Source organism: Hirundo rustica, chromosome 5, assembly GCF_015227805.2.
Source record: "Hirundo rustica isolate bHirRus1 chromosome 5, bHirRus1.pri.v3, whole genome shotgun sequence".
In the NCBI taxonomy this organism is placed as follows: domain Eukaryota; kingdom Metazoa; phylum Chordata; class Aves; order Passeriformes; family Hirundinidae; genus Hirundo; species Hirundo rustica.
This window is the reverse complement of record NC_053454.1, coordinates 60320174-60390292: the sequence shown is the minus strand read 5'-3', so window position 1 is coordinate 60390292 and position 70119 is coordinate 60320174. Positions and strand designations below refer to the sequence as shown.

General features: G+C 48.6%; 1 protein-coding gene, 1 long non-coding RNA gene and 1 pseudogene across 10 annotated transcripts; 1 reads left to right on the top strand and 2 right to left on the bottom strand.

Annotated features, from left to right (window-relative positions):
- The first annotated feature begins 19300 nt into the window (after window positions 1-19300).
- BMP3 (bone morphogenetic protein 3) lies at window positions 19301-33549 on the top strand. Its single transcript, XM_040065733.2, has 3 exons — window positions 19301-19628; window positions 27818-28728; window positions 31793-33549. Exons 1-3 carry the CDS (start codon window positions 19301-19303, stop codon window positions 31982-31984), a joined length of 1431 nt encoding a protein of 476 aa, XP_039921667.1. The 3' UTR covers window positions 31985-33549.
- A 10755-nt stretch (window positions 33550-44304) lies between these two features.
- LOC120753347 (uncharacterized) lies at window positions 44305-56793 on the bottom strand. Of its 9 annotated transcripts, none has more exons than XR_009207897.1 (8): window positions 56132-56793; window positions 55650-55810; window positions 55420-55556; window positions 53847-54325; window positions 53315-53475; window positions 53051-53219; window positions 48970-49162; window positions 44305-47841 (listed from the first exon to the last, which is right to left on the bottom strand). It is a non-coding gene; the product is annotated as an uncharacterized LOC120753347 (long non-coding RNA). The 9 variants fall into 9 exon arrangements; XR_005701071.2 differs by having other exon boundaries at window positions 53847-53927; XR_005701063.2 differs by having other exon boundaries at window positions 53847-55556.
- Window positions 56794-62858: 6065 nt separating this feature from the next.
- Window positions 62859-68861, bottom strand: LOC120753311 (protein Mis18-alpha-like; annotated as a pseudogene).
- Between the last annotated feature and the right edge of the window lie 1258 nt (window positions 68862-70119).

Genomic DNA, 70119 nt, shown 5'->3' with positions numbered 1-70119 from the left:
TAAATAGAGGAGCCCTCCGTGCAGCACTGCCATTGTTGCAGGGGGAGGCTTGCCTGTGGAAATTGGTGTGGTGTTTTGGGTGGGCTTTGAGCAGTTCCTAACCCTGACTTTAGATGTACCCTCATTATTCTATTTTCTCATGCCTTAAAACTTTCATATTCATAAATCAGGTGTTTTCTGGGGAAAAACTTGGATGGCTGTCTGACAGGACAGTGAGCTGAAAAAAATCCCATCCTTAAGCAGTATTTATGGACTTTTGAAAGTTGACATTCCGGGGAGAAAAAAGCTGGATTTCTCCTCACATACTTTCCAGGCTAAAATCTTTTGCTGGTTTGTCTAACGGTTTACCTGTCTAGAAACTGCTCTGCTTGCATATGTGTTAGCAGGATAGGTAGCTGTGCATGTTTCCAGTGAATCAAATAGCTAAGTAATAAATGGCCTGCTCCTTTCTGAATGGCCATTTCCTACAGCCCTGTGCACCAAGGACAACTCTGTAGTTGCAAACCTGTGTGAACTGGGAACTGACCACACTCAGTCTGGGAACTGAGTATGTTCAGCTACACCTGGAATAACTTCTGTGCTCTGCCCCACATCTTGGAGCTCACAGGAAAAAGTTAATCTGAAAACTTCACAGCTGCAATGGCTTCACACCCCCATAATCCATCATTCTACCTCTTGGCTGGGTGCCATGGAAAAATGGTGTTTGGGACTTGGTAGAGGGATTTGGAAGAAGCACACAGGAACTTGGTTTGTGTAGCAGGCATGAAGAGCCACCCCAAGCGGCTGGAACCCTCAGTTCTCTCCTTTGCCTCCAATGTCAGTGGTTAAGCCAGTGGCAGCTGTGACGCACAGCAAGGCTCAGCAGTGCCATGCTCTCAGCTGGCTCCACAGTGGGGAATGTGGTTCAGGAGGTTCTGTGCATTCAGGTGAGCAAATGCTGGCTGAGGTGGCAGCTCTGCAGGGTGTTCTGGGCTGTTCTCCCCTTGGCTGTCTCTCTTCGTGTGCTGAGTTTTGCTTTGGTTTTGTGTTTCCCAGTCCACTAAAAGCCTTGTAGTTCCTCAGTGGCTGTAAAGAAAAGCTTGCTTCTCAAAACGGTCCCAGAAGTCATCTGCAGGTCTTTGTTTTTGATAGGCCCCAATTGCAAACCAAATCCCCTCTCTCACTTCTATATTTAAATTCAGAAGGGGTGGGGAGTCTTCCACTGGTTTTTGTTGGTTTTTTTTTTTCTTCTCCTTTCTTGTGGATTTCCATTTCTGCTCCCCCCCAACGTGTTCCTGATAGGCAGACAACTGCATTCATGCTTTTTCTTTCCTCCTCGTGTCTCTTCCCTGTGCCCAGAAGATTGCCTGCAGCAGCTCCCCCTCGTTGACCTGAAGAGCTCATGACCCTCTGTCCCTGCTGGAACCCTGGGCACTGAGAATTTCAGGCTTTCTGTGCTAACAGGCACTGACCCTCAAGAGAACACTGCATTTGACCTGAGGCCATGGAACAGGCTTCCAAAGTTGAGCGATAGCACTGGGACTGTGGGTGTGTAGTTTGAATAGAAGAGTGTAATATCAAAGGGTGGAAAACTTAGAATTTAAGGTTTTAGAATATAGTAATATATATAAAGCAAGATTGAGGATTTAGGGCATAGGCTAAGTTCTTCTCTTTCACCTTCTTCTTCATGGGTTTGGGTGGTGTATTGTAATTGGGTAGGAAAATCTGCATTACGGACTGCAGGTGTTTGGTATAATAAGTAAACGTTTGGCATAATAAGTAAAAATAATTTAGGTGCCCTTTCATAATTGGCCAATTTGTGCTTAAAAGGCCTTGTAAAGAGATAGAGATGGAGCCATTTTCTACCTTGTTAGCTAGAACTCACAACTTGTGAGACTGTACTATAGATAAGAATTAATAAACATCTGAGTCTGAACATGAACTGCATCTCTTGAGCATTTAATCCCAGCTCTAACAGAAGAAAGAAGATAAAAACCCCACATGTCCCCCTGCTCCCCGCTAGCTGCCCCCAAAGGCTGGGGCTGCCTTCTCACTGCTGGTGCCAAGCATCAGCCTTCTTGTCTGACTGAGTAAATTCTGTGCATCTCTGTTTTTAAAAGGCTTCTTTATTTTAATGCTCACAGAATTAACCTAAACTCGGACTCTCAGCAAGCTGTTCTCAGCTAAAAGATTGTTTTCAAACTGAGGCAACACCCTGTTTACATAGATAGGCAAATTCACAGTCCACAGAGCTTCTTCCAGTCAGAGCAGCTGTCGAACGCTTCGTGCAAGGGCAGCCCGAGGTTTATATGTACAGCAAACAGTTCTTCTTCTGAAGGGTAACCCTTTTTTTTTATTATTTTTATTTTTCTTTCCCTGAAGAGTTGAAAGCTAGAACATGTGCTTCTTGGCCAGCCATTCTTTCCCACAAATGTTACTTCCCAAGTTCAAAAAGCTGGGTTGGGTTATTGTGTGTGGACACGTCTCGGTGCCCGCGTTTCTGGAATCTGCCTGGGAGCACACCAGCAGCTGGGAAGCCAGGCAGGCTCTGCTGGGGCCCTGTGTCTCATGCTGCAGGGTCACTGCCTGCTGAAGGGACAGTGTATTTGTGCCATGTGCCACCTCCCTCACCCAACCCAAACTGAGCAGAAGGTAAATGCCGAGCCATATATCCGTGCTCGGTGCTGTTTTAGCTCCAGGGAGCTGAAAGAGCAGCTCAGCACGTCATTCCTGCATGTGCAGTAGACACAGAGCACCTGCATTACAGATACGAGGTGAGGTCCCCTCTGTGACTACTGGTACACACTGATGTTTTGATTAGATGTAACCTGAGCTGCAGGTGGCAAAGACGGCCAAACATGGCACAGCAAAATTAAATTGCGCCTCAGTAAATGTGCATTTCCACTGGAAATATGTTATACACCTGTCCCTTTCAGGCACCTGCACTTGTTCCCCTGAACCCCCACCTGAGACATTGTCCATGTGAAAAGATCTTCCTCTGCAATTTAGTAATTGGCTCCTAAACATTGTCTGTCCCTGCTTTCCTGTCATCTACCCTTGGTCCGTTGTGCTGTTAAAGGATGCATTCCAAGGTAGTTCCAGTAGACAGCAAGGCGGGTTTCTTTGTATTTGCCTGTATTCTCTGTCCCCAGCTGCACCGCACCTGAGCACTTGGGCACTGCAGCAATCTCAAAGCAAGTGGAATCACTGTGCTCTCTGGTTTGTTTGCTACCTCGCAGGTCCCAGCCCAGCAAATTTGTGGGCACACTTAAAATTCAAAGGTGTCTAATGTGTAGGACATGCCCAAAGCTGCATTGAGGAGGTACTGAAAGAAAAGTCTGTATTGAAATGCTTTCTTTATGAGTAGCAATGTTCTGATCTAAGGAAAGAGGCAAATGAGGAGTTTGTGTAGGGCTTAAAGTTTTCTGAAGATAATTGACATCCATGCCTTTTAATCTGAAAGAGGTCCCTGTGGGTTTCCCCCCGTGTGGGGATGATCGCTGGCATTAGCCCTTCTCCTCACTTGGCCAGCCCAGAGCCAAGGTCTGAGCTCTGGAGCGCTCACCTGCAGCATCACTGTCTGAACAAATGAAGGCAGCCACCTGGTACGTGGGAATTAGCACAGGTTTGAGGTCTTTCCTTGAAGGCTGCTTGTGGGATATGGGGTTGTGATTGTTAAAGTTGTTCAGGCTTTTGTTGACCAGAAGGCCTTGTTGGGAAGGCACAGCTGCAGGCTGGAGTGTTGGAAGTCAGTTGGAGGATGAGGGATAGTTATGGCTCATGGACAGCAGACTGCAGCTGAGCCAGCCAACTGGTGCCCTTCTGTTAAGTTTTGGGTTTGTCCGGTTGAGATTAAAGGTATAAAAAGGGTGTGATTTCTACAACAAAGTGATCTCCTTTGGGTGCATCACGGGGTCCGTATCTCTTTGTTCCCCACTGCTACAGCTGCTCTGTAGGAACAGCTTTTCTTTCATAAGCAGCACTGCTCAGCAGCAGAGTGATGCCACAGATCGGATTGACCGTGTTAGGAGCAACACAGGACAGGTACTGCCTATGCCAGGGGAAGAACAGGGCACAGAGGAGCCATGTGCTTGGCAGGTCCCTCCGTTGTTTCTTACTGATAGCACGGAATTTGATTTTGTGGCTGTGCAAGTTGTGCTTGATTTTGAGGATCACTGGGTTGAAAAACACACTTAGTGGCATAGTCTAGTAGGGCTGTGTGCTGAAAGGCAATAGAACTTTACTTAATAGGACAAATAATCCATGTGGTTAAGGAGGTCAGTAAATGCTTGGATGAACTGGATATTCACAGTGGTTTGTTGGTTTTCTTTAATCTGGTTTGGGGTATGACAGGTTGATATAAGGCTTTTCCAAGGATCCCAGACATACACTCCTGGAGAAATGCCCTCCTAATTTAGCACAGCCAAGTGCAGCTCCTTCTAAGTGCTCTGCTTTTGTCTATAGGAAGCAGCAGCTGCAGATGGTTTTGGAATAATCTGAGCATTTGCATCCAACAGTATTTGTCTACCATAAAACCGTATCACTGGAGATGGAAATGAGAAAGATAGACAGGGAAATGTAGGATCTGGTTCTGTTCCAAATGACAATTTGCCAGTCTTGAACTTTGTCTGCTGCCTCTGCCTCTTCCCCATGGAGAGATTTATATTTATAGGAACTTACCATAAACAATTAAATGAAAATATACAGTATTGTCTCCACTGAAACTCCAAGAACTCTGCAGTCCTTGGTGAAACATCACTTCTGCATGCCTCTAGCATCTGAGCAGGGAACGGGGAAAGGAAACTTTGTGTTGCGTGGTCATTGTTATAGCTCCCTTCCAACTCAACATTATTTTTCTCTATTTTGCTCAAAATTACAGTAAGTGTAAGTCATTTTATTCCAGTGGTAAATCAGTTCAGTCATTAAGCCAAAAAGGTCTGTGTACAGCTGCCTTTCCAACCCCATCACAAAAAAAAAGCTTTTTCACCTTTTGCTGTATAAATTCCAGAAAACTAAGGGGTGGACGTGAAGCATGATCTTTGCACTTAAAAGAATTTGTCGTGTGAGAGACAAATCAGAAGGATAAAGAGGAGACTTCTGGGACATGATTTCCCTCTTCATGAATTTCCTGGTATTTTTATTCTCTCTGTTACTTTTCTGTCAACATCTTTATCGTTTTGGGAGGGAAAAAAGTGCAGATTTGTACCAATCTTGTCAGGGCAAAAAGGCGTGACGAAGTTTGAAAGAACTAAAGAAAATTCGATGGATTACTAGTTGAATAAGTGAATGTTTCTGGGTGGTTAGAAATGAATCACAGGTGAGGAAAGAAGTGATGTTGACAGAGGAGAAACATCGCAGACCTGTAGTTTTGAGGAGCAGACCTCCGAAATGTATCTGTAATGTGTAGCACTTCCGATATTCTGCTTGCTCTCATAGAGGCTGTAGAGTGATGCTATGGTAGTCAGCGTGCTTGCCTGAGCTTTGGGATGATTTAGAGCTCGCAGTGTCTGAACGGTTTTGAGATGGGTGGTTTGTAAGCAGAAAGTCCTCATGAGTTAGCTTTGTACTGGCTGTTGCAGGTGGCCCTGTAGCGGTGACGCTTTGCTCGGCTCTCGGGTCATGCCGCACCAGTCACGGCGTTGGTTTAAAGCTATGACTCCCTCTCAAGGTGCCTGGTGTACAGCTGCCATTGTGGCCACAGTGTGCAGCGCCCTTGCTCTGTGCTGGGGAGAGCCTCATTTTTCCTCTGGGCTCGTACCTGGCTCTGCAGAGACGTAAATCAGTTGTTCCGAACAAGGGGGGGTGCTCAGGTTAGGGAGGAGACTTGTATTTCAAGATGGTCAGAAGTACTGCAGGAGATTCTTCTGGCTCTTCTCATCACCAGCATCGAGGGTACAAAATTGCAGAATGAGTAACACATGTTTTGATGGAATTAAATGTGAAATTGGAAAAGGAAATGTGTCTCAAGTATAACAAAGGCTTGCCAGATAAACCATTACACTCTAGAAATCTGCTGCTGTTAAAATAAAAAATGTTTTTGAAAGAGTTCCATGTGGGATTGTTTCCATTTTCCCATGTTCAGAAAAGAAGTATCACTTGATTTCAGTTGAGTAAAAACAAACATTTGTGCAATGGGCAGATACTCTTATTCCTCACCTGCGCAGTGACCTCTGCTTTCCGCCTTTACGGTTTTCTCTGTGGATTCCTAGATGCAACAATCCTTCTGTCTACTGGGGCTTTTTTGCTTTTTGAGTGGGATAGTGTGAGATAAAGAATTGCCTTCTGCCAACCTATCTCTGTTCAGTTGCCCTGCCCTGATCAGCATTGCTTCTGGGCACTGATTTTGCTCTGCTATTTGTTTGCTTGTATTTCAGTTATCAGATTTTTGCTCTGAAACTCATTAGCTGTTAGAACTGAAACAGTACAGAGGTTGTCTTGCCAGGACTGGAGAAGCCTGCAGTGTTCTCCGGTCAGGACACAGAGCAGAGGTGCGTAGTAACCAGCTCCCAGCCCAACACCTCTCTGAAAAAAGTCTGTTGTGAATATTAGGGTGAGTCAGTTTAGCTTTGGCTGCAGGGGGGCATTCCAAATAAAATAGTGTTTTCACTCTTCTCACCTTTTTGGGGTAGTCATTGCATGGACAGTAGCATTGCAGATGGCCAGACAAATCATCCTTGCTTAAAAAAAGGTGTCCAAGGGCATTAGACTGTTCGAATACTGTGTATGTGGCAGACACAGCCTGGGACCTACCTGTGGGAAAAGCCTTCCCAAGGACATCCTTATGGGAGTCTCCTCTTCCCATGGGTCAGAAAGTAAGAACCATCAACAGCTATGTGTAGCATCATGCAGAGTCAGGCTCCTGGTGACCAGGTGGAGGTTATGGAAGAGTTAAGCTGCTCTTCATCTTCTGAGAGTGGTTTCTGTAAATCAGATTGCTGCCAAGACTCTTCTGTCAAACCCTCGTGTGCGTTACGGAGCTCGAAAGCAGGACGGAGGCTTGGAGGGGCCAGAGTGACTGGTGAGGGGTCTGGGTGGTTTGTTCGGGTGTCAGTCAGCAGAGAGAGACACAGAAATCTCTCAACACAATTGAGGTGAGAAAAAAAAAATCCAGATTTTGTGCTTTTAAATCTCAGGGGTGAACAGACAATTGCTGTTTTTGACTGAAATAAGAACAGGCATGAACATTGCTTATGCAAAGCAGACAAAATGCTATCCTTTCTGCATATTAGGATTTCATTAGTTACTCATAAAGAAGCCTTTTAAAATCCTTGTTGTCACATCCATCTAAGGGGAAATGTCCCCTTTGTATTCAGTAGGTATGCTTAGTCCTGGTTGCCCTGAGTGGAAGAGGTCTCATTTCATGTATGCTTCAACAACTTTGACCATTCCTTGGGTATAAACTAGGGCACACTGCAAACTCAATGGACAGGTCAGCATGTTCATCCCTTCTAGAGAAGAATGTAGCTTCAGGTGATGTTTCATTTGACTTCTTTCCCCCGCAAAAAGGAGGAAGGTGGAGGTAAAATATCTCTCGTATCTGGGGTTTTATAAGGTCGAATGCAGCCACATGCAAAACTACATTTGAACCTTCCCACTGAACATAAAGGGACGTTCAGACTAAGTGCCAGGACAGCTTGTTTGCTTTATTTATGTGTCTATGAGTGCACAGTAGTTACTGAGGTTCCTATAATACTGAGAAAGCTTTTGGACAGATGGAGGGATGGGTCTGAAGAAGCCCAGGAGAAAGGCTTGGCTAGTACTGTACTGATTTAAAGATTCATGTTGGCAGAGAACTTACCATGTCCTCTGGAAACCTTTTTATTGAGTGGGTAAAAACATCCTGTTTCTTGGCTCAAGTCTTACATGTGAAGCTTACCTGCTGAATCTGGGATTTGTAGTTGCATGCCAGGTTAAATACAGCTGGAGGATTAGACAAGTTGTAATTGCATGGGCTGACATGAAAACTGTCTTCAGCCATTCTTTAGTAATCTAAAAAGCATTTGCTTACAGGTAATTGTACAGTGTTGTTCTTTGCCTCTGTGTTCTAACCAGCTCCTTCAAAATGTGTTCAGAACTGTTTGCTAATGGGATAATTGACTGCTTGTATTAGTTTGTGCCTTCCGCCTTGAGTCCTTTATTGAGCTCCGAATCAATGTCTTTTCCCTGTGATTTTCTTCCTGGGCTACTTATGCATTTAGGCAAATATAAAAAAACCTGACTAGAGATGGCTTGTCTGCTTCTCAGGCTGAAAGGCTGGGCGAGTATTTCTATGAGGATGAGTTGTTCCTAAGAGCTGCTGTAGCAGGTTCAGTTTTTCCACAATGCTGCCTCCCTAAAGAGCAAGTGTCTGGGAAAGTGCCTCTCTCTGAGTGCTGTGAAGCCCTTACTCTTGGTCTTGCTTACTCTGAGTCACTTGGGAGACTGTAAATCTTGGATTTTTTTCAGGAGAGGTTTGTATGGTGTGCAGAGATATCAAATTATCTTTTCAATGTGGAGAGATATACTTTGCTGAAACACATTTTTTCCTTGGCTGTCTGAGGCTGTCAGAAGATACTAAACTTGGTCTTAAGTTGAAGCCTTGAATCAAATTCTTCTTCACAATACAAAATAAAAAATACTGAACAATGAAGTTTATGTGATGTTCATACTTCAAATCCAGAGGGTAATATCAAAGGCTCATGTATTTGATCTACGTGGTTCCTCTGAGTATTTTTGCCATTTTACTGCGTCTCTCTATCGAGGGAGTACTATTTATATGAGATAATCCTCATTTGGTTCCAGTTTATTAAATGAAAGGAATGTGTTAGGCAGTCAGTTCTTAAGAGGTCTGGAATCTGGACTGTAATCGAATCCATTCCCTCTCAGCTAATTTATGTAATCTGATGAGAAACAAGTGCAGTACAATTTGTTCAAAGAAAATGGAGAATGTTCACTTTCTTGAGCAATACCAAAAAAAAAGGTTCTCTGAATGAAGCAGCGCAGCAAAAGGCAAAGTTTGGGTTCCCTTGTCTGATCGACCATACTTGGGGCGTCTCTCTTCATGGAGGAGGACAGAGAGAATGTCTTGTAGTGGAATCATACTCTTTTGGTTTTGTGTGAACTGCCTGGTTTATTGGTTTTCCGCGGCAGTGTGCTATGTATGCTGTTTGTGAAACTGTGAGCTGGGAAGGGTTGTGTCTTCATGTTTAGCTTGCTACTGCAGTATTTTCATTTAGTCTTATGTGTGCAAGTTGTTTTCTAAACCAGAGCCAGGTTAGGAGATGTCCTACTGCAGCACCTGGCTCTTAGATTTTCCCCTGGACTAACGATGTGAAGTCCCTCCTTTATCTCATCAGCAGTGAAACTCATTTACTTTGGGCACAGCGCGCATCAGGCTGAGCAGGGCGCTCCGGCGGGCAGGGCTGTGCCCTGTCTGGGATAGGAATGCGTGGGGACCCGCGGGCACTTGGCAGCAGCGCGCTGGGCATTGTTATCTCAACAACCATACCATCTGCTTCTGCCCTTCTCTCTCACACTGCTGCTGTGGTCTGTCCACTGCAAGTGGGCGAGCACTTGGCAGGCAGTTGCTGACTGGGATTGGAATTCCCTCCCATTGTATTCTTGGGTATATTCAGAGATACTATCTGGTAATCTGTAAGGACCTGTAGGCCAAGTCATGGCCAGCAACCCATTCCCAAGCATGGGGCAGGAGGCAACTTCTCCCTTCCCTCCTCTGCCCTGCAGACTTAAGAGCAGTTGAGAGAGAAGATCTGCTGTCACCCTGCACATGCAGGCCAGAGTGGAGAGGGAAGGAGGTATGGGCAGTGGGAGCCAAACCTAACTCCAGCTATGCTCCAGCTGTGCCTGTGGAGCACAGAGGCAGCAGGGAGTGATTCCATGCAAGGGAGAGGGGTGCTAACCCGAGTCCAGCTCGAAGCCTCTGGAAGGAGTGGGATGCTCCGTGTGGGTGCCTGTCAGTTAGCTGGTGATAGCAGGCAGAGGTCGGAGCAGGTCACGTGCTAGACAGCGCGTGCCTCGTGACAGCTGTCACTCTGATCTACCAGCTTCCAGAGCACAAGATCTGCAGGGGATTTAGATGAGAAAAGACTTGGTTATGGAGTTTTCTCTTTTGTGATCAGCAGTTTTCTTTGCAGACGTAACGGGAGTTTGTGCTTATGTTGGAGATCCATAGCTGGCCCTCCCTCCAGTGGCCCTGGTGGTGAGTTTGCTGCCAGGGAAGGGAACCCCCTGTGGTACCTCACTCTCAGCTATGTCCATGGGTCCCATCCATCACACCAGCTTGATGTGCTGCTGTCCAGCTGTCCTGGCTGCTTCAATGGAAGTCAGTAGTGTTGAATGTCTGCAAGTCCTTGGCTCAGTGGTGCTCATCAGATGCTGTGGATATAGACTATGACTTAAGTCCGAACTTCACTTCCAGAAGCGGTCAAAACATCCTGAGTTTCCAAACCATGAACTCTCCAGTCCTGGAGAGGATTACCCGGACTCCAGCCCTAATTTGCAGGGATTACCCTATTGCTCATAATATTGCAGTGTGAAAGAATTCAGAGTTGGAAAAAAAATGCCTGTCTTCAAGATCCCAGTTTTTTATGGACTTTGCTGTGACTGATAAATTGCACAGGATCTCTCAGACAAGAGCTACAGCAGTGTGAGGAAGGCAGTGCTTTGTTTCATAGTTCATAAAAAGTAGCTGTGTTTTTTACCTTGTTTGGCATCATACTTGATGTCCATCAAACCACTTGGCCCTTTGGTTGCACCTGAGTTCTGGGTTGGCTGACCAAGATACTGATAGTACCAGGCCAGTTGCTGTTGAAAGTTTGGGGAAATGGGTGGTGAAGGGGTGAAACTGGGGAGCCTGATGAGAATGGAGCCAGGGAAGGCTGCTTTTGCTCCTGGCCTGTGGCTGGAGCCACATGGGGAAAAATATCTTCTCAACATTTATCTGTGACTCTGTCTTTTCCTTGCATAATGGTGGTCCCTGTGTACAAGACTTGATGTCTGCACTCACAAATAGCTTGCCCTGATTTTTGAAGATTTTCAGTACCTGCACTATAGTTCCTTTCAGTATTTATGGCTCTGTCAGCCATCCCTTAGTCTCCTGATCACACACGTTGCTGTCTCTTATTTGGCATCCATGATTTTTGTCATAGTGTTCACATCTTTTGGAGGTGAAACCAGGCCACTGTGCTGATGTTAGAAGTTGCCATGCAGGAGTCCAGGAGATAATCCCTAGAAATGCAAAGCAACAGGGAGCAAGAGATGTTGGATAGATTCATAGGTAGGAAGTGGAGAGTACATTTGGACTTGATGTTTGCATGTGTGAGAAGTAAAATCCAATGCTGCCAACTCTGTAAATGTTTAATTTGGAGATGATGTATGGTTCCACATCTGGCTTGTCCTTAAATACAGCAAATACTACTTTTTACTTTTAATTTCTCTCTTTTTTACAATTACAACTTCAATCTCATAAGAAAGATCTTCTGAGGAAAGACGGGATTTCCACAGCTTTGGAGAAATGAACCATACATATTTGCAGTTGGGAAATGGAAACTACAAATGACTAAAATCTTAGTGGAGAAAGAGTTGAGACTTACAGGAAAGTGTCATCCTGCCCTCCTTGTATTATCTCTAGAGAGAACAGAATGGAAGGAAAAAAATATCTCAGAAATTGGCCAAGTGCTTGTATGGAATGTGATTTGAGTTGAAACTTCTGTGTGCAGTTTGGGAATCAGGAATGTGATTCACTGCTCCTTACCTGTGAAGACATCACCATGAAGCGCAGACAGATGCAGAAGGCAGTGGGACCTAAACATGGTAGCTCCTTCTCCTGTTGCTGATTTCCTGAAAATGAAGGCAACGTGTTTGCAACGCTTCCTTATGTGTTCGCTCATTCCAGAGGAGCTCTACAGGCCATGGAATCATATGCTGGGATTAGTTGTGCTGTATATTTAAAATTTATGTTAGCTGACGGAGTATGTGGGATGTGGAGTTAGAAGGGCTGTGGCACCAGGGAGGCAAGCACAGCGCGCTGCCCAGCGAGGGCAGCGACCGGCCAGCACTGCGCACTCATGCGCATCTTCTCCGGCTCCACACACGTGGCTCTGGCTTGTGTGGTGGTGGTGGATAGTCTGGGCATTGCCTGTAAATCGTGGGCTCAAAAGGGGTATTTTTAATGGGGCTGCAGTGTCCCATAGTTCTGCGAGTACAGTCGGGACAGTCTGTGCTGGGGGTTTGCTGTCTGGGCATCAGACAGAGTCCTGTGTGCTGCTCCCGGGGCTGCTTCTGTGATTGCTGCCACACGGGTGTCTGAGGAACCACTTTCCCTCTGAGTTCCACCAGGAAATAGCTGTGGCCGAAGGTGGGATGTCCAGATTTTTTAGTGGATGGTTGAATGGCAGAAGTACTTTCTTCAGCTGCCAGCTGTATCCTAGCAAAAACGATGGCAAGCTCCTCTTGCACAGCGCCATTCAGTGCCACTGTTACTTGTTGTGCCAACTGCTGCAGGTACAGGTGATGTTGTGGCAGGCAAGGTTAGGGTTACTCTGGAGAGCCACCCCTTGCCATAAGCAGAGTTTGTGCCTAATGCTTGGCAGGGCACAGCCTCGGCCTCTGTGAGAGAGAGCTCGTGCCCATGCCTGCACCCAGGACACCAAAGGCTGTTTCTTGGTCATTAACTTGCAGGAACCAGAACTGATAGGGAGTGGGGGGAATCTGCTTTAAGTCTTTGTGAAAACTTCCCCTAAAGCTTCCAAAACTGTTATGTGGAAAAGACCTGGCATCTTTAAAATTCTGAAGAGAGGGAGGAGCAGGAAGAGGCAGAGAACAGCCCCATATGAGCTCAGGGTGAGTCTACAATTACTGGTTTTTGTGGCTGCATTTTCCAAGCTCTGCTGTCTAAGCTATGTCAGTAATTAAAGATCCAGTGAAGAATGGATATGCAACTGCATTTCCCACATCCTTGGTGAGGTCTGAGCAATCAGGGTCTTAGAATAAACATTTGGTTGAAAAATTCCTCAGTACTCCGAGCTGAATCTACTCATGTCCTGTGCTGCAGATGAAATCTGCAAGTAATTTGATCACATACAAAACAGTATTTCAGTAAAATTTCTTGTTCAATATTGCCGTGTTTTCCCTTATTTTGGATTATTGATCTTTTCTCCCATGTGATACCAGTTAATTTTCCTTTGTATGGAAAAGTCTTGTGGTTAATAATGTCGCTGCTCATCCTTAGATCTTATTAGTAAAAAGGAAGTATTTTTATAAAAATCATCCATGTCTTATAGGATGTTCTTTTCTGGCTGCACTGATTATGTCGAAGATGCTTCATCAACAGCAGTTAGTGCCGTGGCAGTCATGCTCAGTTTGCTTCTGTGCAGTCTCAGAAGGACACCATGCTTGATAAAAGCAAAATACACAGACTGTGGTGCTTCTCCAGCACAACACCTGAAAGCCTTAAATCTGACTGATCATTGCTGACTTGGGCAATGAACATCATTGGTGACAAAAAGTGAACTGTGCTATCTGCAATGAAGGAATGGTAAACAGGAGTAATTCACAGACTGCTCAGAAAACCCATCTGTTTCCTTGTCCACCTGTGCTTGCGTGCGAGCTGCCCTCCCGATGTTGTGTCCCTTCCGACATCCAAAGTCAAGGACCCCCGAGCATTACCACAAAATGGAAACTCCCAAGTGACGTTCTATAATCCTTTGCCAATGCTAACTGGAGGAAGCTTTGGCCTCTGCCCTAAGTGGAAATCTGTCCCCAAACCCTTCTGTGGTCTGGCTTGCATTCTAAAGGAAAGGTTGATTTTCTTAGACAAACAGGACAGAGCATAAAAAAGTAACTTAGCGGCCTTACACTCCATTTCCCTAAAACATCACTGGGTGTCGTTCCCAGATCTTGTCACTGTTCAGCCCTGATCAGACATAAGTGAAGTGGACATGCCAAACACACGGTAATCAAGAGAGAAGCGTTCCAAGGACTGATAACCACATGAAAAGTTCCTGTGCATATTCTTAGGCCCTGTGGCTTTTTAGCAGAAACAAACGCAGACTGTCTAGCTCAAAACTACTTCTCACTGTAAACATAAGGTGCATGGAAATGTCTAAGTCTTTTTCTGAAAGGAGATTCTGGTATTGTTGCAGATTGTGACATTTACTGCAGGTACAGAGTTTGCACGCTGCCATAAGGGAACTGATTTGGGGCATTGATGGGCAAGTGGATCCCTGAAAATCTAGATTTTGTACTGGTGGGGAGAGTTGTAGGTCTCTTTTTCCGGCAAATCTGAACTGTGTGCATCAGTTAAGGTCTGCAGGTTGTATTAGCCTGTATATGTTTTTTCTATTATTTTCTATTTCTTCAGCACCCCACCAAAATCATAATTTTGTTCTCTTCATGTGGTGTCTGAATCTTTGCTCTTGCAACAACATTGGGATCTGTTGTTGTGGTGGTTATTTTGAATCATAGAGTGAAGCTGGAAAGTAGCAGGAGATTGGTGCTGAGGAGCCACCAGCACATTCACAGCAGAGTTGTTATTATTTAGTACAAAATGTTTGGTCATTAAATGTTCTCCTTTGGACCATGTGTGAAATAGGCAGCTGGGGAAACTGTACCCTTAACTCAGTTTCCCCACACACAGAAATCAGATTACAGATGACTGAAACTGTTGGGCAGTTCTCTGCGAGGCAGGCAGGGACAAGCAGTGCAGGCCAAGCCACAGTTCCCACCGCAAAGAAAACAAAAACACAGGTGCTGAACGGACTGCAGCCACGCAGATGAGCTGTGTGTACAGAACACGGCTTTGCACGGAAAGGGAACATCGTTCCTGTTGTTTGGCTGTTGTTCGCTCAAGGCGTGTTTTAGTCCAGCTCGCCTCCAGGCAGAGCTGTTACAGGTCCTGCAGCAGAAGTTCTCTGTGGTGAGAGAAACATGTGATCCCGGGGCCCGAGAAAAGAAATTCAGCTGGAAGGCCCCTCCAGGGGGAAGGCTGCTGCTGGCCACCTGAGCAAACACCCAGCCCAGCTGGCGAGTCTCGAAAAGCCAGCACAGGGGATATGGGGAATGGCTGTGCACAAAGGGGTTTCCTCTGGGCTTCCCACCTTGGCCGGCCTTGTGAGAGGCTGTTCTCTGTGTAAATGTCTGGGGCCGTGAGCAGGAACGATCCAAGGAGCATGTGCCTCCTTGTTTCCAGTAATGGGAGAGGCAGCATGGTGAGTTGAGGTCCATGGAGCATGGTTCCAAGCGTTGCTGGATCAGGTAGCGTGGTTCCAAGCGTTGCTGGATCGGGTAGCATAGTTCCATGCATTGCTGGATCAGTTAGCGTGGTTCCAAGCATTGTTGGATCGGGTAGCGTTGTTCCATGCATTGCTGGATTGGGTAGCGTGGTTTCATGCATTGCTGGATTGGGTAGCCTGGTTCCATGCATTGCTGGATCGGGTAGCGTGGTTCCAAGCATTGTTGGATCGGGTAGCGTTGTTCCATGCATTGCTGGATCGGGTAGCGTTGTTCCATGCATTGCTGGATCGGGTAGCCTGGTTCCATGCATTGCTGGATTGGGTAGCCTGGTTCCATGCATTGCTGGATCAGGTAGCCTGGTTCCATGCATTGCTGGATGACATGCTGCTCAGCATTCTCATTTGTGCCTGGTGTACTTGGGATGTGTGTGTGTCAGGGATGCAAGTGATGTGGACCAGAGTACGGAGGTCCTGCAGAGCAGATTGACCCCAGGGAGAAGAGGACAAGGTCCCCAGATCCAGGACAGCACACTTTAATGGGTTGGGGGTCTGGTAAGAGTGGGGGTGACCTTGTGGGGCTGGGAACACACCGCTGGGACGGAGCTGGTGTCACTGACCCACAGAGTCGCTGACAGGAGCCTTGCCATAGCAGAGCACCCGGAAGCCCATCTGAGACAGCCAAACAGATGTGCAGAGGGCTGGTGCGAGGCAGCTGACGTGGAGCTGCAGTGGAGAATTCTCCAGATGACAGCCAGGAGAGCTGGATGCGGGAGCCACAGCAGCAGAGGTTGCTGTGCTAATTGAACTCTACAACGGCTGAGAGCCAGGCAAATAGCACGAGTGTGGGGTTAGCCTTCACATGCTGAACAGATTTTGCTAATATCACTTTGTTATGCAAATATGTAATTATTTCATTTCCTCCAGAAGGAGTATTTGTGGTTTCCTGTTCCCTGGGACTTCTGAGTGCTTGTGTGAAGGGAACAAATAACTGCAAAGTTACTGGGTTACTCTGTGGCAAGCTCTGAAAAAGTGAAAACCTTGACGTTTTGGTGGAAGTTTTAAATAGCACTTTTGAAAGGGATGCCAGAGGGTGGCGAGGCTGGCCCTGACAATGGCACAGGACTTGGCTCACCATTTAAATAAACTTAATTTGGATTGAAGCCTGCTCTCTGCCCAGGGCTAAGGAATTAAAAGGCCAGGTTACTGCACAGGCTGGAGACGTGGTGATCAGGAAGGAGCTGCTCAAGCCCAATAGGACCTGGAGTTGTGCTGGCTGTAGCTGGAGGGCAGGATAGCTGGTTTGCAGCACTTCTGTGGAAGAAGCAGAAAAGGAATAGCAGAGAAGTGCAGAAGCACTGTTCCCTTAGAGGTCAGGTGTGAGAGTTTGTTGTCTGTGGAGAGGCGCTCCTGACGTGCTCTGGTTTGGTTGGTCGCGCTCACACGGCTCTGGTATTTAAAAATCTCATGGAATGGGTGATATTTTTAAACTTTGCAAGCTGCAGAACTCTGTGTAATGAGTGTCCTGATATGTCACAAGGACAGTTCATAAAGCAAGAGATTTTGAAATCCTATGTGTGCATGCATAACATGATCAGAGAACTCTGGCGGCTGTTTGAAAAGGGGGATTCAGAGAAGGCTCCTAATGCCCCAAGAAGTCACTTTTTCCTTTCTGTTTCACACCCAGTGTCCTCTTTCTCTCTCCTTCCTGGCTGTAACAGGATTGTGTAGGGCTAACTTTCTATTTTAGATACTTAGCTGCAATCAAGTGCTGGGACAAGGTTCTAGGAACCAAATTTGGATTTAATTTTGCATAAACACAGCGTTCTGCTAACACTAAAGATTTTAAATAAAAGTTCAGCCATAGAGTGCCTGAGCTTCCATGTTGAACTAAAAGTTGTTCCTGTCTAATCTCCCTTTGCTTGAGAATGGTGTTACGGATACACAGTGTCTTTGAGGGTTTTTTTTTTTTTTTAACTTGATTAATTCTTGTAATTCTCGATTTACAATGGTCTGGTCTCAAGAGTCAGGAAGCTGCTCAGAGGATGTGTTGGAGATTTGCAGATCACATCTTTCAGCAAATTGCTTGGTGTTGTAGGTATAGGACAGGATTCGGTTATGCCAGTTTTTATTTAGACTTGTAGTGTGTTGTTGCTTGTGTTTTCTTTATTATGTTGCTTCTTTCAATGGTAGGAGAAAACATGACTGAAACTGAAATGGTAATTTCTGGTTGCATAAAGATTCTTCTTTGGGATTGACAGTCCTGCCATGGATATAAGCCAGGGACTGCTGCTTCTGCTGAATTTTTTAGCCACCAGTTTAAATAATTTTGTTTTCTTTCTGCATGGATCTGCGTTGGTTTTATTACTTGTGTCCAAAAAGAGTAATCATACCTTAATGTTTTAATTATCAAGTTATTAATTATGTTTCCTTGTATTGTTAGCTTTTATATTACACTAATGTGCATTTCTTACCTAGAGGAAAGTAGAGGTAATGGTACTATTTTGCATCAATAGTGACACGGTGTGTGTTTCCACATATACAGATAGTATTTGGAGATGCATACGCAGCTTGAGTGCCTCAGCACTGTTTGAAGATGAGTCACTGCCATGGGTTGTAGCTGAGCCTTCAAATGTAGGAGCATATAAAAAAAATCATTACTCTGCTGTTGAGAATCTTCACTACCTGCTGATGGGCACTTGCCTCTCGTAGTCACAGATGGGCTTATTACAACTGCATAACAGTACTTGCTACTGGTCCTAATTGCAATGTAATTTGAGAGACAATACATAATGTGTTGTAATGTTCTATTTAGGGCTGGATAATGATACACTTGCTTGTAGCCCATGGAAAATCTGAATGCCCTGTGCTGAAAATGCTATGTGCCAAGCTCGGTCTGGTCTGTAGGCCAATCTTATTATCTCCCTTCTTCAGGTTAGAAACAAAGCTAGTCGTGGGAATTGGCACACTCATAAACTGTGACACTGCAGCGAGGCGCCTCTTCTCCCTCCCGTGCATATGTTCCCTGCCCGATGTACAGATGAGGCACCTTTTTGTTGCAAAGCAGATTTCCTAAGGGGCAGTGTCGTACGTGCTGGGCTGTTGTGTGAGGATGTGGCACTGGCAAGGGCCGGTGAGACATTTCTGTCCTTTCGGTGCTGAAAGACAGCAAATGCGGGAGGCAGATGGAATTGTTTCAGCCGAGCAAGGAACACCTTGCCGTGCCCTGCTGTAGTGGAGGAGTCCTCCCGTGCAGGATTTCTCTGGGTGTTCGCCTCTTCCCACGGGTTCCAGGCTGCTGCTGAGGGCACCTCTGTCAGTCCCGGCCGGGCTAGAGGAAGCCGAAGGTCACTGAGTGTGGCTGGTATTCAGGCACAACCCGATGAGCATCGCTTCCACCTGCCCGCGGTAGACAGTGCCCCGCTCCCAGCCAAGCCTTGAGACGTTTCAGGGGAGAAGGGTGAGTGTGCTGCGACTCGTGATTTTTTTTTAAATATATATTTATATATATATATTTTTTTTTAAATGCCATCACGTTTTTGTACGGCCTTTGGGAGGGGCTGGGTGGAGGCGGGTAAGGGACCGTCCTCTGCCTCGATCGCCGTCCGCCCAGGGGGATGGAGTTTCCAGAGCATCCCCTCCCTCCGTCCCGTCGCTGCGCTCCCCCTGAGGTGGCGGCTCCCCGCACTTCGCCCCCGCCGCAGCGAGGGCGGGCGGGGCGATCTCCGCGCTTCCCCGCTGTCTTCACTGCGCGGAGCTGCGCCGGCCGTGGAGCGGGAGCGGCGAGCGAGTGCCGGCCGTGCCGGGAGCAGCACCGCCGCCTCTGCCCCGCCAGCAACCTGCACGGCCGGGAATAAAACCCCTCTCTCCCCGCCGGCAAAGGAGGGCGGTCCAGACCGTGGAGCTTTCCTCCGCCCCGCTTTTTTTCGCCTTTTTTTCTTTCCCCCCCCCCCCCCCCCCCCCCCCATTTCTTCTTTCCCCCTTTTTCCCTTCTCCAGAAGGAGGACTCCCCGTGCCCGCTTTCCGCGCAGTCCCGAGCGCGCCCGGCCGCGCCGAGGGGCCCCCGGCGCCGCTTGCCGGGACCGAGGGGCGGGATGGCGGCGTCGGCCCGCTGGGTGTTGTGCCTGTGCCTGGGATGGGGCTGCCTGTGCCTGGCTCTGGGGGACGCGCTGCGGCCGCGCCGGGTCGGGCTCCGGCGCCGGGCTGCGCCGGGGACCGTGCGGGCCGGTCGCACCCGGGCGGCCGCAGGTGACGACGGCCCGGGACAGCGGCGGCCCGGGCGACCGCCGGCGGCGGACAGAGTGGCGGAGCACATGCTGCGGCTCTACGAGCAGTACCGCGGCAGCCGGGACCCGCCGGCACCACCCGGGCCCTGGCTTCGCCGGGGCAACACGGTGCGCGGCTTCCGCCCGCTGCCGGCAGGTGAGTGCGCACCGTAGACGGGGGAAGAGGGGGAAACCCGTCGGGGCTGGGCTCGGCTCCTGGTGGGGAACGCTCGGCCGCGGGGCTGCTCCGTGCTCCTGAGCGGCGGCGTAGTGCCCGGAGAGCTCGGTGCAGGGAAGAAATGAGAGAATTAGACAAGTATCGCTTCCTGTGGGGGCTGTCGCGTTTTACGTTATGTCCTGTGCTTTTAAATATTGCCTTACCGCTTCTGCTCTGCTTCAAGGATCACTGTCATCATGATGGCTGAGTGCAATGCGAGGGAGGTGGAGTAATTAGCGGATCTTCTCCGGAGTCCCCTGTTAGTGGTGTTCTCCACGTTTAGCCTCTGTTGGAGCCAAGGGCTGATTTGCACGTGGCTGAGCCGTGACATGTTTTGGGGATCCTTCAGGCTGTCTTTAGTGTTCTCATGTTGACAAGTGGTGATAGTACTGACAATGAGAGGCAGGGGCAGATGAGTTCAGTTGAGGTACGACTTGAGTGTCGAAGACACTTCAACTTGGAATCTTTGACAGGGGCACTTAAATCACTGTGATTACACACCGGCATGCACAGCTAGATGGGTGAAAATGTAAAAACATTTTCCGTAAGGGAGGGGGATGTGTTTAACATGCCAGCATCTCAAAAGAACCGTATCCTAGCAGAAGGAGAAGCCACTGTCTGGGTGTTGCATCCCCTCCTTTTCCTCTTCTGCTTTTTGTGCATGTGAGCTCCACAAGGGCTAAACGGAATGGCCAGAACCCAGAGATGACCATCGCTGGAATATCCTTCCCTTCTCTACTGCACCCCAAAACCTTGCTGTGTGTGGGACAGCTGTCATGCCACACACAGAAGCCCCATTTGCCAGTCTCTTACTTTTCAGTACACAGGTGCTCTGACCCAGTGGCTTTTTCTTAGACAAGCATCTATCTAAAACTGAGAGCTCTCTGAGTTTCAGTGACTTGCTTCAAAGTCACTTCCCTGTCCCAGGAAAGAGAGATAGGTGGCAGGCTTCCTTGCTTCTCCAAAAGCAACAATGTATTTTATAAGGCAGATCTGTACAGAGACCAAATACAATGAGGAGTGAGTTGGCTTTGGTGTCTTAGGTTTCAACCCTGCAAGTATTTTTGTCCACAGGAGAGGCTTTAGAGGAGTAATTACCCAGGGTTTGGAGGATTGAGAGCCAGGACACCCCAGCTGCTGCTCTTACTGAAGAGTTCTCTTGTCTTTCTAATGTGACTTGTTCGCCGTGTTAAAGTCTCATGTCCATGACTGTTACTGAATTAAGCCCACCAAAAGAGGAGAGGATAGAATATTCACTACAGCCCCCCCTGCCCACAAAGGAGAGGTTGTTAATGATCCCAGCAGAGCAATATTTGCTCTGTTACGCATATCTGATTAAAGAAATTCTAAACCTAGAATGGCTTTGGTTGAAATTCCACCTCTGTGGTCTTTATGATTGTATTTGTACTCTCACTTGATGTTGAGTGGCAGCAGTCCTATAAACACATGGCTTGCTAATCCCTTTCCTCCTCCTCCAATACTTTCAGATCAAGTGCCAAAGCAATAAATTTGTTTTAAAAAAATTTGATACTTTAATAAGTATTTATGCAAAAGAATTAACCAGTTAGCTGTTGTCTTTCTCTTGCCAGTGGCAGCAGCAACAGCTTATTTTGTGTGGTTATTGATGGCAGAACAGTCTGTTTCCAGAAAGCCCTTATGTTTGGTGTTCCTCAGGGTGGTGGGTGCAGTGGAAAGGCTTTTTCTGACTGCTTCCTTGGGCCCAACTGCCTGACAAGGCCTGCAATGAAAATGGCACATCAGCAGTATTCACCTTTCAAGGTACTTTATCTCTAGATCCGCTGCTTTGACTGTTGCACTCCTTGGTTCCTAATTTCAGTCTCCCACAGGATTCCTGTTGTCCTTAATGGGACACATCAGTTCATTTAATATGTGTTGCTGTTACTCCTTCACATTTTGCCATTCCCTCTGCGAGCCCCATCAGGATTCAGCTTTTTGTCTGCTAGGAGCAGAAGTTCCCCAAGAATCCTCCTTTGTGTCCTCCACCTACAGCAAGAGATCTTGAAGCAAATCTTCAGTGGTTTCATTTGCAGTTTAACTTTGTAATTTAGTCTGACATTTTCAGGAGAGAAACTCTTCCTTTTCTGAAACACAGCCCTCAAATGTAGCTGTGAAACCTTTCTGTCCTTGCTTTTCCTCTGCAGGGGCTTCTGCTTCTTCTGCAGCACATGGGAAAGGCCTTTCCCAAATCCCCCAGGTAACCCAGCAGACAAATTTTGAGACCCTGGAGTGTTGTGTGATGAGACCAAAAGCTCGTAGACTTTGTTGAAACTCATCGCTGTTTCTAGTCAAAGAACCGAGGTGTCGCATGTGGCAGCTGTGGCCCTGTTACCAACAGCCACCAAAACCCAGCTAAGACTGACTAATCAAAACAAGCATCATACCTGTTAAAAGCAAGTTTCTTTCTGCAGCTCAGGTCTCTGAGGGGATGGGACCAGAGCTTCAGCCCCTTGTGGCACCTCTTTGAAGCCTCCATCCCACGCTGCCCTGAAATCTCGCATGCGCCAGACTTCACAGCTAGGCTGGAGGGTTGCTTGTTTGGGCTGGGGGTTTTGGCCATTGGTTTTGATGAATGTTCATACGATCATTCGGGTAAATTTGTTTCCTTATAATCTTGCTAAATTATCTGAGAGCATAATTGTTCAGCTTGAATCACTCAGAAGAAGGAATCTTTGCCTGTGACAAAGCTGAAAAGAAACCCCAGGTCTGAAATCCGTGAGGAGTGCAGTAAGAAGGTACATCTTTCACAGAATGTTTTGTTACACTTTAGCACCGTTCTCTCTCGTGGACTTAACTGCTCTAATTTGTTTCTCTGTATTTGAGTCAAGGGATGTTCAGCCTGTGATTTCTGTGGCAGCTCTTCTCATTATTGCAGGACATTTCTGGGATGACTCTGGTAGTCCTTGTGCTGCTTTAGACAGGTCTTTTGCAGTTCATTACCTGTGGGTACCACAGGAGTGGTTTTCCATCCGTTGTGGCTCTAACATTCGCATAGGGAGAAGGTCAGGTGATCTGTGAGCCACAATGGAACACTCAGGCAGTTTTGGCGAGGGAACTCTCAACCTGTGGTCCTGTCCATGCAGCAGTGTCTGGATGTGAGTGGTCTCTCCTCCTGAAAGACACCTGACCTCCGGCTGGCAGAAATCGGCTTACTTTCAGCACTGTCTCTAGAGGTGTGCTGCCCAAGCTCAGGATTTGGAGGTCAGATACAGCACAAAAAGATAAAAGAGAGTGGAAAGATAAAAGCCTTAAATGCAGATTAGGTTCGCTTCTGAAAACATTTTTAATCCTAGCATCACTTAAGTATCATGGCTTGCAAATGAGTCCTGACTGTAATTGGAAGGTCCTCCTAATGGTGTTATAGTAAAGCTATACAGTGAGAAATTACTTTAAACTCTTTTTTATTGGTTGAAGTTCAAGTAATTTCAGGAATTACACCTGCCCTTAGGCCAATTCTTGTGGTTTTAGAACTATGTTCTCCTCCCTTTCAAAAGGCCTTTCTTTCCTTTGTTGTGGTGCGAAGTGCCCATGAAAACAGGGGAAATGGAGCGTGCACAGGGAAAGCAGCACCTCACCTGCTGTCATCAGCCTGCAGAAACCAGTCCAGGCCAAATGCTGGCCCCTCTGAACACCAGTGGTATTAGGGTATTATTTGCAGCAAGAGTTTTAAAAATATTGCATTGGGAGACATTTTTTCCCCCTTCTGTGTGTTTCTTTGGTTTGGGTGGTGTGGTTTTTTTTTTGTTTTTTTTTTTCTGCACCTCTATAAATGCAATGCAAGCAATAACAAGCATCCTGGTAGTTTTTAGGAACTTGAAAAACATTAAGCTATGATTTGGGCAGATAGGCCCAAATCTGCAAGCCTCTGAGGCAAATGGGCAGGGTCTGTAGGTTTGGCCTCTCATGACCAGACCCAGGATATGAATTTTCTGGCTTCTGTCACTGTGTGTCTCACAGTGGTATCATGCACACGAGTGACCTGTGTACACAGTTCCCCGCTGGTCCATGTTTCTAGAACACATTGCTTCAGCATGAGAAGCTCTGGTGTCAAAGGACAGGCACAATTTGCTTTTCCCCCAGCCAGCCTGCTGCCACCAGCTGAAGTGCAATAAATTGTAGCTGTGAGGAAGAGTGAGGCTGGCTCTTCTCCTGCCCAGATTTGTGTCTGCTGTGGATGTACCCCCTTATCTTGTTTGGCTTGTGCTAGCTTTGAGCTAGATGTTGTGTTCAGTTTTCACACCTGCTGTGGTCGTCCTGCTTAAAATATATAGAAAAGAGATCAAGTGGCCACTGTGCAGCACATTGGTGCTGTGCAATGTGCAGATTTGTGGGGTTTGTTATCATGGAACCCTCATGTAAGTTATGTCCTCAGTATGCAGCGTTGCTGTTTCTACATAAGTTCTTTATTTGAGTGGCCGATAGCTTTAATCAGTGGTGAACTTGCTGCTGTTTTATATCAAGTTGCTGGCTTCTGTAATCTTACCTGCTTTGCTAAAAGAATTAGTAAAACCAATTTGGCACCAGATCCTATGCCCTTTCAAAAGGGAGAAACGCATCCTATCTTTTCCTTTTGCACAGAACACAAATGGGTAACTAGGAAGCAGCAGTGGAGTAAGAGGGAAGGTGGGAGAAAAGAGAAAATCTGGTTTCCAAATCTGTTTCTGTGCAGGAACTTGTTCCTGTTTCCAGCTCCGAGTGAACTTTTGTATCTGGGCTGTGAACTGATGAGAACAACGTTTTACACCGGAAACGCTCATACATTCTTAACTGGGCCCTGGCACAAGGGCAACTCTTTAATATCTCCTTTAAATGATGGCTAATGGTGACTGTATAACTACGCAGTCCTCATTATTGCATCCTTTTTCACCCATGGGATAGATTTGGCAGTCCATAAAAATGTCAGGGCATCCTCTATAAAGGTAAACACACCACATGTTAGTAGACTCGTTCCAGCTTATTAATGCCTGAAATCTCCCTTGTGACAGGAATCTATTTGTGCTGGCAATGTCGGTCTTGACAGACCTACTGCACTTCCTTAAAAATACTTTTTTAATGCCAGTCACAGGCTGTCCGTGCAGCTGTGGGTTGGTGCAGGGAGGTGAGGGAGCATGGGCCATGCCTCTAAGATCCAACAGGTACAGGCACTTCAGCTGTAGTGCCAGGAGCTGGGTTTGAGCTGTTAGTAAATAGCCTGGCATCTCTGGTACCCCGAAGAGAGAGTGCCAGTACAAGTGTAGAATAAGGCAGGCATTTCTGCTTTCGGTCTGAAGAGACTGCCCCTTCTTCTGGCCCCGTCCTGGAGAGCCCTGCTGTCATTTGTGCACGGGACTAGGAAGCAGGGCTATCCCGGCGCAAGCCTTGCCGCGGTGCTGCTGGGCTCTGGGTTTCGTTTGGGCAAGGGGCGAGTGCACAGGTGAGCACAGACGTGCCTGCGGGCCGCGGAGGCCGATAAACCCGCTGCCTGTCCATGTAACTGTATGTACCTTCCAAATGATAGCCGACATGCACGCACACAGTGCCGTGTCCTGCTTGTCGAGTGTCTGCCCAGCTCATGGCTGCCGCTTCAGCGCTCGATGCTCTGGAAGTGAGCAGTGCTAATGGGGCAGTGGTGCTGTGTCTTAGTTATTGCAATTCAAAAGAGCTCTGTCATGCAGAGTTTGGTCTTAAAAACTCCTCATCAGGCCGGCAGTAACATCTGGTGGAGGAGAGCAGAGGTTGCTGTTAAAATCTGGCCTCATGGTGTCTGAAAGGCAGCAGCATGTAGCTTGCTTCCTCATAATTTTCCTTTCCCTTTTTCTTCTTAAAACTTATTCTCTGGAATGGTTTCCAGCAGAAAAATGATCCAAAAGATAGAGTCATGTTTCAAAGAAATGAAATTTTCCTGAGCAAAAGATGTGTTTGTAGTTATTTTAAAGCTGGATCTTCCTTGGCATGTCTGTCGTTTTTAAGGGTAATTTTCTAGCCCGGGGAACACTTATTTCAGTGCAATGCTCATACTTGGGAGTCAGGTATTGGTGTCGCACAAGGGGTGTACTGGGCCCAGTACTCCCAAATTTTGATGGAACCCCAGATCATGCAGTTGGGTTTCTTGAGGCGGAATCTGGTGAATCCACAGATGTCTGTACTGCCCACTTGTCGAGCTGTTAATGGAACCCTAAAGGCTTTAATTCAATCCCTCCACCTTTCTCTCTCCCTGGGGAACCCAAGGGGGCATGCACTCCAACAGCCACTAGAAACTGTTTTTCGAGATGATTTTGCAGATGAAAGATCGGAGAACTCAGAGCTGCTGAAGTTTGGAGGTGGTTGTGTAGGAAAATAGCACCATCTACTGCAAGTGTTTCATCTTGGCATAGAGTTACAGGCCAGAAGTGGCTGCTAGAATTTAGCTTTCAACCAAAATTATAAACTCCTTCTGTGTCTGCCCCGTGCTGTCCAAAATTTCTTTATGAACAAAAGTAGCTTCTTTTGTCTTCCAATACAATATGCCAGTTTAGAACAGGCAGGACTTTTTAAGTGTCATTTGTAATAAAAGTTAAGATCAAAACCTGTCATTCAACATACAGCAATGATTTAAATATAAACTTCTTAAACAGGTGCTCATGAGACCATGAACTCTGGCTCCTAAGACTGATCTACTCAGTGCTCTGCCAAATTACATATTAACCATATTACATTAGTGGCTACAAACCAAGCAGAGGTCAGGTCCTCGTTGTATGCCTAGTATAAATGTAATCAAGAGCTGGTTTTGGCTTGAGTAATAAAAAGTGGGATGGATTTCCAGGTAAATCTAGTTCCCTAGGCATTTGTAATAGTGGTACATGAGTTTTCAGCACTTGGGAAGTTACCCATGTGCTCTGCTGTCAGATTAGGCTGAATGCGTAAACAAAGGTGTCTTCCTTAGATTATTTGGCCTTTCCACTGTTTTGGCCCCATTCCACTGAAGAAAACATTTAGGTTTTTTTTCCATAATTCCATGAAGCAGTGCATCTGCTAAGCTGGGGAGAAGGGTTCTCTTTTTCGAGTGGGACCGGTTCTTGCTTTTGTAACGTACTGATTGGAATATTATGACACAAAAATGTCCAGAAGAGGAGGAAGCTGCTTGGATTGTTGGGGTAGGGATGGGGCAGCACAGGGAGAGTACAGGCTTTTGCCACGCTTAGCTGAATGGCACTGGCCATTGTGATATTGCAGGCTGGAGGCACTGAATGTCACATAGAACATGAAATGGTCAAAGTGTGTTAAAGATGAGTACTGGAAATAATGTTTTCACTTGCCTGGGCAAGGGAGTTCCTACATTGTGTGGAGGGTGGGAGTGGTGTGGCTGATCATCTCTGTGCTTGTCATTGCTCGGACTAACCCTTTGGAGAGGCTTTTGACATGCCATGGTGTCCAAAATGCATTTAATTCTGCATGCCCTTGTTTCCCTAATGTGTCAGAAGGTTTCCAGCCCTTTGAGGGGGCTGCAGACCATACCTTAGCTATACTGTATTTGAGTTTTCCCTACCAACCTGGCTTTACAGCTTAACATTTGTATCTATATTTCTCCTGCTCTGAAGCACAAACATAACTGCAGCCCACAGAGAATTTTAAAAGAAAAATTAAACCTTCCTCTTGGGCCTCACTGTTGCACCTTCTGGGGGTTAGTTTCCCAGACCAGCCTGTGTTAGCAGCCTGTCCCTGGCTTTGGGCACGGTACCTGCAGTTAGCTACACTTGCTGGATTTCGCAGCTGTGCTTAGCACAGGCACATCCCAGGCATAAGGAGGGTTGTCCTTGGCTTATTTATCCCTGCACAGACACAAGAGGGTGTGCCACCCTGCAACACCTCAAATCTGGTTTTTGGATTGGCTTTCTTTGGGCTGCTGAGGATGCTCTAGTGCCATCTGCCTGCCTTCAGCTGTATTAGTAAATACCTTCTAACTCTGGCATGGAAATCGATGAACTGTCCTAGATGGAATGACAAAATGTACCCAGTGTAACTGATTGTGCTAGAGGGAAACTTCAGGCGTGATTAGTATCTAACTTACCCAAAAGGCTGTCAGAGCAGCCTGTGTCCCCTCTGGGTGACATTTTTAGATGTCCATATTCTTATCTGAGTTTTTCTTTTTCTAGGGACCCTCGAAGGCCAGGAGATGTACGTTTTTAACTTGACATCACTCACAGAGTCTGAAAATGTCTTGTCAGCTTCGGTGTATTATTATATTGGTGATCTGCTGCATGTGAAGTGGAACTGTTCCCAGTCCAGTGGCTGTTCTCATCACAGGCACAGGAAACCTGAAATTCAGATACGTCTTTCAGTTTGGACCTTTCCTTCAGAAGGGAATCCGACCCGGAGCTTGGGGCATTTCCTTATAAATGTCTCCTCTGCTTACCAGGATATCCTTTCCTGGCAGTGGAAAGATATCACTCAGCTCCTGCATGAAGCAAAGCAAAACAATGAACTGCTGATCAGTATTAAAATGGATCTGACCAGCCATCATCCCTGGGAAAGAGCATCTTCCTCCTATGAACCCTACATCCTGATTTATGCCAATGATTCTGCTATTTCAGAGCCAGAGAGTGTTGTCTCTACTTTGCAAGGACACCGTCAGCCTCTGGCGAAGGTCCTTCCCAAGCCAGAAAGCCACACGAGGAGCAGTGTCAATAATCGCCGGAGAAAACGCTCTGCGAACGTCATGTTGCCATTGCAGAACAACGAGCTCCCAGGAGCCAAGTACCAGTACAGTGAGGATGAGAGATGGGAGGGCAGAAAACCCTACAAGGCCTTCCAGCCGCAGCTAGCAGACAGGGCCAAGAGTAAGAAAAAGCAGAAGAAGAATCATCTCCAGAAGACCCAGACTCTCCAGTTTGATGAGCAAACTCTGAAGAAGGCGAGGAGGAAGCAGTGGAACAAGCCAAGGTATTGCACCCGGCGCTATCTCAAGGTGGATTTTGCAGACATTGGCTGGAGCGAGTGGATTATTTCCCCTAAGTCCTTTGATGCCTATTACTGCTCAGGAGAATGCCAATTCCCAATTCCAAAGGTATGGTCTCCTTTGGTTCTTTTTCACTGTCTGTTACCATCAACTGGGCATTTTGTTTCCCACATCAGTAAAAGGCAGCCAGCACCAGCATGCGTTTGGATCTAGGACCTACCTGGTACCTTCATCCCACTCAGCAATGGGCAATGGTTAGAACATATAGTTAAGAGATAAGCTTGCAAAGGTAATTAAAAAAACTTGACTTGCTATTAGTTTTTCATCCAGAACCAAATTTGCCATAAAACATTTCCTCAATAGTGCTTATGATGTGCGAATTTGTTATTAGCCTGTTTAACAAACAAAATACAACCCAGATCTGGAAAACTGTTTCGTAGGCAGCACTTGTTGTGCCCAAAAGGTGCCCAGAGCCCCACCACAGGCAGTTGGCATAACATACTCCAGGTGAGCCATGTACCATGGGAGGCAAGGCTGCCCTGAGGGCAGAGAGCTCCGGGCGACAACAGGGTCGAGTAAATCACTTCTGATTCCCTGTAACAAGAGGATCCAAAAGCAGCAGATCCAGGCCCACTGACTTTCAAAATATCCTCTGGCTGGTATGAGCTGGTTGCATGTGAGTAGCAGGCGAGGTAAGGGTGATGTGCTCCTAGCCCTGCAACCTAGATAGATGAACTGTGCTCCAAATGTTCAGGGTCATTCTTAGCAATATGTAACCCCTGGAGGTTGGTGAAACTAGAGAGTAGGACATGGGATTTGAGGCTGGCCTAAAATGAGGGGTATGCACAAGTAACATCTGTAGGAAACATCAGTAAAGGAAGGGCTCGGACTCTCTGCAGCGTTTCATTCCAGAGTCTTTATTCCTGCCACAGCGAAGCCAGAGCAGTTGGCTCCAAAGTGTATGTGGCATTTCAGTGGCTTAAGGAGCCAGGGGAGTCGCCCTTTGAAAATGATGGGTGGAAGAACTGTACCAAAAGGGATGGCACCCAGACAAAGCAAGCTGTGGAAGGCAGGGTCCTCTCCTCGGGAGGAGGAGGAGATGACTTGCCTACCTCCAACTGCAGAGGCAGGCTTTAAAGCTGGGCATCACGGGATCTGCTACTACTAAGACCGTGTTTACAGAAGGATACCCTGACCCTCAGGCAATAACAGACTAATCTGTGCCTGGAGGTACCTAATATTTGCTTGCTGAGGGTGAGCCCCTAGAGGGAACAACCTGTTGGGTAATTGAGAACAGATGTGCCCCACCCCTCACCTCCAGCTTTGCATGTTTTTTACCCATGCCCTGGTTCTAGTTAGCTAGTTTGACTGCTTGTCAAACCCACATGTGTTGGGAGTGTGACCTGGCGTAGGGCTTGTGGGCCAGGGAGGCGCTCTCCTGGTCAGGAATGAGCAGCTGCCATTGTGCACCCTGCTTGTAATGTGGTTGCAGTGACATTCCACAGGGCAGCCAGGCTCCTGAGGGCCGTGCAGCTTGGCAGGTGTGATCCAACTGCAGCTGGGCTCGCTCACGGGCTTGGCACTTTGGAGGCAGCTCAGCATTTTTACCTCCTGCTGTCCCTCTTGGCTTCCCCTGCTTCTCTCCTCCTCGGAGCAAACTCCTGCCTGCCTTCCATGGCCACGTGTTGGACGGAGCCTTGGTGGCCCACAAGCAGCAGCCTGACTCACTCCCTGTGCAGGGCACCGTGGCAGTTTAGTACTCCCAAGGGGATTTGGGGTTCCTGAAAAGCACGGGACTTTGGGTTTTGCTCCAGTCACGGGTAAATTCCCACTGGCTGAAGCTGGATATCCTCCCGGGTGCACCTGAAGGACAGGCGCAGTGTCCTCAGCATGTGCTGGAGTCAGTGAGGAGGATGTTCTCTGTTGTATGCTACCCAGTCAAACAGAGATACTTCATTTAGGACAGCATGTGTCCAGGCTGTTCCCCCAAAAGCCAAGGCCATGCTTGAAATCCATTCAGTGCTGCTTAGCCTGAAGTTGGTTTGGTGCAATTTAGCATTTTGGGGCAATGGATTCCATATCTGAAGGAGAGGGTTGTTACATGAGATGTTACATGGCATATCTGGAGTCCTGATTTTAGTTTTAGTGCTACTGGCTACAGGAAATAGGATATCAGTAGGTGTTCTACCTTTTGGCATGTGATCAGCAGGCTCAGGACAGCTGTTGGACCCCCAGTTATTTTGGGGAGAATGCTGCCCAGCAGTTGAGGGGCTGGGCACTACCACAGCATTCACTTCCCTTTGAAGACAGAAATGATACAGAAATCCAAGTTGTATGATAATCTAAAACGTGTTTTTAAATCCCTGGCTGTCACTGCTGAGGAGTATAGGTACTTTTGAATTCAAAACAAACTAGCAGAAATGTCTTTGATCAGCTTAGATGGAGACTTATTTCCTAATGTACTAATGTGCTGCACAAACGATATAAAGAGCTGGAATTCACAGTTATTCCTGCACTTTTTGCAGGTCCGTATCTTACCCTTAGGACTGATTTTTTTCCTCGAAACAAATCATCTCTCATTGCAGCAAAACTGCAAATTGAACATTTGGCCAAAATGACCTTGTTCTGTATATTTCCCTGTGACATGTGGTGCGGTACACACTGAACTGTTTTGATTCCCAGATTGTGTGTGTAAGAACAACTCTAAAAACCAAACCAAAAGTCCCAGGCTAAAAGCTGTGTCTTATGCATTTTTCATGCTCACCTATCTCTTGTACAAATACTTGGATCAGGAAGCATTTTAGGGTTCAGACTAAAACTTTGTGTTTTTCATTTCTCTGTGTTGGTTTTTAATTTTGATTTGTACTTTAATGGTTTCTGGTTTTGTGACCACGCAAGGCACATCACCTTGCTTTCTGTTTAGAGCAAACTCAAGCGTGTCCCTTTTTAAAAATTTAGGAAATTTTGTCCTTTGAAGTTTCTTCTCTGGAGGAAAATGTCACTTTAGCATGAGGTACAGCTGTCTTGGAGGCTCAATTCCTCAGCAGTGCCACAGATGTTCCAGCTAAGGAGTCTCAACAAGGCCCTTCAACAAAGCAATTTAATTGTAGAGTATGTAAATCCATGGCAATGTGGGTGCAGTAACATGTTCTGCCATGTCTTTCTCTTGCAGGCCATGAAGCCATCCAACCACGCCACCATCCAGAGCATTGTGAGAGCTGTTGGAGTTGTCCCTGGCATTCCCGAGCCTTGCTGTGTTCCTGACAAAATGTCTTCTCTTAGTATCTTATTCTTTGATGAAAACAAAAATGTGGTGCTGAAGGTGTACCCCAACATGACAGTGGAGTCCTGTGCGTGCAAATAACGCCTTGGGGGACCTTTGGCAATGCCAGGGGGATTTGGCAATAGCCTGGGTGCCGAGTGCTGCCACTCCCTTGCTGTTTGGGGAAGGGGGGGGAGGCAGGAGTCTCATCATACCTACTTTGTGTTTGCACTGCCAATGCATTTCCTTTGGACAAAAAAGAGAAAATGTAAAGAAATACAATCAATGAGAATGGGAACAGAATGGATTCCAAATAGCGATTCCAAGGAAAGTGAATACTTTCATTCATCTGTGATTTTGACTGAGACACAAGGCTTGGGAATGGGATCTGACTGTACCTGTTGAAAGTGAGAGGTGAAAGAAGAATGCAGATTTTTGAGACTGCCTAAAGGACATAGTGATCTATTTTTGTACCAGATTTTGGAAGCAGCACAAGCTGGTAATTCTTATCTCTGTTTTAATGGTGACTAATGGCAGGGGAGGTTAGAAATGTAATAGTCTTCATTTTAAAGCTAAGTTTCTTGCCTTAGTCTCAGTACAGCAAGGTGGCAAACCAAATCTGACATCCTGAAAGCTGTAGATAACCCTACTTGACCATGCATCTCCTTGGTACAAGGTTACGCACCTTGTATGCGAGTTCCTTTTCACTGATGTGTGCTCTGTAATTCAGCTCTTTGGAGCTTGGCAGCCCTGGGCAGAAGAGCTCAAAACAGGGCTACTGAGTGCATCACTGACTTCTGCTATGGAAACTCAGCAGGCCAGGGGTATGAAAATATCACGCTCAGTGAAGTGCCTGAATGACTTGTTCACCACGTGTTCTAGAACATACTTGCAAATAATCTGTGGGTTGTCTTCCTGCAAGGACACTGTAACCAGGTTGTGGAGTGGCCTCTTCCCCAGGTAACAAGCAACAGGACCAGAGGTCATAACCTCCAGCAGCCAGGGGAGGTTCAGGCTGGACATTAGGAAGAATTTTTTCATGGAAAAGATGGTCAGGCAGTGGTAAGGGCTGCCCAGTGAGGTGGTGGAGTGGCCCTCCATGGAGCTGTTCAGGAAAGGACTGGATGGGGCACACAGTGCTCTGATTTACCTAGCAAAGTGGTGATCTGTTCTTCCAGGCTCTGAGGTCCCTGAACTCATCAGCAGCAGAATGTCCTTCCTGGGGCAGGACTGGTCCCAACGGTAGGCACCCTCAGCTGAGGAGAGGCTTTTGTGTTTGCGATGGGTTGTTTAGTGGCTCCTTTTCCCTTGTAAAACCAGCATTTTTAAATGATTTCTGGTGAAAGGCTTATCTGTGTACAGACTGTCAATTTTAAAAAATTAAAATCACCCCCAAAAGAAAAGTTATTTTGTATATGGAAAGAAACTCTTACAGATGCTTCTAATTTATTTTATATCTGTGGCCCTCCTAATATATCCTTCTTTATCTCAGCACTCTTTAAACCATGCAGTTTTCTCTGTCAGGGCAAAGATGAACTGCCAGGACTGTAGGGGAGCTCCAAAGGACAGGTGCATCCATAGTGTGAAGGGCATGTTTTACAGCTGATAGATAAGCTTGTCTGATCTGTATTGTTTTCCTTCAGTAATACAGACGTTCTGCTCGGAACTCTGGAGAAATGTAAAATAAAATTACTTTAACCTGAAAATCCACATTCTCCTGTGTGGCACTCAGATGTTTGCAAGACCATTAAAGATTTCCCAGTGTTTGTAGCAGCTCTGGCACCAGTCCAGTGCTCGTGCCCACCTTTTGTCACATGGCACTGAAGGGCAAAGCGCAGTGTTGTGGAACGGACAAGTGCCCGACACGTCACGCGGTGCTTCCAGGCGGGACACAGCGGGCAGTGTGGCACACGCACCGGTCTCACACACACGGTGCTGTTGCTCTGTGGGTGATGCCCAGCGGGGCAGGCCCAGCTGTGTGGGGCAGCTGGGAGCGGCTCGGGAGCGCCACACGCGGGCCCCGGCTGCGGCAGTGGCGGCCGAGGGTTGCGGTGACCATGGAGGAGGGTGGGAGTTGCTGTGGCTGCAGCGAGGTTGAAGGTGAGTGGAGAACAGCAGGTCCTGGGAAAAGCCCTGAGGAGGGCGGCAGTGCCTGCGGGAGGCAGCCCCGGAGCAGGGCCAGGCGACAGGGGCTGTGCGGGGTGCGGGCTGTTCTGGTGCGGGCATGGAGCTGGGGAGGAGCTGTGGGGCTGGGGCTGCCTGGCAGAGCCTTTCCTGGGAAACAAAATGTGGAATTTCTCCCAGCTCGGCCCTGTAGCGAGGGCCAGCACAGCAGAGAGGAGCAGCACTTGAGCAGGTGGGCAGTGCTGGGGCACAGGGAAGATGCAGTTGCGGCTGGAGGCAGAGCTTGCAGCTTTCTTCCATTTAAACGAAAGCAGGGACAGAGGTGGTATAAAAGCACTGCAGGTGCTTGGGCAGGTGAGCCAGGACTCAGGAGAGCGAGTTGCTTTCCTGAGCTACTGAAGTTCTACTTGCCTCTCTCAGGAGGAGTTGTGAGAAGTTTCCCGTTTAGAGTTGGGCTCCAAAAAGAAGGAACCTGACACCTGCTTCTTCTGATAAATCCGTAAGTATTGGAGGCCGTATGAAGCTCACTGCTGTAAGCACCCAGTAACTCCCATGGATATTTCGACTGTTGAAAATGGCAACTTTTATTTCCTCTGTGCACAAACAATTTGGCTGTCCCATGCAGAATTCACTGAAGCTGGGAATTGCAATCCAGAGCATCTTCAGGCTCCTAGTCCTCAGGGCTGTGGTGTTTGGTGTGCAGAAAACATCCCAGGCTGCCTGACTTGGGTTTGGATGTGCGTTTCCGCAGTTCCTCAGAGTGGGAAAAGGCCAAGAGGGTGGTGCAAAGGACTTTCTCCCAGGCCTGGGCATCCTCAAGACACCTCAAGGTTGGTTTATAAATGTTTGTTGTCTTTTGTTTCCCAGCCCAAGGCTAAGCTGGAGAAAAGGTGGAGAGAGTGGCCAGTGGGAAGACAAGGCTTGTGCCACAAACCATTAGCAAATAGCTGGCAACTTTTTTAATCCTTGAGGAAGAACTACCCAGTGATATCTTTGTAAATGCTCTTGTCTGTTGATAATTGGAACTGAAAAGGCAAATTGTAGGGCACCTCCTGGATGAAGTGGAATGTTGAAAAAACAATCTTTTAAATTGATCATTACAAGTGGCCAATCTCTCAGGATCATTGAAAGAGAGGCCAGTCCGAGTTATAGTGGTTCTATTTCCTCAATGACCTCCTTAATTCTTCTGAGGTCATGAAGTAATCTCCAAGAATTAGTTTTCTTGTGAATGATAAACCCTGGAGAATTCCAGGGAGTGTTTGTTGGCTTGATGTGACCTTTCTGCAATTGTTCCTCTACTAATTTTTTGAGAGCACTCAGTTTCTTTTCTTCTAGGGGCCACTGGTCCGTCTAGACAGAATTATTTGTTTTCCAGGTCAACTTTAGAGTGGCAAGTGTGTCCATGACCCCAATTGCTCCCCACTGTAACAACAGGTCTCTTCCCCACATGTGATGGGTTTCTGCACAATGAAGAGATGAATAGCTGCTGTTTTCCCTTCTGGCCCTGTAATGATAATCATCCTTGTATGTATTCACTTTGCAAGCACAACCTGGCTCCTCCAATTCCTGTGAGAGAGTTTAAAGATGTTATCAACTTCCAATCTCTAGGCCAAAACACATGATAAATAACTATGACATCTGTGCCAGTGTCCAACATGCCTGTAATTGTTTTGTTATTGTATGTCAAGTTGCAGGTTATCTGTGGTCTATCGCAGCTATTGTGCTTTATTCAAAAAATATCGGTCTCCATGTCACCGCCTTCAGGCAACACCTGCTGACCTTCTGTTGATGTGACTTGCTCTGTTGTGTGGGCAGGTAAAGCAGCAGCCTTGGCTATTGGAGTGTTTTCCGGAATTACCAATGGAGGACGCAAAGCCTGAGTTAAAACTGTTACCTCTTCATTACAATTTGCTGAAACAATGGATGGATAAACTGTAAGTCCAAGAATGCTACTTCTGGCTTTGCCTATAATCAAAAATTCTTGCCTTTTCCACGATGTTCCAGTAACCCGTGTGAGTACTACTGCATGACTTTCGTTCACGAAATATATTAATTTGGAAGCTGCCAGTTTGCATTGTGCCCCTGGGGGTAATAATTCTGGGTCACTGAGGAAGTGGCTGATGATTTTGTGGATGGGATCTGATTGAGGTTCCCCCTATATTCTGCCCTTGAAAAGATTCCGAGTTGTTGAGCTGCCACTACTTGTGTTGTCATGCAGCGGTGCTGTACGCTCCTTTTGGAATTTCCCAGCAGGTGTTTTCTGTCCATATCTAGTTTGGGGTGGCATTGATTCGCACAATGTCCCTCTTTCTTGCCTCTAGGGTAGCGATTTAGTGATTTTGTGTTCTCTGCAGGGTCTGGGCAGTATCTTGTTACATGTCCAGGCTTCCCACACCTGTAACATGATCTGGTGATCCCTGCCAGCAATACTGCCATGGAATCATTCTGTTGAAGAACTGCATAAAGAGCAGTGAGGGCTGTCACATGCCTTTGGTCTGCTGCTTCATCACAAGCCGCGAAAGCTCTTTCAAGCTTCTCTCTTAATGTGTCTGCTTGTATCATTGCAATGTATTGCCGGGTACCTATTTTACTGCAAGCTTCTATCATTTGAGGCAAGGTTCGCTGTGAATCAGGTAAAGCTTTAATTACTCATTTGCATTCCTCATTGGCAATAGCAAAGGCAAGGCTTTGAAGCAGGTGAGGATGTGCCAAGTCATCATTGCATTGCCTTTCTATTGCTTGTGTAAGGTGGTCTATGAATGAAGTAAGTGGCTCTGATATCCCCTGCCATACTTCTGTGTATATGCCCTCCAGTCTTCCTGCTGATTGAATTTGCAGGATTGCTTTTTGAGCTGCATCTTTAATATCAGCAAGCAGTGCTTGAGGCAGATCAGCTATTTGGTCTTCCGGTCCCTTGTGTGGGTGATCTGCAGCCAAATGAGCCATTGTGAGAGCAGCAGTTAGACCTCTGGCATCATTCTCTAATAATTTAGTAAGAAGTCTTTGCCATTTTACGTCCCATAGAATGAATCTGTTAAAATCATAGAGGCAATGTATCTACAGTCATATGGTACTAAATCATAATTATTGTACATGCCCTTCAATAATTGTTTGAAATACAGAGAACCCGAGCCGTTGTCTTTAATTGCTTTTCTTAAATACTTAATTTCATCATGTGTCATAGGCTCCCATCTGGGATTCGCATCCTCTCTGCCACATCTGACTGGCATGGCTACAAGCTGTTCTTTGGCCATATTGAAATCTCCTTCTTTCAATGCTTTCCTCCTTGCTTCTGCCCTATCTATTGATTTTAAGCTGTTCCCTGGGAAATCCCTTGGTCTAAAATTCGAGGAGTCTCTTGGATCAGGAGGAAATGCGTTTGGTTTCCTTTCTGGATCTGGTGCACCTGCGTCCAGCAGATCTGTCCCTTCTCCCGGCGTAGAATCATTCTCTCGCTTTCTTATGTTGCTGTATGGGCGTGGGCATGCGTGCGCTGTGTAGGGGCCGCCATCTTGTTGTACGGGCACGCGTGCTCCCTGAAGGGAGTCACCATCTTGTTGTACGGGCACGCATGCTTCCTGAAGGGAGTCACCATCTTGTTGTACGGGCACGCGTGCTTCCTGAAGGGAGTCACCATATTGTTGTACGGGCACGCATGCTTCCTGAAGGGAGTCGCCATCTTGTTGTACGGGCACGCGTGCTTCCTGAAGGGAGTCACCATCTTGTTGTATGGGCACGCGTGCTTCCTGAAGGAAGCGGCCATCTTGTTGTATGGGCACGCATGCTTCCTGAAGGGAGCCGCCATCTTGTTGTACGGGCACGCATGCTCCCTGAAGGGAGTCGCCATCTTGTTGTACGGGCATGCATGCTCCCTGAAGGGAGTCGCCATCTTGTTGTACGGGCACGCATGCCTTCTGAAGGGAGTCGCCATCTTGTTGTACGGGCACGCGTGCTTCCTGAAGGGAGTCACCATATTGTTGTACGGGCACGCGTGCTTCCTGAAGGGAGTCGCCATCTTGTTGTACGGGCACGCGTGCTTCCTGAAGGGAGTCACCATATTGTTGTACGGGCACGCATGCTTCCTGAAGGGAGTCGCCATCTTGTTGTACGGGCACGCGTGCTTCCTGAAGGGAGCGGCCATCTTGTTGTATGGGCACGCATGCTCCCTGAAGGGAGTCGCCATCTTGTTGCACAAATGGCTCTGCCGTACGTGCGTAGTGTCGCTGCAGGGAACTGCCCCATCCTCCGCCATGTTCACATTCCATGCGGTCGGGGGAGCCATTCGCGAATGCGGAGAGGGCTGAGATAGTAGTTTCAGGTAGTACGAAGGACTTACATGCTAGTAGGACTTACATTTCGTAGTGAAACCCCCCCATCTTACTGATGTCAGTATCTCCTTGATTCATGTCTGCTTGAATGAGTTGAGTCATTCTGAACATATGCTACTTGAGTTCATTTAATCTGCATTTACAGAAGTCAATGAGTGTTCTGGAGAGACTTAAAGATGTGTCTGCCACAAGCAGTGATATGACTGGTTAACAGCAGGTTGGCCCTTTTTGATAAGCAAAAAGGAATCGAGTTTCTTTTAAAAAGGAGAGGAATTTTACAGTATATTAGGCTAAGACAATTTTGAGAGGGTCTACGAAAGCATCAGTGTTCTCTGAAAAGTGGATTTACTTCTCTTTTAACTTTTAGGATAAATGATAGTGTAGATTGTACAGATTGATTATTTGTGGGTCAATAAAGAAAAGAGTGAGTGACAAAGATTTGAAGCAAGTCTGTATGTTTCCAAATACTAGATTTGGTTGTTGATTCCTTGATTTAGGTAACATTTAATCAAGAGGAAATTAGCTACATGTGACTTTTGCAAGCTATTGGTTACGGAAGGCTAGACATTATTCCAGTTAAGCTTCAAGTAACAGGACTCAAAACTTTTCTTGATCAGAATTTCAGAAGAAGTTTGTTTAACTTTGGCAGCACAAGCTCAACTTCAGATGCTACACCCCCACTAACTCTGAAGAACTGTATGTTTAGAGAGTAATCTCTGAGGAGACCTTTAGAAACTCAGTGTTCGCGTGTTGGCTTTACCTTACTTGAGCAAAGTCACATTCCAAGAAAGGGTGCAAGGGCTCGTCATGACTCTTTCATTTTTGAACCCGCAGTATTAAACGCCCCAATGAACCACAGACTTTGCATGGGTACAGACAAAGAAAATAGTTTAAAAATCATGTTAGGGTGGGAAAAAATCTTTACATCTATTTCTTACCCCAAGCAACTGGAAGTTTTGCTGTTGAAAACAAAGAAGTTGAAACATTACATCCATGTCCACTGGATGTCTGGATAAAATTGAGAGTGCAGTTAGCAAAACATCTGTGTTTTCTGCCAAATTAAAAAACCTGAACTGAGAAAGCTGTAAACACCATGGTGCCATTCTTTTCCTTTTAACCCCCTAATAGGTCGCATTCTACCCACGTACAGTGTTGCCAGCAGTAACTTGATGTTGAGATGTATTTCAGAGATAGCATTAAAACAAAGTAGACATTTTGTTTTGTAACTCTCCAAACCTTATTGTTCATTAACAAAAAAACACATGAAGAGAAAATATACCAAAATTATTTTAATAGAAAATCTTTACCCCTTAGAAAAACAGGCTAAGTTAATTCTGGAAGACATAAAATGGAAGGTAGGGCTAAAAATTACATTAAAAGTCCTGATTTGTGTTTTATATGTTTAGGTCTAAAAGCTGCAGAAGTGTCCTCCCTACCATCATCCATAATTTTGGATGCAAAGGAAATAATAAATCACATTGCAAAACAAATTTTGGTATGTAGCAGAAAATGATAATGCTGTATTTCACAGATTTTATACAACTCAAATGTATTTTTGGTTTCTGAAATGTCACCAGATAAGCACTGCTTGTGTTGTTAATGAAAACAGAATTAAACTTTGTATTTCTGGAACCAGTTCTGAAAGATTATACTGAAGGTCACTGTTAGCTGACAATACAGAATGGTCCTTGGGGTAAAGGAGTATTGGATGTAATGTTGGTATGCAAACCAAAAATTGTGAGATCTAAAAACAGGCTGACAAATAGCTAATGTGGTATTTTTTATAATAGAACATAATTTAGTTCATATTTTAATGTATTATATTTTTAAGAACAGCACAGGCAGAAAAGCACTCCTGAGATGATGAAACAGAGAGCTGCATACCAGTTAGCAATGAGATGGGTTCAGACTGCCAGAAATTCTCGACTGGACTCTGACAGTTTGCGTGTATATTTGAAAGCCCAGAAGAAAAGGTATGAAGCCAATTGTCCTACACCCAGAAAAAATTATGAGCAACAGTAATGTCTAATATAGGCTGTTGTTCTAATTTTTATGACTGCAAGATGATTCTGGTTTTTCCCACAGTATTAGTACAGACTTTTCACAGGTTATTTTTAATATATTTTTAATTCTCTAGTCTAAATTACACTCAGTAATGGAAGACCATATCCTTTATGGGTTCTTCCCCCCCACTCCCCCAGTATACCTGGAATAAAAGTATTTGCCCTCTATGAGGAACACAATTCTTTTTGACAATAATATGTATCACTGTCATCATTTTAGAGCAGTGCTGAGAGGAGAGGGAAGCACTGGGGCAGAGTACTAAGGAACTCAGAATTTCATGTGTGACACAAAAGAAAGCTCAGATTACAAAAAGGGAAAGTGTGCCCAAATTACCTCAAAGCAGTTTTGCTGTCTGTTCTTGTTCAATTGTGTCTTGTGAAAATGAGGCTATTTTATTAATTGTGCTGTGCTAAACATGTCTCACTTCTCACAATGCCAGGAAACAGATGATACTAAAACTTGAAGGAATTTGAATGTGTGAAAACAAGCTGTTCTCTCTTCTCCAGAGCAAGGTGTTTGATGCTTGTTGGTGGTAAAGGTTCTGGGTTTTCTCATACTCCTCTTGCTTAGTCTCAAAGTCACTGTAGGATTTCCAAAGAACATGCAACTGAGCAGCCTCTCATCATGTTCATTCTGATCTCAGGGAGATAGCCCAGGAAGGGAAGAGAACGGATCAAGGTGAAATCTCCCTGAGAAAAAGGTTTGGAGATCAGTGTGTTCACTGGCAGCATGGGCTGGGATTAGGGCTGAGCAGCACCAAAGCTGGAGCACATCCTGTGTTCAGCTTTCACCTCATGTTTTACCAGGGGCTTTATGGCCTTGTCAAGAGACAGATGTTAATTAAAGAGTCCCAGGCCAAGCTGTGGCAGTAACTGGTTCTGTTCGAGCTGGTGGTTTTTTGACACGCTTATCAGCCAGTCTCTGATAAGTCCTGGGGTTTCTTCCTGTTTTTCTTTCAGCTTTACATCCAACTTTCCACCCCTTCTCTCTGTCCAGTGTGTCTTTTGTATTCCTTTCTTGTCCTGTGTGCTCCCCATCCCATTCCCTTTCACTGCTTCATTCTCTCTTGTTCTTGTTTTTCTTTTATGAAATAAATATGCAATATTCATTTAATAAATATTACTCAATCCCTCTCGCTGTTCTGTCCTACTTTTACTCTCTCTATGACTCACTCCCTGCGCACATCTTTATTTCTCCTTCTTTCTTCCTCTCCCTTTTCCTTTGTCCTGCACTGTGACTGTATTTCTTTGTCCCTCTCGCTGTCCTTTTTGCCTGTACCTGTCTGCATCTGCCACCCAGTCCTTTGCCCTCATTGTACCCTTCTCTTGGTAAGCTGCTGGCCGTGCCTCTCTGTCTCCATCCCTCTGCTGCACCTTGCCTGCCTTCCCTCCACAGGCATGTGCCGTGGTCATTGCCTCTCTCTGTCCTTGTTTCCCTCTTTGTATCCCTCTGTCCTTGCTGTGTGTTTGGCACTCTGTCTTTTTCTCCGTCCTTCTCCATGCCTCACTCGTGTTCTTTTTTTTTTTTTATTCCTCATTGCTCTTTGGTGTTCCACATGTCAGTGTTTCTCACTGGATCCTTGTGTCCCGTTCCCTGTCCCTGTTCTTATTGTGTCCCTCTCTGTCATGCTGCCCATCCTGCGGGTTTGGTTGGGTTTTGGTTTGTTTGTTCAGTTGGTTTTGGCTTTTTTTTTTCCAATTTCATCCTGCATCCCGTTCTTCCTTTTCTTACTTTGTCCTCTCTGCTGCCAGTCTCTCTTTCTGCCTCTCGTCATCTGTCCCTGGTGCTCCCATCCCAGTACCGGATGTGTCCATGGGGCAGATCGGGATGCCGGTGCTGCAGCTTTGTAGGGGCAGCAGCAGCGTCGTAGGGAAGGGAGGGAGCCGCCTGTTGTCATCAGCCCGAGAGCAGGAAGGGAACAGAGCCGGAGCTGCCTCTGTGCATGGGGCGGCCACTGGCCGGCGACAGCGGAGCTGGGGCAGGAACTTCAACCCTTCTGGGGCTTCTCCCCTTTCTTGTTGCAGCAGAGTCCCTTTTTGGCAGAGTGGCAGAAATGCTTCTTTGCCTGGAAGAGTGTTGGGATAAGTAACCCTCTTTAATGTCAGAATTAATTGATCTTCTTTTCCCTTTTTTTCTTCCTAGATTGCTGAGCACTGGGGAGACTATTTGGGACAAAGAGACTGAAGCTCCACACTCCCGAGGGAATGCTTTAGGCACATTATAGCATCTGAACCCCACCGATAATCCTGACTCCCACAGAACTCACTTTGTGTGAGCTTCGTTTCCCACGGAAAATGTCCACAGTTCATGTGTACGGCCTCTGCCTCGCACTGGCCTTCTGCCTGCTAAAACTACAACCAGCGCAGGATTTCTCGCATTTGGTACAATCACCTCATGCCACCGTGAGCGATGTTGTTTTATCCCTCAGGGCAGCAGTGGTAGTAATCACCCATGGTACACCACAGCCCTCACTGCATGGCAATGCCCAAAGAAACTCCTAAGGACAATATCTGTGGGCTGGAGGGTGTCATATGGAGTCTGAGGGGCAGGGGCCGGGCTTGAGGGTGACATATAGGATGTGGCGGGGCATGAGGGTACCACAGATGCTGGGGGCTGAGGGATGTGGGGGCTTGAGGGGCAACGTGGAGCTCTTGAGTGTGAGACATGGATATTATGGGCTGAGGGGCAAAAGAGGGTGGCTTGAGGGATGGAGAGTGCACAGTGGAGGTTACGGGTACAGGTTAGGGTACAGCAGCACCACCCCTAACCTCACCCTAAATAGCACCCATTACAGGGTGGAGAGTAATCACTGGAGAGCAGGAGTACAGGGAGAAGGTGCACCCACCCTTACACCACCCCTATCAAACCCATTTTCCCCATAACAGCAGCACAGCACAGCAACCCTGGCACCCTCACTGCGGCAGAGTGCAGCAACCCTAACTCTGGGACAGTTCTGGAATCCTCAGAGGACACGACCCACACCACAAAGGTGGGGAATGACATCTGCAGGCTAAGGAGTGACAGACAGGTAGGGCTTGGGGGCTGGGGGTACACAGCAGGACTGAGGAGTTACAGGTACCAGTAGCAGTGAGGGGTGCGGGGAAGAGTGGTCTGGGGCCCAGGGGTTCAGGGTCAGGGAGTCAAAGGTCAGGGGTTAAAGGGTCAAAAGTCAGGGTAAATGTTGGGTCATGGAGTCAGAGGTCAAGGAGTAAAAAAATGAGGAGGTCAAAGGTCCTGGGTCAACAGTAAAAGGTAGAGACTCAAAGGTCAGGCCTGGGGTCAGAGGTTGAATGTCGGGTGTCAAAGGTCAAGGGGTCCAGGGACAGAAGCCAAAAGTCAGGGGCTGGAGGTCAAAGGTCATATGTCAGAGGTTGAGGATCAAAGGCTAAAGGTTGGATTCAATGGTCAGAAGCTCAAAGCTCAGGAGTAAAAGCTCAGGGTCAGGGCTTGAGGTTTCAGCCTGAATATCACAGGATTTCTCCCAGACCACAGCTGCTAGTGACTAGGACTCTGGCTGCCCTTGGAGCCCCAGATGACCTCGATGCACTGGGGGACTGCGTTTTTTTTTCCCATGGAAAAGGATCACTGTTGGCGTCCAGACACCCGTGGCCAGAAGTGGGCCTGCAGGCACACGAAACCCCCCGATGCCTGTTCCTGTGGCTCTGGTGCAGGACAGGCAGTGGTGCAGGAACTGTTACTCCCAGGTTCGAGCATTGCGCTCACCCTGATCAATGCCACAGGTAGCAGAGCCTTGTCCCAAGCCACAACTTCAATCCTACCTTTGAGAAACTCCCAAGGACTCGATGACCCTCCAATGAACTCATTTCTGCACTTCCTGTTTGTTCCCCGTATGAGCCGAAGTGTCGGGTCTGGGCCGTGCAGCTGGGAAAAAGGAGCTATTCAATATCTTTTTTTGTTTGATATGTCATAGTCTGGCTTAAATTTTAACTGAAATCTCAGGTGGCTCTCCTCTGAATTGGCTTAAAGGAAGATTCCTACATAGAGACAAATTTTTTTGCATTGCTTTATTAGGAAGCCTAGTGAGTTATAGGATTTGAGCTGCCTTAGACTTGGAAACAAATCCCTGTTTTAGAAGCTTTCAGCAAATGATTGAAGTTCTCCTGAGATCCAGCCTGTCAGTTGCAGCTTCCCATCCACCCTGGGAACTTGGGCAGGGACACCTCTAGACTGGGCACCGCTTTTTTCCCTGGAGCTGCTGCTCCAGCAGCACTTGGTACTGAGTGTTGGGGATTCATCCATAGGAAGGCTTAAAGGCACCATCACTGCTGGGCTCTTGGCAGCACTGAATTCCCAGCTAAGGGGAGAGAAGCCACCAAAATCTCCCCTTCTAGCACAGCAACTGCTTTGTGTCACTACCTGGAACCTGGCACTGATCCTGATGGCCTGACTCTGGAGTCACTGAAGTGCTGCAGGATGGAGAACGGACAAGAGAGTGCATCGACCGCTTGTGTCAGCCAGTGGCTTTTGGGCAGGGCACAGCAGCTGGCAGTGGGTGTTTTTAGGGAGAGGAGCCGCTGCTTCCCTTCCCAGCGAGGGATGGGAAAGGCAGCCCAGAGGATGAGGCTTGGGAAGGAGCTGTGAGCTGAGAAGTGGCTCAAATCCGCTTTAAACTCCTGGAATGATCTGTGTTGGAAAGGACCTTGCAGATCATCCTGTTCAAACCCCTGCTACGGTCAGAGACACTTTTGTGGAATATGTTCCATGCCAGAGTGGTGGAACAGGTGGCATTTTCTCCCTGAACCCAGTCTCAGGCAAGTTTTGGGGTTCCATGGGAAGAAGCCTGGGAGTGGGGAGCTGCATTTCTGGAGCTGGGAGACTCCGTGCCTGGAAAGGGTTCCAGTACTGCTCTCTGTTTTTTTTCCTGAACTAGGCATTACCTTTCTCCCCAGAGTGAGGTGGTTTTCCATGGATTGTTGGGATTGCACTCTGGGTGTTGAAGGGCTCTGGCCTCTCTTTCTCCTGAATGGAAGAGTGAGGAAATGGGGTTGCTGCTGACTGTCACAGAGATGTGGGAACAGCCCAGTTCCAGTGAGGAATGTGATGCCCAGCTTATGGTGTGTGCACTGAGATGGTCTTTACTGTTGTGTCCTTAAAGCCTGTTGGAATGCTGGCCTGGATTTCGGAGGAGCGAAGTAGCCTGGAGTGGTCAGTGTGCTTTTTCCTGTCAGAAATCTGTTATGGGGATGTTTTCCCTGTCTGTCCTAAGGGTGAAGAAAGGGCTTTGGAGTTGTTGCAGCCACAGGCTGTGGATGAGTCCTCTGAAAACCGGTTCAGGATTGTTCATCTGACTCTGCCCCTGACCTGTGGCTTCCAGGGAGTCTCCTAGTGTTCTGGATATTCCACCACCCGCTATTCAAGGCAGGAATTCCAAACCTAGTAAGTCAGTAGCATTCTATGTGAGCTGTCCTAATGGTGGGATGGGAGAGGGACCAAACACCCCTCACTGTTGTTTGAGACATTCCCAGCTGGGACTGGGGCCAATTGGGCATTTTGGAGTGCTGAGGCCACAAGGTCAGCATTGGACACCATCCCCAGGGAATGCTGAGGCATCCCATGCCTGTGGCACTTGGCAACACCTACCTGATGTAGAGCAAAAAGAAGAGAGGGGAAATACTGGGTTAATGGAAGGAATGGAATTGGGGTTTATGGAACTGAATTGGGATAGATGTTGATTATATCATGGAATCATGGGGTGGTTTGGCCTGGAAGGGACCACAAAGAATCTCTGGACTCTGTTGTCCCATCCCATGGCAAAGAACACGTCCAAAACTGCCTCCTCACCCTCGAGGAATAGGAATGGCTGCTGGGAGCTCTGGCAGGAGGACCTGCAGACCAGGTAAGAGGAGCAATGGGATGGTTTTGGCTGCCTCTGGATGTGGGTTTCTCTTTTCAAGATGTTCCTCTGATTGATGTTTTCTAGGCATTGTTTTGAGGGTAATTCCAAGAATTTGGAAGTCGTTGGAATAGAGGGTGGAAAAAAGGTGAACCTGATCAATTTCTAGTAATTCTGGACTTCCCCCACAACACCGTTCTAAGGGAAAGCTGATTAAGGGGTAAAGATAAAGGAACAAGTGTTGTAACCCTCCTAGCTCGCCGACAGAGCCAACCTTTCTGCAATCCCACTAAATCTCTTGGAGACTCTGTGGGATCATAAGGTTATCCAGGAAAACAATACAAAAACAGAGATGAGGGAATAGGCATCCAGTTAAGAATGATTTGATGCACGCAGGAGTGATTCTTGTATGTTCCACAGTCCCCTTTTTATTCCTGGAATAATTTTAAATGGTTCTTTAAACAAAACATTTAAATTTGGGAATTCAAATTTGGGTGAAAATGATGCAAAAGAAATGCAGGGAGAGATTTTGGAATGGTACTAGAATTGCAGAAAGGTTTGGGTGGGAAGGGACCTTAAGGATCACCTGATTCCATCCCTTGCCATTCTGTCCTCTAGCTCAGGTTGCTCCAAGCCCTGTCCAGACTGTTCTTGGACATTTCCAGGGTTGGGGCACTCACAATTTCCCTGAGTTTATGGGCACAAGAGAAAATTTCCAGCCAGAACGGAGACTTTTCCTTTGCTCTGCCCAGCCCCAGCAGGGCTTTGGGAAGCAGAGGATGTGGGAACAGGAGCTTTGCCCGCTGCCTTGGGGGAAATCTCTGGTGTTCCAAAACCCAGGAGCGCAAATGTTTGTGGTTTGACATCCCGTTAAAAGGAGATGCCAAGCCAGGGATGGGAATGGACCACAGAGCAGGGATGGTGCCCAGCAGAGGGGTGACCACCCAGAGGGGGCCACCAGTGGGTCTCTGCTGCCCAGGTTTGGGATGAGCAGGCTGGTGACTGTCCCTGTGTTTGCTCTGCAGGATGAGGAAGCCGACCGTGCTGAGGAGGAAGATGCGGAGGTGCGGAACGATGGAGACAGCATCCACCAAAGGCTGGGAGAGGCACAGGTCCAGGTAGGAGACTCTGCCTTCCAAGGAGAAGGACTTGTCTGTGCCACTGGAATCTGGGGCATGAGGCCAATGGAATAAAGGGTATGATTCCACTTTCTTCCTTGGGTTCTGATGTGCCTTAAGAGAGGTTTGTGAAAAGGCCATTATCCCTGATTGAATCTCTGAAAAACAGGGACTAAAGCTTTCTGAAGTGGCCCAAACTTGCCTGCATGTATCCAAATGCAGCCCCCAATCCCTGTTTTTGTGTACAGCTGGGATGAGACCTCAGCTGCTGTTACTTGCCCGCTCACAAGTCGTGTAGCTCAGTGTCCGCAGACATGAATGGCCAGGCTGTGTTTAAAACAGCCCCAGGTACCAGTATCCAGGTTGGAGTCATTTCCTAGCAGTTGCCTTGGAAGCTGCATTCCAAACTTCTGTCCACATGTATTTTATCTCCCACTTGGAGACACCTAAAGAAGCAGAGGTGGGGTGATCCTGAAAAAAACAACATCCAAAGTTATCAGTGGTAGAGGGCTTAAAGTTCAAGTATGAGTGGAAGTGCCTGTAGGACACTTCCAGTTCCTTAGCATATGAATGGAATATCCTGACAAGTTTGTATGAACTGCAAAGCCTCTGCAAGTGTTTTACAGCCAAGGAGGGAGACAAGAGTCTTAAATCTCTCCCCAAAAACTGGCTGCTGGATTTTTTGACCAGGCACAGGAATAATTATGAATTCCCTGGGGCTGTCCTTATGGAGAAAGGTTTATTTATGTGCCCTGGGTTTATGCAGCATATCTTCAAAATGATGAAAACTGATGTCATTGAAATGCCAGGGGTGCCAAATGCTTTCCCTGGCCAGAGTGCAGAGCTAGCCCTGTGGGAAGGGGTTGAATGCCCATTTTCCCAATCCCTCGAGGCAGCAGCGCTGGAGCACTTGCACCCCAACATGCCCAAGGTGCCAAGTGCTGGCAGGAGGCAAACGCAGGGACTGGACAGTAGGAGATTGCACTGTTCCTGTAATCCCAGACCTGGAGCTGGGCTTTAGAACTCCCAGGAGATGATTCCTCACTCAACCTTGTTTAAAGCTCAGCATCCCTCCTGCTCCCTTGGAATCATTGTTGCTTCTGTTGTTGCTCTTTCCCAATAACATGATGTCAATTATTGTCAATTCCCACTCAATTTCTTCCATAGCCCTTTGCTTCCTAGAGGCAGTGCTTTAGGAAAAGCCCTCCAGCCTGGGAAGGTACTTTTGGCTCCAAACACATTCCCAGTCCCTGGGAGCAGCTGGACTTATGCTGTCCCCTCCCTCCCCTGCTGCATGTTAGCTGTTTGAGGAGGGTCTGAGGGAGAAGGTCTTTGTCATTCCAGAGGAAAATAAGCCCTGGTCCCACAAAAAGCAGGCGCAATCATTCTATCCTTGTTTTTGCATATGCATCTTGTGTTTTCTCTCTTTTGCTGACACCATGTGCTGAAGCAGCAGCTCCCGACCTTGTCAGTGCTGCTCCCTGGAATAGTTCTTTGTAAAACAAAGAAATTCCCGGCTGGAATCCCAGTCACAGCCCCCCAGATCAATGTGCAGTTTAAGGTCTTACACCTTGACCAGGATAATTTCCCATCTCTTACCACGGAAAATGAGGGAAAACTCAGGCTGGATGGGAGCCAAGATCCAGAGTGGGTAAAGTGAGGCAGCGTGCTCGGCCCAGGCAGGGGTTGGTACAGGGCATGTTCCCTGCTGGATGACACAGGTTTGGAACAGCTCCTTCTCTTCCTCTGTCCAAAGTCTGATGGCAAAGGACTGAACAACTCACAAGTGGGTCTGGAATGAAAATGGTTCTGTTCAAATTAGGCAGAGAATCCAATAAGAAAAAAAGGGCATCCTTTTTATGTATGAAAAAAGTAGGGAAAAAAAAGGGCATTTTCATTTGATACCCTCTCTCATTTTTTAAGGATAAAACCCAATGGAGAGTAATCAGAACAAAAGTGGGAGAGCCAGGAGCCTTTGACTTCTAGAGTGGACCTAATTTCCATTTTCTCCTTTCTTTCAGGACAGGAAAACCCACTTAACTCATCCCATCTTTGCCAAAAGCTTTGGCGTTTGAGCCGCCAAACCCAGCGGGCTCCAGCCCTGCCGGCCTGCACTGGATGGCCCCTGGTCCTTCCCATGGTGCAGGGTAAGTTCCCAGAGTGCTGCAAATCCAGAGGGATCTGCCCTGGTTTCAGGCTGTCCTTGCCCTGGTCCCTGGGATCCCCAATGCCTGAGACAGACAGAGCCCTGTCCAAAGGGGCCTTTGGCACTGTCATGGGTTAGTACAGTTTAGTTTTTTAGTTATAAAAGAATGTAAAATAATTCTCCAGGTTAAGACCTGGGAATTGCTTTGGAAGAAACAGAGATTTATCAGAGAGTTAGTTAGAATATTGACATCTATTTTGACTACTGAAATTGTTGGCTGTGACTTTGGGAAGTACCATATAAAACTTTTTGGTTTTTTGTAGGTGGGTCTTTTTTTTCTCTTTTTTTTGGCTAGAGAAAGATAGTTAACATCGAGCTGGGCCTGCTGCTCCCCCCTTTGCAGGGGGGAGCTGGCCTGAGGCCTGGCTGGATTTTATTGGCTTCTGGGTGAAGGTGGGGGGAAGGAGAAGTGCTGGTTTTTAACAGCTACTTTCTTTAGACTTTTTTAGAACAGGGACAGATCTCTGCTGGGCTTTGATAAGAGCTATGGGCACCATTCGGGCTGAAGCCACCCCGATTTACACTGAGGGGTGGGCTGAGAAGGCATTTATGATCTTGCCTGGTTTTTTGTGATTTTGGACTGCCTGGGTGCTCTGATCTCTGATGTTACTGTGAGTTTTTCTTTTTTTATCAGCTCGGCTTTGAACATTTAACACTACGAGCTACAGAGGGAAAAACAAAGACTCCAAGCAGATTTAACTTTTTCTTAGCAGCATGAAGCTTCTAGAGCTTAGCTCTTTTCTGAGAGAGTAAGAAAGGACAGAGTGAACATAAAAAACAGCAGGATGAAGTCAGTAAAGCAAGAGTGAAAAGACTATTGGGACAGAAGGTTGAAGAGTTAGTTGTTTTATTTTTACTTGAGCTATGGAAATGAACTCGATATTTAGGTCATTCTTTAAATCATGGGAAAGATATGCATTTGGGGAGATGATTGTTTTAATTTGTGTGTAGATTTAAGCAAAGGTGTTTGTGATGAACTAAGTAATACCCTATAAGATGCTTGAACAGAGATAAAGATGAGAATCCCCCTGCCCCAGTGAAGAAGTGAGAAGGTATCTCTGTACCTTGAAGTGAAGAATCCTTTGCTCTGGAGTTATTCATCTTTAAAAAGTGACACCCCAGCATGCAAAAGTTTAAGACCCATGACCCATAAGCATCTTGGGAACCTGCTCCTGGGAGGGTCACAAAGGCAGGTTTCTCCAGGCAGTTGTTTTTGTGCCAGTTTAAAACCCACAAGAGAACTGTTCTAAGTTGTCAGTGGGATCCATGACTCAAAAGGATACTCTTCCCCTAATGAATTGATGAAAGACTATTGTCAGATAGTGAAACTGACTGAAAATTACAAGTTTTGTCTCTTTATGTTGTTTTGTAAGAAAGTGAACAGTTTGTAAGGGGAGGGAAAACTGTTTTTTGAAGTTTCATTCCATTTTAGTTTTTTTCCAACTTTCCATTTTTCTATTCTTTTAGTGTATGTTAATAAACTATTTGTTAATTTTAAGGTTGAGCCTGCTTTTTTTTTCTCCTAGTCTCTCTCTCACAAAAAAAGTAAGTACCAAGACCAAAATTTAGTAAATGTAAAACCACTACATTAATTAGTGTTTCTGCCCAGTTTGAAATTAAAACTATAACAGGCACCTTGTCAGGAATGTGGCGGCAGTCGCAGGAGCAGGTTGGAGGTGAGAGCTGGGGCTGTGTTTGAGACTGGTCCAGGTCAGGTCAGTGTTTACCTGGGGGTGGGAGGCGTTGGCCCCACATGCTGAGTTTAAGCAGGATCAGGATGACAGATGCTGCATTTTGTACACCTTGAGAGTTTCTATCCCCCTGGAGATTTCCTGCCAGGATGTGCCAGGGCAGGAAGCAGCTGCACCTCCCATAGGCATTGCTGGCCTTTGTCTCTCTGCTGTGCCACCTAAATGTAGGAATTTGCTGCTGTCACTGACACTCCACCTGGGGGCTGCATCCTCCTGGCAGCCTGTAGTGGTTTCACATTTACTAAGTTTTGGTCTTAGTGCTCACTTTTTTTTCTGTGGGAGAGAGACTAGGAGAAAAGCAAAGCAGGCTTAATCTTAAAAATGAACAAATAGTTTTATTAACACACACTAAAAGAATGGAAAAAGAAAGTTGGGAAAAAAACTTAAAACAGAATAAAATTCTAAAAACACTCTATTCTCCTCTTTTAAACTGCTTACTTTTCTACAAAACAACATAAAGAGACAAAACTTGTAATTTTTAGTTAGTTTCACTATCTGATAATAGTCTTATATTAATTCTTTAGAAGAAGAGTCTCTCTTAGAGTTACGGATCTTATTGATAACCTAGAACAGTTCTCTTGTGGGTTTTTTACCCGTCACAAAAACAACTGCCTGGAGAAATCAGCCTTTGTGACCCCTCCCATTAGCAGGTTCCCAAGCTGCTTATGGGTCATGGGTCTTAGACTTTTGCACACTGGGGTCTCACCTTTTAAAGATGAATAACTCCAAAGGATTCTTCATCTCAAGGTACAGATCTTCTCACTTCTTCACTGGCGCAGAGGGCTTCTCACCTCTATCTCTGTTCAAGCATCTTATAGAATATTACTTAGTTCACCACAGACACCTTTGCTTAAATCCACACACAAATCTAAACAATCATGTCTTTAAATGCATATCTTTCTCATGATTTAAAGGAATGATCTAATATAGAGTTCATTTCTATGGCTTAAGTGAGAATGGAACAACTCACTCTTTTTGTTCTAATTGTTTTTTCACTCTCGCTCTACCAGTTTAATGCTGTTTCTTCTTTATATTCACTCTGTCCCTTTCTTTTCTCTCTCAGAGAAGGGGCAAGCTCTGGAAGCTTCATGTTGCCAGGAAAGGGTTAAATCTGCCCAGAGTCTTTGTCTCTCCCTCTGTAGCTCCTGGTGTTAGATGTTCAAGGCCATGCTGGTGAGGGAGGAAGAACTCAAGCAGAAACATCAAGGATCAGAGCACCCAGGCAGTCCAGAATTACAAAAATACCAGGCAGGATCATAAATGCCTTCTCAGCCCACCCCTCAGTGTAAATTGGGGTGGTCTCAGCCTAAATGGTGCCCATAGCTCTTATCAGGGCCCGGCAGAGATCTCTCCCTGCTCCAGGGAAGTTTAGAGAAAGTAGTTGTTGTAAAGCAGCAACCCTCTCCTTCACCTGGGAGCTGATGGAATCTGGCCAGGCCTCAGGCCAGCTCCCCCACAAAAGGGGGGAGCAGCAGGCCCAGCCCAATGTTACCTGTCTCTCTCTGGCCAAAGGAAAAAAGGAAAAGGCTGACCTGCAGGAAAGCAAGGGGTGTTATATGGTACTTCCCAAAGTCATAGCCGACAATTTTCAGTGGTCAGAACAGATGCCAATATTCCAACTAACCCTCTGATAGGTCCCTGTTCATTCTAAAGCAATTCCGAGGTCCTGATCCAGAAAATCATTCTACATTCCTCTATAACTAAAAACCCAAACTGTACTAACCCATGACACAGCCCTTTCTAGCCCCACACACAAGCTCAAGTGGTGCCTCTCTGCTGTGTTGGGAGCGCTTGCTGGGAATGTGCCTCATGCTGGGGGGTATCCTTTTGTTCCTGGGCAGCAGGACAGGGCCTTTGGGCTTGTCAGCTTCAGAGTTTGATTGCAAAAGTCACTGAAAGGAAGAAGGACAAAGAGATTTGTTAGAGTGCTGCTGTCAGACCCCACTTGACAGTCTGTGCTTTATGCTGGAGATTGTTGTGTACTTACACTGCAGGGAGTGAATGTCTCCTTCCCAATTCAGCCCAGAAGCTCTTGAGGGCTCTTAGAGGAGTATTTATCCTTTACTTCCCTTTGGGGTAACTTAATCTCCACCCTGCCATGAGCAATTCCTTGGTTTCTCGTGGAGAAAACCTCACTGCAGAGGCAGTCTGAAAAGGAGCCCAGAGCTGTGTTTGGAGCAGAGTGCTGAGAGCTGTGTCTGCCTGTGCTGCCCCAGCCTGGCAATAGCCCACATGGAACAGACTGGGCAAAGGTGGATTAGATGGAACAAAATCCCATAATGGAAGAGGTTTTCTCCTGTGCAGATCAGGCACAGGGCAGGAAGTGAACTTTGGAAATCAGCTGATTTCCCCCAAAAAGTGTCGCTTACATCTGCATGAATGGCATGATCCATGCCCACCGCTCATGATTCATTGAATCAAAATCGAGTGCAAATGTTGGTTTGGGCTCGAGAACTTGAAATAACTTTGAAACAGAAGAAATCACCTTTTTCTTTGTTTCTTTCAGATGCTGGACTCACCTCTGTGGGTGTCTGCTGAGCTCTTGCTGCAGGGGACTGTCAGGCCAGAATGGCTGGGAGTTTGTCTTCTCACTGGGGGAACTGAAAATAATTATTAATTGCAGAAATGTTTTCTGAAACCTTTCCCCTTTCATGCCCTGCCATGTCAGACAAGGCTGGAGAGAGCAAGCAGAAGAGCAGCCTCAGGCTGGAGAGGGGCAGGAGAAAGGCAAGGGGACCTCCCTGGTGTCACCAGGGCACCTGTGGGGAACAGAATGGACACTTGGAGGGCAAATGAAGGTGAGGAGTAGATGGTATGGGGCAAAATCTGAGTTCATCTAGAGGGAAATAAGTAGGGAATATTTTGGAGGGAAAAGCTGAGGTGTGATGAGTTCACCTACCTTGGTGCAAGTTGTGTTTGCAAAAAGTGGGACCAGAGGTGAAGGTCAATCCAAAGCCAACCCTGTTCAACCTCTAAATCCCAGGATCAATTCTACAAACTGCCCATTGAGGAAGGAAAAAGACATCAAAATGGTCCCAAGAGCATTAAGAAGGTTGCTGGGAATCGCATTACAGTGTTGTCATAGCATTTTTTAACAGCTTTTTATGACAACAATGCCCTTCTCTGTTTGGATTATTCACTCTAGGGGCTGTGGGGTTTATTTGGATTTGAACTCCCTAATAGTGGCCCTGACACTGCTCAGGAGCTGGTAGGAAAAGCCAAATCAGAGCTCTTGGCAGGCCCAGCAGTCTGGCCAGGAGGGATCTGCCAGGGAAAGAATGCTTTCAATTCATTCAGTGAGATTCCAGCGGCCTCATTTTCTGCTGCTTCCTGGGCAGCCAATCCGCTCTCCTGCCTCTCCTGCTCTCGACTCCCGCCCAGCTGGTGCCAAGTGTGCACAGGAGAATTTGTCCTGCCAGCAGCAGCCCAAGGACACGAGCACTCAGACAATCCTGGCACTTGGATTATCCCTTTGTGGGATGCTGGCTGCTGGGACTGAGAGCATTCCATACATTGGCCTGCTGAAACTTCCCAGCTCAGGGGCTTGAGCTGACAGGGCAGCACTAAGATTATTCTCTGTGCAGTGCCCAGATCTGCCGTTCACTGTCACCTTTGCTAGTTCAGATGAATTACACCTATAGCCCTAAATTCCCTGCTCAATTCCCACTGCAATAGCCTTACAGTGCCTCAGGGAGCGTGGATATTCCCATGCAGAGCTGCCGCTTGAATGCCAGCTGTGTCAGGAACCAGCAGAGCCTCCAAGGAAGCTCAGCAGCATGAGGACAAGTTTATAGTTCTAAGGTTTTGCTTTTTAAAATCCTTATCCCCCAGCCCCACTGATGTCCCTGGGGGGGGGGGGCACTTGACAGAGTTGCCTGAAATTCAGCTGATCTCACCCCCCCCGAGCTCAGGCTCCCATTGATATTTTAAAGCAGGAGAAGGCGGTGGCCGGATGTACACCTGGCCTGTGCTGAGGCAGCCCCTGTGCCCACGGGGCTCCTTCCAGAGCCTCAGCAGTGGCCTCTGCAAGTTCTTTTCCCTCAGGAAAGGGATGCACATCCCTGCCTTCAGCACACCCCCAGTGGAACCCACCTGTGAAAGCTTTCCATTGCTTCTGCGCTTCCAGCTGGCTCCCTGAAAGACTCCAAATGTAATCCAAACAAAACTCCATCCCACTCAAACCTTTGATTTTAAGGCATCTCCCAGGGCTGTTACTCAGGATTTAATTTCTGTGAGGAAAGATTGCTACGGCTTTAATGCTGCTGATGGATGATGTCCTCAGGCTGGAAGGGGGGGATTTGGGGTCAGGGGCCAGGACATACCTGGAAGCTGTGTGGGAGCTCTGGGAGATCGGAACCAGGAATCGCCGTCTGAGCCCCTCTGCGGATGGCCTGAGCCGCCGTGCCCAGGCAGTGCCAGCTGCTCCTTGGGGTGCTCCTGGGCTGTCCATGGCCCCTGTCCGGGCTGAAGCACCTCCGCATGCCTGTTCAGAGGAGCTGCGGGCAGCCCTTCAGCCGTGTCTGAACACCGCAGTGCCCACCCCTAGGATGCGTGTTTGGCACACTGCATGCCACGGGCAGGATACTGCAGGCACAGTTCCTGCCCTGCACATCCCAAGGACAAGAGGTGCTGGTTGCCTTTTGGGGGCTGCCGGCCTCCTCCCACCCCATGTTCCCAGCTAGCTGGGATACACAGAAACACCAAGGAACATTGCTGGCAGTGAGCAGGAGACAGCAATGCCTCGGGGCCAGAAAAGCAGCCCTGGCCTCAGCAGCTGCCATCATTTTGGCCTAGCAACACTCACCTGCAGGAAATGCTCCCTGCCACTTTCCAGAAGAGCTTTAGCTGTGGAGCGAGGGAATCCTCAGGACCTGTCTTGCTCATTTCTCCCTGCAGAGGGACATTGCATGAGTAAATTTACAGCTGTGGGGTAAATCCTGGAAAGGGCAGGAAAAGCAGGGTTATGGGAAGTTTGGTGCTGTTGTGTGAGATGCCAGCCAGTTCTGCCCCACAGCCATTGCAGGGGCTGGTGTGTAAAGCAGCATTACCAGAAGAGAAGGAGCTGTGTTTGTATAGGAATTGCCTTGCTGGCAGCAACCATTCCCATCGCAGGCAGGACCTTCTTCATGAGCCTGAAATTGGCTCAGGTGCTTGGAGCAGAGTGCTGAGAAGGCCAAGATTCTGTGTTCAGTGCCCAGCTGGAGCAGTCACCTCTCACCATTTGACTTGATGATCCTCTTGGCTCCTTGTAACTGCCAATCCCCTCTGCTCTGGAAATAAAGAATAAACACTTTTCAGTGGCTTTTCAAAGCTAGAAGTTTGTCCATTGGGGAGTGCATGCTGCAGAAAAAGCGGGGGAGAGGAAGGAGAGCATCAGGTCTCAGCTAGTAGATATGAGATGAGCGGGCGGAGCAGGAACGGGCCCCGGCAGGACCCCAGTCCCACAGCGGGCCCGATCGGAGCGGGAGCAGCTGCTCCGGCCTCAGGCCCTGGCGGCTGTCCCGGAGCGGCTCCTTGGGCGGGGGCACGGCAGGTGGGAGCTCCCCGAGGCCGCGGGCACGGGGCGGGGGGAGGCGGGCGCTGCTGCCGGGGCCGGGGCGGCTCCACGTCCCCGCGGGGCCGCGGCCCGGGGACGCTCCACATCCCCGCGGGGCCGCGGCCCGGGGACGCTCCACATCCCCGCGGGGCCGCGGCCCGGGGACGCTCCACATCCCCGCGGGGCCGCGGCCCGGGGACGCTCCACATCCCCGCGGGGCCGCGGCCCGGGGACGCTCCACATCCCCGCGGGGCCGCGGCCCGGGGACGCTCCACATCCCCGCGGGGCCGCGGCCCGGGGACGCTCCACATCCCCGCGGGGCCGCGGCCCGGGGACGCTCCACATCCCCGCGGGGCCGCGGCCCGGGGACGCTCCACATCCCCGCGGGGCCGCGGGCGGGAGGAGCCGCTCCGTGTCCGCCAGGGGGCGCCCAGCGGGGCGGGAGGCGGCGCTGAGGGAGCGGCGGCGCCGGGGCGGTCCCGGTGCCCCGCCGGCTTCCAGCCGGGATCCGGCGTCTGCTCCGGGGAAGCGCAGCCCTCCCGGCGGGCCCGGCAACGGCACCAGCAAGGCCCCGGCTCCCCACAGCGGCAGCGGGACCGCTCCCGGAGCCCCGGCGGGACCACAGCCCCGCGCCGACTGCAGCCGGAGTAGGAGCGGCAGCGTCCGGCTCGGTGCCAGCGTCCATCCCGGAGCGGCTCTGTCCCAGCGCCAATCCCGTCTCGATCCTCCGGCCCCGGGACCCATACCCCGCCCGCCAAGAGAGAAGTGACTCTGCCCAGCACCCGCAGCAGATACCAGGCAGGACCAGGACCCGAATTCCCGGGCCCAAATCCCAGCTCCAGCCCCACCTCAGCGCCTTGGGCTCCGCGCAGCGCCGGGAGCAGCCTCCGGTGCAGGGCTACACGCAGCGCTCCGAGCGACGGTCCCGCCGCATCCCAGGACGAGCATCCACCGCAGAAAGCGGAGCAGGCGCTGATCGGCCGGGATTTAAGGGGCGCGGGCGGGGCGGGGCGGGGCCGGCTCAGGTGTGACGAGTTGGAGCTGCACAGGTGCGCGGGGCCCCAGAGCGGCTGCGCGGGGCGGGGCCTGTGGGGATTTAATCCACGCGGAGGGCCCTGCGGAGCCATTTGCCGCTCGGCGCTCGGCGAGGGAGGATGCTGCCGGGCCGAGCTCCATATTTCTTTTTCTCTATATCTCTTTATATCTCTTTTCTTCTACACCCCTCCTTTACTCCCCTCCCTTTCTCCCCTCCCCCACCCCCCACACCCTCCCCCCCCCTACCCCCCCCCCTCCCTCTCCCCCCTAGCCCTCCCCTCCTTCCCCCCCAGCCCTCCCCTCCTTCCCCCCCCGGGCCCGTCGCCCCCCCATCCCCCTACACACTACTACCCTACCCTACTCCTCTATCCTCCCTCTCCTCCTTTCACTCTTCCTTCCCTCCCCAACCCTGGCTCCCCTTGCACCCTTTCCCTGCTCCCCTTCCCAATTACCCCCACCTGCCTTCAATCCTCCTCCTCCTTCCTCCGCCATTCCTTCCCTCCCAGCCCGCCTGCCCCTGCTGCCCTGCACACCCCAACACTCCCGCCTGCCCTCTGTCCTTGACTCACCCACCCCGACCACCCGTCTTTCCCCCTATTGCCATCGTCCATCCTTCCCTCTCCTTTTTCCCGCAGCCGCGGGGCTCGGGGCGCCGGATAATAAAGCCCAGAGGGCCGGAGCCCGGCGCCCCCACCGTCCCTGGAAGCCCCACACGGGGACAGGCCCGCTCGGGCGCTGTCCCCATTCCGGTTAACACACCGCCCGACACTGCCGGGGCTCCGGCTTTCCCTACATCACACTGGGGTATCCCGGGGGGGGTCGGGGCTGGGGTTGGGGCGGGGGGGTTGTGGGTTAGGAAGGGCCCCCTCATTAGGAGGGGGTCCCGGGGTGGGTGGGTTAGGAAGGGCCCCCTCCGGAGGGGGGGGTCCCTGGGGGGGGGGGATCGGGGTGGGCCCCCTCCGGAGGAGGGGGTCCGGGGGAGGGGGTGGGGCGGAGGGGGGACCACCCCCCCCTCCAGTCCCCGCCCCCTTCCCCGGGTCCCCTTCTCCGGATGGGGTCCGCCCCGGCCCCCTCCCCGGGACCCCCTCCTCCGGACAGGGGCCCGGGGGGGAGGGAGGGAGGGGCGGGTGGGGTGGGAGTGCAGGGGGGGACGTATGTTTGGTTGGTGACACGTGTCTGTTCACGCTGCAGAGCGATGTGACCTCCCTCCCCACGCCCCCCCTCCCACCCCCACCCCCTCCCTCCCCCGGGCCCCTGTCCGGAGGAGGGGGTCCCGGGGAGGAGGCCGGGGCGGACCCCATCCGGAGGAGGGGATCCGGGGAAGGGGGCGGGGGCTGGAGGGGGGGTGGTCCCCCCTCCACCCCACCCCCTCCCCCGGACCCCCTCCTCCGGAGGGGGCCCACCCCGACCCTCCCCCCAGGACCCCCTCCTCCGGAGGGGGCCCTACCTAACCCACCCACCCACCCCGGGACCCCCTCCTAAGGAGGGGATCCCCCTAACCCACACCCACCCACCCCGGGACCCCCTCCTAAGGAGGGGATCCCCCTAACCCACACCCACCCACCCCGGGACCCCCTCCTAAGGAGGGGATCCCCCTAACCCACACCCACCCACCCCGGGACCCCCTCCTAAGGAGTGGATCCCTCTAACCCGCACCCCCTCACCCCGGGACCCCCTCCTAAGGAGCGGGCTCCAGGGTGATGTGGGGAAAGCCGGAGTCCCAGTGGTGTCACATGCGTTCAACCACATGCGAACCGCCTGGGGACAGCGGCCGAGCGGGCCTGGCCCCCTGGGGGGGCTCCAGCGAGGGCAGGGGGCGCCAGGCTCCGGCCCTCTGGGCTTTATTCTCTGGCGCCCCGAGCCCCGCGGCTGCGGGAGAAAGAGGGAAAGGGGGAGGACGGGAAGAGGCAAGGGCTAGCAGGGGATGAGAAGGGGAAGGGAAGGGGGTCGGGGTGCGGAGGGAAGCGGGAGGGGAAGGGTAAGGATGGGTGGGGAGGAAGAGATAGGGTGGACAGAGGAGGGGGGAATAGAAGGGGATAGCGGGGCAGGGACAGGAGGAGGAGTGGGGAGGTCGGGTTTGAGGGGAGAGGAGGAAGGAGAAAGAAGGGGAATACGGGGAGAAGGAAGGGTAGAGAGCGGGATAGGAGGGGAGGGCTGAAAGGGGAGGGAAAAGGGTCCGCTTTGGGGAGGAGAGGGAGAAGGGGGAAAGGGAGAAAAATAAGGGGAATATGGGGAGAAGGAAGGAGGGGTAGAGGGGAGAACGGGAGGGGAGGACTGAAAGGGGAAGGAAAGGGGTTGGCTTTGGGGAGGAGAGGGAAAGGGGGGAAAGGGAGAAAAAGAAGGGGAAGATAGGGAGAAGGAAGGAAAGGTTGAGAGGGGGATAGGAGGGGAGGGCTGAAAGGGGAGGGAAAGGGATTGGCTTTGGGGAGGAAAGGGAAAAGGGGGGAAAAGGCAGAAAAAGAAGGGGAATACGGGGAGGAGGAAGGAGGGGTAGAAGGGAGGATAGGAGGGGAAGCCGAAGCGCGTCCTGTCCAGGGCTGCGGAGCTCGCACAGCACCCGCCCGTCCGCAACGTGCTCAGGCTGAGCAAATGGCGGCCGAGGTGATTTCCATGGCTTAAACCACCTCGGCCCCGCCCCGCGCAGCCGCTCTGGGGCCCGGCGCGCCCGAGCCGGCCCCGGGCCCCGCCCCCGCCAGGCCCCGCCCCCGCCGGGCCCCGCTCCCGTCCCCGCCCCCGGCCGCCCCCCGGCCCCGCCTCACAGAGCCCCGGCTCCGCCCCGAGCCCGACCCCGGGCCCCGCCCCGCCCTGCCCGGGATGGGGGCGGGACCATGGCCCGAGGCCCCGCCCCCTCAGCCCCGGGCCGGCCCCGCCCCTCAGCCCAGGGCCGAACCGGGGAGCCCGGGGCGGGGCCGGGAGTGGGGCCGGGGTTCTGGTTCGGGTCCTGTCCGTGTCGGCCGGGGGTCCCGAGCGGGGCCGCCTCTCCCCCGGCGGGGGGGCTGTGGGTCTCGGGGCCGGAGCACCGGGGCGGCGTTGGGGCCGGATCGGGACCGCCGGGGTCCCGCCGGGCTCTGGGCAAGGGAGGACGGCGGCGGCGATTTCCTCGTGCTGACCGGGACCGGCCGGGGCGTGGGGACCGCCCCGTGCCGGGCCTGGGACCCGCCAAACCCCGCCGCTCCCCGCGGTGCCGGGGAATTATTTTTCCAGCGTAGGCTGAGAATTCTTTATGAGAAAACTCAAAACTCAAGGACACAGGATCTGAGGGGAGAGGACAGATTCTGGTATAAATTCAAAATGCATTGGGAAAAATAAATCTATGGAACGGCTCATTTCCTGTCCCAGATTGGCTTCTGTATGGTCATCTGTGACTCCAACTGCTCCGGTGGGATTTTCAACCTGTGGGGCTCTAATGACCTACCAGATTCTAAGTACAACAGAAAATAAGGGGAGAACTCTCTGGATCGTGCAGTGGAGCCTCTCAGTAGTGTCCCAAAGGTCCAGCAGTGCCCAGCATCTCTGGCTGGAATTTGAGGGCTCCCAGCACAGCCCCTCTGTAGTGTTCCTCTGGAGCTGACATTTCCCAGCATCCCTGACCAGAGTTTGAGGGTCCCAGCACAGGCCCCCTGGCACATCCCACTGCTTCTTCAAGTCCCATTTAACTAGGATCATTTTTTTGGAGTAGGAACACCCAAAGCCAGCAGAACTGGCCTTAACTGCTTTTGGGGGCATCTTTCCTCTTTCTTCCTCACCATATTCCCACTGTCAAACCACAGCCTCAGGCTCAGCTCCCCATCCCCTCAATCTCTCCAAGGAATTTGGCTTTTGGATTTCCCAATCCAGCAGGGCAGGCATGCTGTTGTCCTTCTTGTATATCCTAATTGCAGTAATTGCTTAAGAAATAATTGAAAGGCATTAAAGGAATGAAGAGAAATTAAATAAGAGCTGCCAGCTCCAAGGGCCATCCAAGGGATGCTCAAACCCCTTATCAGTGATTTGCTTTATTAACCAACTCAAACAAAGTAATTAACACCACATTGATACAGCAGGATTCTTTTTAATTGAGTTACAGATAAATATTGCAGAATTTAAAAACTTTTCCAAACCCAGAAATTCTTTTAAGAGATATACAGAGAGAGTCTTGGGATTCAGGGAAAAAAAAAACCCAAAGTTTTCAGTCTTTAGCATCTTCCGCTATGTTGTCATTGACAGCAAATGTGTCTTCAGCCTCAGCAAGACATGGAGAGTCAGAGATTTTGCAGATCCTGGTCTCACCTCAGCCTTTCAGCAGGTACAGTCTGCAAGGAGAGAGAAGAAGAAGGGTCAGAATGGACAGCCTACATCCAGAAAATCCCCATAATTCATAAAGCATTAAGTAGAGCTCTAAGAACTTCCCCAAAAGGTCCATTTCCCTGCGGACAGAGGGCTCTAAGTTGAAGCACAGGCTGGACCTGCCATGGACAGACTATGGAAACCCCAGAAGTAAAAGCTACTCGGCCAATTCCATTAAACATTCCAAAATCAGGCTCCTGGGATGTGACCATCTCTTCTCTCACCTTCAAACATACAGAATGAGGCCTATTGCTGTTGAGCAGCATTCAAAAACTTGTTAGAGCAGAAACTACCTCACAAATTACACTGGAGTCATGTAAGGTCCTCTGGCAATCAGTCAATAACAAAATGTTTTAGTTACTTGAACAGAAAAGGATGTTAAGACTCATCACTCCATGCTAAACTGGAGCACTGCCTCAAAACAGGGCAGTGAAGATGGAGGGTAGAAGCTTTTCTAAGAGATACAGTGCCTACCAGTGGGGCAGAATGGAGAAATTCATTCCGAGTTTTTGGAGAAAACTTTAAAACTCACAGTAGTAAAGCTAAGTAGTGTTGGGTGACAAAAAAAACCCCAAAACAACAAACAAAACCCCAAACACTTTTTGAGGGCTTTACACCAGAATTGCTTGCTTTTATTGAAAAACACTAGGTGGAGCACTCACACGGTATGAGAAACACTGACAATTAGCGGAATGCACAGAAAACCAAACGTGACCAAAATATCAGCATCAACACAAAAAAACCTGCTGAATCAATTGCTCAAATATATACCAAGCCTTGCTTAAAGGAGTGTCGCCATCAGCCTGGTTTGGTTTCCCTCCCTTTGAAGCCATAAAACAGCTGACCTTCAACACCCCATGGAAAAGCATTGATCTAATGCTGCAAAAAACCCCTTTCCTTACATCATATTTTAGCCTTGAACTTGCAAAAAACTCCCAGCAAACTAACAAGTCACCACATAGAGTTATTGAGTGATTCCTGTCTGAGCACAAGTCAAGCTAAAGCTATGGAGACAAGAAAAAGAAAAGGCACTTTATGTTGTTCCTTTGGAAATTACAGAACACAGGGAGGTTTCTCACTAGCTTAGGAAAATGCACACCCAGTTCAGTAGATACTGAAGAGCAGGGAAGTCAGGAGATAAATGCTTTGATTTCGGAGACAGAAATTTAAATAAATATTCCCATGAAACCAGAAGTCTACAGATTGACTGCTCAAAAGTCTTTATTGAGAAAAACACCCCTGGGGTATCCTCTTAAGGGACATAAGAGGAGCTCCTTGGCTGGACACAGCCTCCCTTGGTCAGCACTGGTGCCCCGCAGCACAGGCCACCCATGGCTTTCAGCTCTTTCCCAGCCTTTGCAACATTCCCACAGGTCCCAGAGGATTACAGGGCTGTTTCCCATTTGCCATTCTCCTGCCATTCAACACGTATTTCCTCTCAGACCTGCCCGTGCAAAGCAGCCACCCGCGACTCAGCAGCGCTCAGTCTTGTCTCCAGAGCTTTGAGTGGCGTATCCACCTGCAAAATAACCAGGGAAATGTACTTGGTTACACACAGAATTTGACACCACAAAGAGCATGTGTGGATGTCAGAAAGGGCTCAGATCTGATCTCACATCACCAATTCTTTGATTCTTTCCGTGCTACTTTCATATTTTAAAAGCCCACCCGACTCAACATCCACTGTCCACACGGTAACTCTTTCCAGCCTTGGTTAAGTGTCAAAGCCACACACTCAGCTTTTGCTGGACAACCTCAGCTTCCACAGTCAGCTTCCTTATGCTATTTGCTCCCAGCTCTTCCTACCTGCAGTCACAAGATTTTGGTAGAGCAAAACATCAACTTGATTTATCATGATTAGTTTATGATTAATATTTCAATAGAAAGTTACAGCAAAAGCATTAAATCCATTTGCAAAAAAGGCAGAAGAAACATGACTAAAAGTTAAGCGAAGATCTGGAGAAGTGAATCGGGACCAACTAGAAACAACATATCAAATCACTGAGACATAAATAGGAACCTAATGCTGCACTCGATAAACAGAAAATGCTAATTACCATGAAAACTGACAGAAAAGTTACTGAAAATCTCGCATAACACAAGATACCAATGACTTGAAGCAGTCCAGTACATGTTACAATGCACTGAATTGCTCTGGGTGAAATAAGCTGTTCTGCAGAAACTACTGAAGCGTATCAAAGTTTCACAGAGGTGTTCAAATGAAGAATGACATAAGGTTAAACCTCACCCTTGGCAGCACCTCTTGCAAGACAGCTCAACTTCCAAGAGTAAGCAGTTCCTCACGAAGTAGAGCTTGCTTTTCGAGGGTTCCTAGAATATAGCTGAGATGTCACAGTTTAGATCATGCACTTCCCACTCTGAAGCCAAAAATCCAAACACAGTGCTCCTTCAGAACCCTGAGGAACAGCCATGGATACAGTGAAAAATTGCACCAAGACACCAAGAACAGTGCAGCGCTGGCTGGGAGAAGCAGCATTACTCTCCGAGAAAATGCCATTCTGCAGCCAGGTTAGTGCTTTGGAGATTTTTACTGCCATGGGGGGAAAAAAAAAAAAAAGTATTACAGCTGTGGAATGAAGAAAAAAAAAATCCCAAAACCACTGTCCAGAGTACAAGGGTGAACATCCACCCTTTTGCAATATAGCAAAATAAATGGGAACTTAAAAAAAAAAAAAACAGAGACATTAAACCAGCCCAGATAAACAACAACTGTCTATCAGAACAATGCTTGCATAAAAGCAGTCTGACATGGAACCTTACTTTAGGATACAGTTACTGAAGGATATTAGAAGACCACTTTGAAGTGCTACAAACCAAGTAAATTCAAGCACACTTTCATTTTCTAGACAGATTTTAAGAGAGCTGAGCGAGAGTCTCAAGCACATACTCACTTGTCAGATTTGCCTTCGCCCACCTTAGCAAGGACAGCGCAGATGTGGCCAGTACAGGTCAGACCCACCCCAAGTTCTGCCTGAGCCCCTCTGGCCACACTTCCTGCTGATAATGCTGACCCCTAACAGGCTCCAGCCAGGCCTGTTTGCTGCTTGGTTTGTGTACTCTTCTGATCAAATGGGAAGGAACCCTCCTGTGCCATGCACCTGGCGATATCTTCCCTGCTGCAATGCAATTTCTCATACAAAAGGCAGACCCGATTGTTTTGTTTTTTTCCTAGGATTGGCCTCACACAGGTGATGTTCCTCACAACCGAGCACTATGATTGCAACAGCAGCAATACAGGCAGAGCAGCAGGAAAAGCTACCTCTGGACCTGCCAGAGATATAAGAGGAGCACCCTCAGTGAGATGCTTGGTGAGTGAAGTGGAGCTGGCAGGCTGACCCATAAACATTCTGCACTTACCTTTCAACAGAGTCAATACTGAAACAGAACAAATCTCTCTTGTAGTCGAGATGCCTTGAGGTGCACCTGTAGAGGCTGCCAAGTGTCCTTGAGCAGCCAGAGCAGAATAGGGTTTCTACCATGCTGTAAGTAAGAAAAAACATTTATTCAGAAGAAAATAAAAGCACCTCTCCCCATCCCTTTTCTAAAAAAAAAAAAAAAACCAAAAAAAACCACCATGCATCAGAATTTTTTTAAGCATCCATTCTTGCTTTACACAGTGTAAATTATGAGCACTCATCTTTCAGCCTGAATTTACAACAGCTCCTCAGGCTGACTGACCTCAGCAAGACCATCAGAATCACTAAATTGTGGAGAGGACCTTAAAGCTCATCCCATTCCACCCCCCACCCTGGGCAGGGACATCTTCCACTATCCCAGGCTGCTCCAAGCCCCAGCGTCCAACCTGGCCTTGGGCACTTCCAGGGATCCAGGGGCAGCCACAGCTTTTTCTGGGCACCCTGTGCCAGGGCCTCACCACTCTCACAGGGAAAAATGTCTTCCTGATATTTAATCTAAACCTGCCTCCCTTCATCCTGAGGCCGTTCCCCTTGTCCATCACTCCGTGTCCCTGGGAGAAATCCCTCTCCCTCAGGCCATTAGCGGCCTGTACAGACCGCCCCAAAGAAGCGTTCCAGGGGCTCTCGGGGGCACACGAGCGCTCCGGGCCCTTTACCGAGCTCGTCCTCAGTGCCTTTCCCGGGAAGCCCCGACTCCCCCGGGGCTGTATCCAGGCGGGACAGGCCCTCACCCTCTGCACTCTCCGGGGAGCTTGGAGACCTTCCGCTCCGGCTCCACGGCGACGCCGGCGGCCGCGCCTGCAGCGGGAGGGAGGGAAGGGGGATGGCGGCAGTGACCGGGGGCTGGCGGGGCTGGCACTCACTGCGCAGCACGATGCGGCCGCTCTCCTCGTCATTGAACACTCATCTCGAGGTGTCGCCCAGGGGCCGCCCGCAGCCGGCGCACACGAACACCACGGCCATGGGGCCCGGCCGCCGCCCGGTTCCAGCAGCGACAGCGAGGGCTCCAGCTCCGGGCACAGCGACATCGTGCCCGGCGGCAGCGGCCCCGCCATAGCCTTCGAATGGCCCGCCGAGGAAGCGGCAGTGACGCCGGACACCGCCCCCGGACCGCCCCGGAACCGCTCCCGGGGGCGGGCCCCGGGCCGCCCGCCCCGCCGAGGGCCGCGCCGGGGCCGGGCCCGGTACCGCCCGCCCGTGGGGCGTTTGGAGCTGCTTAGGTGGTGGAATCGAAGCAAAGGGTCTGGTTCTTCCAGAGCATCTTTTTTTTATATGAAGCGTTTTATCGAGTCACGCCTGATTCAGAGAACCTCCTGAGCTGGGAGGGACCCACAAGGATCATCCAGCCCAGCTCCTGGCCCTGCACAGACACACCAAGAATCCCGCGCCGTGACCCCTGGCAGAGCTGTCCCAACGCTCCTGGAGCTCGGGCAGCCTCGGGGCCGTGCCCATTCCCTGGGGAGCCTGGGCAGCACTCAGCACGCTGTGGGGGAAGTACCTTTCCCCGATATCCTACACAACCCCCTCCAGACACAGCTGCAGCCGTTCCTTGGGTCCTGTCCCTGTCACAGGGAGCAGAGGCCGGAGCTGCCTCTCGGGAGGAGCCGCAGCCCCCGGTGAGCTCTGCCCTTCGTCTCCTCCAGGCTGAATAGGCCAAGTGCCCTCAGCCACGCCTGGCGTGGTCCCTCCAGATCCCAGCCCTTTCCATCCAGATACATTCAGGAGTGTTTTTCGGCCCGGCTGTGCTCAGGAGCTTCCAGGAACAGTGCGCTGCTCTAAGAGAAGGGTTTGTGACCCAGCTGGCACCTGTCCACCCTGTCCCTAGGTTACATCACTAGGGACACATCTCAGTTTAAAACGTGCTGAGAAATAACAGGAGTGTCCGGCAAGAAGCGAGGATTGCATTTTCAGGGCAGCATCTCTGCCATACATTAATACTCACTGCCACTAGATGTTTTCAGTCCCAAGGCAGTCCTTGAGCTGCGGGACCCCGGAGTGATTGGCACAGGCATCAGTTGTGCAATTCTCTTCCTGAGGGCACTGAAGTACAATGAAGCAAAGCACTGGGTCGGAGTTGTGAGCCGGCTTAAAAGGCACCACTGACGTGGCTGACAGAACAAACTCCTCTGAGTACTTCTGGTTCTAGGAATATTACTGGGATTACATACATCCAATTCCAGTAGATGGAAGCAAGTTGAACGTTAATAAATATAAGTATTGTGGAGTAGTAGGTGCTAATCTAGCACAGGGAAAATGTTGCATAGCTTGTCTCGCTGACCTGGTTTTGTTTCCTTGCAATAGAGCCCATGCCAGTGCACGGTTTGAGTGCATGGGTGTCTGCCTTCAGGCTGGCAAATTACTAACACACACTTGGGCTTTATCCTACAGTATTTGAAACTATAAGACTGGTGACACTAATTCCTGTTTACAAGGACATATTTTTTTCTTTTGAGTCATTTGCCAAGGGTGTTATAAATGAGGGGACATCCTCCTTTATTCCATTTTCAAATCTCATTCAAATTCCATTTCAAATTCCATTTCAAATTCCACTTCAAATTCCATTCCATTCAAATTTTGTGTTCGGCAAAAAGCAGGCGAGCCAGTGCTGGGGTATGTGGGGAGTCTGCGCTCCACCAACACGTACAAATTCAGTTCTCAAGTAGTAGCCTCTTATACCATTCTAGGCACTTCACTTCCTCAGATTTTTAGTTGCTTTTTTATTTGCTTTTCTTCATAATCAGCGGCTGTGGTTTTCAAAGATCTATCGGGGAGGTGGTCTGAGATGGTATTCTGATGTCTCTCCAGCCTCCTATTCTTTTTTAAAATATTTTTTTCCACTAGAATTATTTTTGTTTATACAGTTTGCTTAAACAAGCATATATATTTTTTTAGTCAGCATACATTTTGCAAGTTTCCTAGCATGTCTTTTGTAGGGCCCAAAGTCAGCATGTTAAAAATGTCTTTGCAGAAGCCTTTTCACCTCATATTGACTTTACTTCCCCTTGTTAAGTGATTACAAATTTTTCCATACTCAAAAAATCAATTTATAGCTTATACAAAGAATAGATTAAAACTTACATTACAAAGTAGTTTAAAGCTTATATTAATTACTTGCAAACAATTGTAATTTTATTGTTAAAACAAATGGTTAGCTAAAAGCCTACTGGTTTATAGTTGGCCTTGTTAAACCCCACTTTCATGCTTTACTTAGCTAATTTTTAAAACTTTTTTTTTTTTTTTTTTTTTTTTTTAATAATAATCCCAGGGTCTCTGTCCACATACACACATGGTCTCTGCTCACAAACACACATACAGAGGTGGGTGCTATTTGATTGGCACAAATCACAATCTGATTCTCACAAGGGGAAATTTGATGACTTGTGAATCTGTAGTGTGGGGTGCTGGTTACCTGTGTGCTACTGTCACCAAAGTCCACTGAAAGAGCAGAGGTTTTCATAAAAATGTTGTGTTTTTGTCTTGGGAAAAAGCTGACATTGCAACTGGGAAACATTCAGACTTTTAGTAAAGGAAATGTATGTTTCCACTAGCCAGGAACAATAAGCTGCAAACATTGTTTTACCCTTCCTCCTTTGATTTAGTGCTGCTGAACTAAAAAAGTAATAATATCCATTATTGTGAAAATGCTTTGCTGCTGTGGAAACTGATTCTGCTGGGCTTTGCAGTTTATTTTCAAAGGATAGGAAGTAGCATTCACCCAATTCACCTTGCAATAAGCTCCTTCCACTTCACACCTGGCTTTGCACAGTGAAACAGCAGTGTCTTTTTATGGCTACTTACAGCAAATAATTTTTGTTTTTCTAATGTAAGTTCACGGGTTAGGTTTGGCTAAGGTAAAATGACAAGCTACGTCAGGGCGGATCAACCGAGGGTGGTGGATGGACTGACAAAGACCAGGGGAGAGCAGGTAGGGTGTGTTGGAGTCATGCTGCAGGCAGTGCTTCCCCTTGATTTCTGTCAAGCCTCTGCCTGTGGCTGTATCTTCAGTTAATTAACAAAGTTTGGGCTTCACTCACTGCTGTTTAGTTTACTGAAGACGGCTGCAGTTGTTCAGATGTGGTTTCAGAGACTAAAATCGTTTTTCCCAAGGTTGTTACAGTGAAATTATTACATATTCCAGGGAAATGGGACGGCCTTTCAGAATATCTTCATGTCTCTCTCACTTGCAATGCAAGAAACTGCCTTTCTGATGGTGAGGGTCAAATTAGCCCGTGTTAGGAGCTGCTTGTCCTTCGCTTGCTTGGACAGCAGTAGGAAAAAGGAGCAGAAACTTACACTGCACCCCCTCTAGAAAAGCTTTTCTGTGCATTTGGATCAGCTGAGGGTTTATTGCCTTCAAACTTAGAGCACCACACCTTAAAGAAAGTGGTGTGAATATCCACATCCTTCCGTACAGAAAATCTAGCTCTCTAATGCTGTATAGCAACATTTGGTGCTGCT

Bases quoted from the DNA above. Each gene is read 5' to 3' on its own strand.
- BMP3 (XM_040065733.2), top strand. From the start codon at position 19,301: ATGGCGGCGTCGGCCCGCTGGGTGTTGTGCCTGTGCCTGGGATGGGGC. The intron at 19,629-27,817 runs GTGAGTGCGCAC...TTCTTTTTCTAG, and splicing joins CTTCCGCCCGCTGCCGGCAG to GGACCCTCGAAGGCCAGGAG. The intron at 28,729-31,792 runs GTATGGTCTCCT...TTTCTCTTGCAG, and splicing joins GCCAATTCCCAATTCCAAAG to GCCATGAAGCCATCCAACCA.